The sequence below is a fragment of the Rhamphochromis longiceps genome, linkage group LG20 (assembly GCF_057381845.1).
Source record: "Rhamphochromis longiceps isolate RC_006_pf linkage group LG20, R_longiceps_female_GT1.1, whole genome shotgun sequence".
Taxonomy (NCBI): Eukaryota; Metazoa; Chordata; class Actinopteri; order Cichliformes; family Cichlidae; genus Rhamphochromis; species Rhamphochromis longiceps.
The window spans coordinates 26448620-26505631 of NC_140576.1; the positions used below are offsets into that span (position 1 = coordinate 26448620).

A 57012-nucleotide genomic window follows, 5' to 3' on the forward strand; every position below is an offset into this window, starting at 1 on the left:
AGGACAAGATGAGCCCCAACAGATGTCATGATATGTATATCAATTCTTTAGACCTGTGAGGAAAAGAACCACCGGTCAACCTGCCTTAAACCCTGACAACAGGACAGCAGGTGTGACCAAAAGAGGGCGTCCCTATAAAATCTATCCCTACAAACTGAATCACAGCCATCAACCATCATGAAACATCCAGTTTGCAATTTCATCGTTTTTTAGGACTGGAGAAAACATGAAAGACTTTTAAAATAATCAGTCTTACAGATGGAGGTGCCACGTCGACCAGAAATGTTTGACTTCCATGGAGTCTCCATGCTCAACGTCATCACTGACAACTGGGACAACATACAGAACTTCAAAGCAAGACCAGATGATATTCTTATCTCTACGTACCCTAAAGCAGGTACTGATGTGGTGTGTGCAAGAGTGTGGAGCTTATCTAATTATAAAATAACTTTTTTTGTTAAAAAATAATTTTAATGTTGGTGTCTGAGTTCATAGGATTCCCACTAAACACTATGCATCCACGAGTTCAGTGTTGACCTGAAAAATACTAAAATGATGCTGAGTGTCTTAATTTGGGTTATGGAGCTTATATCTTCATAGTTTGGTATCCCACTGAACAATATGCATCTATCTGTTTCAACCTCAGGAACCACATGGATCTCTTACATCATAGATCTTCTGTATTTTGAGAACATGGATCCGGATCATCAGACATCCATCCCTCTTCATGAAAGAGTGCCCTTCCTGGAGATTTCTGTACCTTCTCAACCTTTAGGTTGAATCTTGTGACCACCTTCAATTAGCCATATTTGTATTAAGTCAGAACCAAAAGTTAGTTTCACTTTGGTGTACTTGTACATTAAGGTATCATTAGAACTGTTCAGACAGAAAAATATTCCAAAAATGTTTGAAATAGGTTCAGTCTTTTTGTCTGACATCTGTTTTGCTTGCATGCCATCATTTTGTGACACGTTTTGTCAGAGTTAGTTATAATATAATGTAGTATAAGGTAGTATAGTATAATGTGTAGTAATTAATGTTGTTGATCTATGCTATAATAAAAAAGCCAATCATTGCATTTTAACAGTTACAAGTTACTCCTTCTTATCATTTAGGGAAAGACTTGGCAGACAAGCTTGATTGCAAATGATTCCTTCTTATCTCTACCTTACTCAGGTACCGATTTGGCAGACAAGCTTCCCACCACTCCTCGTCTCATTAAAACTCATCTACCAGTCCAGTTTGTACCAAAGTCCTTCTGGGAGCAGCGCTGCAGGGTAAAAATCATGCAAACCTGTAGAAATAGAGACATGGGATTTATGAAACCCACAGAGCATAATTTAGTTTTGCCTCTTTCTGTAGGTGGTTTATATGGCCCGCAATGCAAAAGACAATGCAGTGTCCTATTTCCACTTTAACTGCATGAACAGTGCCCTGCCAGAACCAGGAGACTGGAGCACATTTCTGCAGGACTTCATGGAGGGAAAGAGTGAGTTCTGTTTAGTTTCAGTGTAAAGGAAAAATAATATCATTATATTTCCCATGTTAACGTTCCTTTGTGTGTTGTTCTGTGTCTGCAGGGGTTTATGGATCGTGGTATGACCATGTGAACGGCTGGTGGGAGAAGAAGCAAACTTATTCAGATTTTCACTACATGTTCTATGAAGATTTGATTGAGGTACAGCACCGAGTTTGGCTAACGTGTGCCGACTGACAGTTATGTCATCTGCATCAACCACATTTTCACTCTTCATAGCAGTTCTTGCTTCCTCCTCACTAATCCTCTGAACTTCCTGATTCACTACCTGTTTTCCATCTGTCCGCTACCTCTCATATTCTTCGTTCATCAACTCCTCGGAGAACTCCTTACACTTTTCCACACACAATCTTTATTTGTTAGTACAGTTCCATCTCGATACCGATACTTAATCATCCTCACCTGCTACACATCCTTTCCAGCAAGATCCTTCTAGCAAGCAGGTGAGTGTTCCAGCTCCAGTAAGTCCTTTTACAGGTTACAGGTATTGATGGGACTGAAGGCAGGACAGAAATCCTCAAAGTCCCAGACAGAGCATAGAATAGGAATCCAGATGAGGAATGAAGTGGCTACAGCAGAGAGAACACAATATTGATTCATAGGAAACTAAGTGCAGAATTCTAACAATGAAAGTCTGATTACCATCACTGAGGTGAAGATGACCTGGTGGTGTTCTGCTGCCCACCCAGATATCAAATACAGTGGAGGAAGAAAGGAAGAAATGTCAAAGAAATGTAGTGCTCATTATCTGTTTCTGATACATAAACTTCAAATAAAGAGGACATTATTTTATCACAACACATGCACACATGCATAACGGTGCAAAATAGCCAGTTAATGAAATTTGCCTCTTTGGTAATGGTGCATTTTTTTCAGTTTTTGGCCTGAGGTAATAGCCTGTGGCTCTGTGGACTGTGATTGATCAATGGTTTGTAGTAAACCTTGTAGATGTAGTATCAGTTAAACATTAACCAGCTACAAGTGAGCATTTATTCATTGCCATCATTACTAATAATTAAGAAAAAAAAGATCAAATTTGACATCTTCAATTTGAAAATTCATAGAAAATAAAGAAACTCATAAATGAAATCTGTGTTTTTTTGTTAATCTCGAAGGTTTAAAATTTTAAGATGCATAAAAAAAAAAAATCAAAATCAAAATTGTCACATATTGAAAGAGAAGTCTGTAAAATCCTAATATCTCCCAAGGAGAGATTCTTACACCAAATTTACTACAGACCAAAAGAAGAAAAATTAATAAAATTTAGAGATGAAACATCTCTTTTAAACTCATTCATATTTTCATTTATGTGAACAGGACTATGAAAAAGAAATAGACCGACTGTGTTCCTTCCTTGGTTTGTCTCCATCAGCTGAAGAGAAGGAAAGAATCAGAGCCAGTGTGACATTTGACAGCATGAAGCAAAACAAGATGACCAACTATTCCACAGCTCGCAAGCTGAACCACGAGGTTTCTCCTTTTATGAGAAAAGGTACAACTGCCTGCTGGGAAATTTTAGTTTTTTCTCAGTATAGGCACCAATATATGTTCAGTTTATTATTAGGATAATCAAATACTTTGAATGTTCTCCTTCTCCAGGAAAAGTTGGTGACTGGAAGAACCACTTCACTGTGGCTCAGAATGAGCAGTTTGATGAAGACTACAAGAAGAAGATGAAGAATCCTGATTTGAAGTTTCGCTGTGAAATTCAAAGAGGGGGCTAGAGCTGAGAAGTGATATGCAATTAAATAGTTAAGAATAAATCAAATATTAAGCCTGAACAACTGAATTCTCTTACATTGTGGTGCTGTTGGCTATCTACAGTGGGGCAAAAAAGTATTTAGTCAGCCACTGATTGTGCAAGTTCCCCCACCTAAAATGATGACAGAGGTCAGTAATTTGCACCAGAGGTACACTTCAACTGTGAGAGACAGAATGTGAAAAAAAAAATCCATGAATCCACATGGTAGGATTTGTAAAGAATTTATTCGTAAATCAGGGTGGAAAATAAGTATTTGGTCAATAACAAAAATACAACTCAATACTTTGTAACATAACCTTTGTTGGCAATAACAGAGGTCAAACGTTTACTATAGGTCTTTACCAGGTTTGCACACACAGTAGCTGGTATTTTGGCCCATTCCTCCATGCAGATCTTCTCGAGAGCAGTGATGTTTTGGGGCTGTCGCCGAGCAACACGGACTTTCAACTCTCGCCACAGATTTTCTATGGGGTTGAGGTCTGGAGACTGGCTAGGCCACTCCAGGACTTTCAAATGCTTCTCACGGAGCCACTCCTTTGTTGCCCGGGCGGTGTGTTTTGGATCATTGTCATGTTGGAAGACCCAGCCTCGTTTCATCTTCAAAGTTCTCACTGATGGAAGGAGGTTTTGGCTCAAAATCTCACGATACATGGCCCCATTCATTCTGTCCTTAACACGGATCAGTCGTCCTGTCCCCTTGGCAGAAAAACAGCCCCATAGCATGATGTTTCCACCCCCATGCTTCACAGTAGGTATGGTGTTCTTAGGATGCAACTCAGTATTCTTCTTCCTCCAAACACGACGAGTTGAGTTTATACCAAAAAGTTCTACTTTGGTTTCATCTGACCACATGACATTCTCCCAATCCTCTGCTGTATCATCCATGTGCTCTCTGGCAAACTTCAGACGGGCCTGGACATGCACTTGCTTCAGCAGCGGAACACGTCTGGCACTGCGGGATTTGATTCCCTGCCGTTGTAGTGTGTTACTGATGGTGACCTTTGTTACTTTGGTCCCAGCTCTCTGCAGGTCATTCACCAGGTCCCCCCATGTGGTTCTGGGATCTTTGCTCACCATTCACCATTCTCATGATCATTTTGACCCCACGGGTTATTCATAGACTTGACAAAGGCATTTGACACTATAGATCATGATATATTAATAAGAAAACTGGAACGTTATGGTGTCAGAGGGGTAGTTTTAAATTGGGTCCGGAGTTATTTAAGTGACAGAAAGCAGTTTGTGAAAATAAATGGTGGTTGCTCCTTATGTATGGACATTGCTTGTGGTGTACCCCAAGGGTCAGTTTTGGGTCCAAAATTCTTCAACTTGTACATTAACGACATCTGTAAAGTGTCCAAAGTATTAAAAATGGTTCTCTTTGCTGACGATACAAACATTTTTTGCTCTGGTGATGATCTGCAGAATTTATTGGAGGATATGACTAATGAAATAAGTAAAGTGAAGTTCTGGCTTGATAAAAACAAATTATCATTAAATTTGAATAAATCTAAACTGATGTTATTTGGAAATAGTAGTTTAAATACAAATGCAAAGATTCAAATAAATGGTGTTGATATTGAAAGAGTCAGTGAAAATAAATTTCTGGGGATAATAATAGATGAAAAACTTAACTGGAGAGCTCACGTAAGATATATTCATTCCAAAGTATCACGAAGCATTGCAGTACTAAACAAGGCAAAACAGGTATTCGACAGAACATCACTTCATATTCTCTACTGTTCACTGGTTTCACCATACTTAAGCTATTGTGCAGAGGTCTGGGGCAATAACTATAAAACCACATTACATTCACTTTTTACTCTTCAAAAGAAAGCAATTCGAATCATCCACAATGCAGGTTATAGGGAACATACAAACTCACTATCTTTGCAGTCTGAAATATTGAAAATTGACGACATAGTGAAATTCCAAACAGCACAAATTCTATTCAAAGCAAAAAATAAAGAACTGCCAGGTAATATTCAGAGTATGTTTTTTTTGAAAGAAGGAAGTTATAATTTAAGGGGTTTTTGTAACTTCAAAACAATGAAGGTACGTACTACAAGAAAAGGCTTTTGTGTTTCTGTTCAAGGAGTGAAACTATGGAACAAACTGAATATGGAATTAAAGCAATGTCCAAACATAAAACTGTTCAAAAAGAGTTATAAAAATATGATCTTCTCGATCTATAAAGAAAAGGAAAATATTTAAATTAAGTGAATGTCTCTATTTAAAAACAAACAAACAAAAAATTCATGATGTGATATTATAGTATATAGTATATCAGAAATCTGTTCACTATTTTTATTACAAATTATATCAGTAAGGAAGCTGACTAAATATTCACTGATAATTTATGGGACAGGGGTGGGATTAAATAAGTGTATACTTCTTCCCACTCCCTTTCAACATGTAAATTAATCAGAATGTTTTTTGTATGTAATTTGTATAGTATATTTTTTTTCTCTCATTTCTTTTTTAAATGTACTTGTATATTGTTCACATGTTGAAATAAATTACCAATCAATCAATCAATCAAGCTTGCGTGGAGCCCCAGATCGAGGGAGATTATCAGTGGTCTTGTATGTCTTCCATTTTCTGATGATTGCTCCCACAGTTGATTTTTTCACACCAAGCTGCTTGCCTATTGTAGATTCACTCTTCCCAGTCTGGTGCAGGTCTACAATACTTTTCCTGGTGTCCTTCCAAAGCTCTTTGGTCTTGGCCATGGCGGAGTTTGGAGTCTGACTGTTTGAGGCTGTGGACAGGTGTCTTTTAAACAGATGATGAGTTCAAACAGGTGCCATTCATACAGGTAACGAGTGGGGGACAGAAAAGCTTCTTACAGAAGACGTTACAGGTCTGTGAGAGCCAGAGATTTTCCATGTTTGAGGTGACCAAATACTTATTTTCCACCCTAATTTACGAATAAATTCTTTACAAATCCTACCATGTGAATTCATGGATTTTTTTTTCACATTCTGTCTCTCACAGTTGAAGTGTACCTCTGGTGCAAATTACTGACCTCTGTCATCATTTTAAGTGGGGAAACTTGCACAATCGGTGGCTGACTAAATACTTTTTTGCCCCACTGTATCAGCTTAACCTCCCAGGACCTGGCATCCACATTTGTGGACATCACATTTCGGGTTGTGGAGACCAAACTACTAAATTTTGCTCTACAAAGGGCCTGATATCTACTAATGAGGACATTATACTGCCACTGTTCTATTGAAATTTAAAATGAATGTCCTCTTATGAGGATCCCATTTTTCTCAAAAACAAAAATCAGGTAAAAAAAAAAAAAAATCAGCTAATCCTTTGTTTTTACATTCATCAGGTCCCAATCAGCCCAAATAGCAAAGAGAAATTAAAAATGCATGCCATGAAAGAGTTTGGGTCTTAGGAGGTTAAGAAAAAGGAGGATGAAGGAACATGTGTCATTTTTACTGAACATATTTAACTAACTGATTGTTAATGGTTAGTTTGTCTGACTTTATGCTACTGGGTTTGAAATTAAGAGACCCAGCTGGGCATGACGGTGGGAAGAAGCTGGAGTACCAGGAGCGAATCCACACAGGAACCAGAGTTCATTCTGTGTAATTTCCCAGCTTAAAAAACATTTATCCTCAACTTAAAAACTACACTACCTGAATAAACTAAACTTTGTTTATTTCTCAAATGAATATGTTCCAGTACTTAATAATTTGGCCACACATAAAGTGTAATGTGGGAATGTTGCCTATATAGAATCATAGGTCTGGTATAAATCAAGAAAGAGAAGCAGAAAACTTTTTACATTCACACAGTTATGGCAAGCAGCTCTCAGCTGTGTAGAGATAGTAGGCTGCTGTTGTATGTTGGATTTCATTTTTATTAAACACAGCCGTTTTAATTCTGTTAAAAGACTTGTGTTTTTATTCTTCTGTCATCGATGTGCAGGTTATTGCTGTGTTTACTCTTTTGTACAGCAAAACAATCAATCCAGCCTGCACCCTGTTCATTATTGATTTATTTATTTTGGTCGAGTTGAATGAACCTAGCTTATCTGACTTCATAGCACTGGATCAGTATAAATGCACACATTTCAGAAAATGGTGCGGTGTGTTCCAGTGAATAACAATGGTCTTTTGTTTGGAAGACAAAAAATGCTTACACGTGACTTTGAACAATATTCAACAGAATACACATGCCATGCTGTCTGATGTATATGTTTTAAATGTGCTGCATTTTTGCTTTTTCATTTGACATGTTAATGAACAGTAATAAAAATGTTATTTTTCTAACTTCTAACCTTATCCTTCTAAAGTTTGGTCCAAATATACTGAGCAAATACTGAACTCCTTCACTTTAGGTCTGAGTCATTGCTGAAATTAATGATTAAACCGTCGAGTCACGTGCCCTCTTCACAATTTCAGGATTACGTTAGTTGGTAGGAGTGATCCTAGATGGTAAGCAAGCTTTGTAATCATGTGTTACCAACATTAAATCTCTGCCTTTACTTTACAAAAATATTTTGTTTGCATTAAAATGTCCTTGTTTTAAATACTTAAACACTAAAATGTAACGAATGAAATAAATGTGTCTTATTCATTGTGGTTAGAGAACTCAGCTGGAGGGCAAATGTTGTAATTCTGGTGTTTCCTGATTCTACCAATGCTGGACTGCATCTTGTTTTTTATCATGTACTGTCAGCTGACTGTTTTTGCACTTACTTGAATGAACCTCTTTGTGACTAACATGACCGATATTCACAGAGCAATGTTAATATTATTCAGAGTTTTATTAAGCTAGTACAACAAACAAAAAAACAAGGTGAGCAACACAAAGCTCAGGCAGAATCCAGACAGACAAGGTCCAAACTGCAATCAGAAAGTGAATACTAAAAACATAAATGCTCTCATAAAAAAGAAAACACTACAGTTGCAAAGGTTAAACTGGCAAAGGTGATGATGGTAAGTTAGAGGTATAATTTCAGTAGGACTTATTAGTGGTGCAGGAACAAATCGTCTTCACTAAACCTGGAAACAACAACCAAACAAACAGCAGAGACAGCAACTCCAGAATGTTGAATTAATAGATTAATGCAGACCTTCATCAGATCTCTTATTAAAAGAAGAAACCAAATCAAGCACCTGGATTCTTCCATGACTTTAAATCACAGATGAGCTGCAACAGTGTGTGACCGAAAGAGTCCCGATGAAACTTCTAGTTTCAGCATAGTCATCAACTCTGGTTTTAAAAACCAGAGGTTGCAAAACATAAGTTACCGTGCAAGTAACAGAAGGATGGGGAAAACATGAAAGACAACTTCATTTTAAAAACAAGTAATTCTCACAGATGGAGGGGCTACATCGGCCAGAACTGTTTGACTTCCATGGAGTCTCCATGACCAACGCTTTCACTGACAACTGGGACAACGTACAGAACTTCAAAGCAAGACCAGATGATATTGTTATCGCTACGTACCCTAAAGCAGGTTTGTTAGTTAGTTAGTTACTTACTTAGGCTATAAAATTGTTAGTGCTTTTTAAATAACATTTTCCCATTTTAATGTTAACGTGCAAGTTAATAGGTTTCCGACTTTACAGTGTGCATTGGCTGAAAGACACTATAAGGATGCTATCTGACTGTGTTCATTTGGATTATGGGGCTTATATCATCATGTGCTGATATCACACCAAACAATATGCATTTATCTGTTTCGCACCCAGGAACCACATGGGTCTCTTACATCATAGATCTTCTTTATTTTGGGCACATGGGTCCAGCTCGTCAGACATCCATCCCTCTTCATGACAGAGTGCCCTTTCTGGAGCTCTACGTACCTTTTCTACCTTCAGGTTGAATCTTGTGACCACCTTCAATTAGCCATATTTGTATTAGACCAGATCCAAAAGCTCAATGTCCTAATTTCACTTTGGTACTTATTTGTCATTAGAACTGTTCAGTCAAAAGGAAATTCAAAAAACATTCTGAATCAGGTTACAAATAGTTACAACTACAAATACAGCCTTGTTCAATAGCTTTGTGATGGTTCTGGCAGTTTTATTGGTGTGTAAATCTGTTAAGTTAGTCATAGCACCTCAAAAACACAATGTTTGGGCAATTCATGTTGTTGATCTGTGGTCTATAAAGAAATCTATCTTTGCATGTTCTGTTGCAAACGGTTCCTTCTTATCTCTACCTTACTCAGGTACCGATTTGGCAGACAAACTTCCCACCACTCCTCGTCTCATTAAAACTCATCTTCCAGTCCAGTTTGTACCAAAGTCCTTCTGGGAGCAGCGCTGCAGGGTAAAAGCACACATACCTGTAGTCATAGAGACATGGGATTTATGAAACCCACAGAGTATAATTCAGCGTTTCCTCTTTTTGTAGGTGGTCTATGTGGCCCGCAATGCAAAAGACAATGCAGTGTCCTATTTTCACTTTGAACGCATGAACAGTGGCATGCCAGAACCAGGAGACTGGAGCACCTTCCTGCAGGACTTCATGGAGGGAAAGAGTGAGTTTAATTTATTTTTAGTGTTAAGGACAAAACATATTATCACATTTCCTGTATAAACATTCCTTTGTGTGTTGTTCTGTGTCTGCAGGGGTTTATGGATCGTGGTATGACCATGTGAACGGCTGGTGGGAGAAGAAACAAACTCATTCAAATTTTCACTACATGTTCTATGAAGATTTGATTGAGGTACAGTAAGTTTGGCTAACATGTGTGCCATTTTTGACAGAGATCTTAATATTTAAAATTATCATATAACAAAGGATGTTAAATATGAGGCTGCAAGGCAGGAGGAAAATGTGAAAACCAGAAAGAGTATTCATGGATTTAGTAAAAGAGGACATATGTGTATGATAGAGGAGGATGCTAGGGATAGGGGAGATGATCCACTTTGTCATCCATTGCAAACAAAAAGTGGCACAAAGTCAGTCCCTGAAATAATTTGCATCTTGAACCTATTTCTCACACCTACTGACCGACTTACTGTCCTCATAAATGTTGTGCACCACCCTCACAAACTACTCCCCTGAATTCCTCATAGAGTACCACAGTTCCTCTCTTGTCTCCCACATATGCCCTCTCCACATCCACAAAGATACAGAGCAACTACTTTTGACCTTCTCTACACTCTCCAAGCAAACATTACATCTGTAGTGCTCTGTCTGCTGCTCTCACTGCTGCTCGTTGATCGCCACCTCTCTTCTTAATCTAGCTTCAGTCACTCTTTCCCATATGTTCATGCTATGGATCATTAACTTTATCCCTCTGTAGTTACCACAGCTCTGTACATCCCCTTGTTCTTGAAAACACATCTTCTCCATTTCTCAGGCAACTCTCATTCTCCAGGATGTTAAACAATTTGATTAAAAAGTCCACTCCTCTCTCTTGTAGACATCTCCATACCTCCACAGGTATGTCATCTGGACCACCTGCCTTTCCACTCTTCATCCACTTCATAGATGCACTACTTCTTCTGCATGTCCTGATTCACTATAAGTCCTCAATCCAATCTCCTTCCTCTCTTCTCCTCATTCATTAACTCAGCATATTCTCCTCACTTGTTAATACATTTCTGTCTCTATCCTTAACCGCCCGCCTAACCAATCGATAGGCGTTTATTGTTAACCCAGCCCCTGACCTGTTTGGTATGGAAATCTTAATTTTGAAAATCTGCATATTTGATCTGGCATAGATTGGGTTATGTCTGAAAACTGTAGTTCGCTGAATTGTTTCTGATGCATAAACTGCAAAAAAAGAAAACCTCAGATCCAAGGTTTAATAATAATAAATAAAATACAAAGAATGGTCAAAGTCTGACGTCTTTAAATTGAAAAGTCACAGAGAATGAACAAAGACACAGACAACTAAAATGTGTTTTCACATGTCAATTTATATTTTCCCTAGTGCTATGAATAAATAGCACTAGAGAGCAGAAGAAAAAAAAACATACATTCCATGTTGGAGTGAACTGTCCCTTCTAAACTTATTCATATTTTCAATATTGATGTTAACAGGACTATGAAAAAGAAATAGACCGACTGTGTTCCTTCCTTGGTTTGTCTCCTTCAGTTGAAGAGAAGGAAAGAGTCAGAGCCAGTGTGACGTTTGACAGCATGAAACAAAACAAGATGACCAACTATTCCACAGTTCCTGTGATGAACCAAGAGGTGTCTCCTTTCATGAGAAAAGGTACAACTGCCTGCTGGGCAACATTTGTTTCTCAGTATTTGCGCAGTCCAGTAGTGCTGATCAAATACACTTTTTCTTACACCCTGTCCCGTCTGGCAGCTTTTGTGATCAGAATTGTGATCTAAATGAACTGTGGTGCCAGCCCCAGCCACACACACACACACACAGACCATTTACTCACTCACTTTCACCCACTAATGACACATGACACACACAAACACTTAATGTTGAAGGAGTGTTAGGTGGGTGTGTCGTGGAGTGTTACGACCCGGCTCAAAAGCCGCAACATAAAAAAAGGAGACGAACAACAGAGTGTGGGTGAGAAGAGGTTTCATCCTAAAATGGAAAACCAGGTTGGCTAAAATGGCTGGTGCCACCAAGGCAAAGACTAGTGCACTGCCGGAAAGCTTGCCTCAGGTATGCTTTTATCCACACCTGACTAGGTGTGGCCAATTAGCACCAGCTGAAAACACTGAGACGATTAAAAGCTGCAGAGGGACGTAACACCTCCTCCCTTAAAAGGGTTCCTCTAGGACCCTTAAATTTATTAAAAGCCCCTCTGAAGCCTTCAGTTCCTTGACCCACAAACCTGGAATAAAAGTTAAAGCTAACAGAAGCACAGTGTTCACGTTATAGTTGGCATCTCTAAGCATGGATGGGCATGAGGATTTGAAGTTGCCACACTGAACAGACAAAAAGTAACATGTGACCAACACAAAGGAGCACAACAGTCACAAACCCAAAATGATTACCTGATCTGCTACAACACAAAACCAAAAGTAGCTTCTAATAATCACAACTAAGTGATCTGTTGTCTCCACCACACAAACAGTCACATACAAGTGGCCCTATACCACAACAAGTTACTTTAATCCAAAAAGTTCAGTAAATCAAGCGTACTAGTGACCAACCACAAAATGGAGAGCTATGGCCACACAATGATCACATCAAGGGTGGCTCAGCACCCCACAGTGTTATTGCCATCACCTGGCCAACAACACTCACAAGTGATCCAACAAAATAGCCATATTCCCCACAACACTAAAGGTCACAGCACAAAACACTCACCTCACAAGGATCTCATTAGCATCCATCCACACTGACATACGCACACACAATGCCAACTTAAAAACAGCCTACCTGCCTCAGCTACAGACCATAATCAAGAATGGTCTCAAACCTCCTACCAAGTTTGGTGCCACTGATTTACTATGTGCAACTCCCAGCCTAAAACACTAAAAACAACAAAACCCTTACTTTTCCTACCCTAGTCTTCAGTGGTGTACCAGGCTCGAGGCAACTTTAAACGCGAACTCGAGAGCAGGCAGCAGACCAGAGATATAGTCTCCTACCAAACTCTGAAGCGTACCCCCACCCAGGATAGCCACCAAACACAATAAACTAAAACAATAAAGCAAAACAACAAACAAGTGCTTCGATGGAAGGGCAGCACAGCCACCCAGCTGAAACACACTAACTAAAGGGAGTTTGCACAATTACAGTGACCACCATCACTCACCCACTTAAAAGCAAAACAAACTGACATTCAGTCTCCACTAAAATGTCCAAATATCCCGGACGAGCCCCCACTTATGTTACGACCCGGCTCAAAAGCCGCAACATAAAAAAAGGAGACGAACAACAGAGTGTGGGTGAGAAGAGGTTTCATCCTAAAATGGAAAACCAGGTTGGCTAAAATGGCTGGTGCCACCAAGGCAAAGACTAGTGCACTGCCGGAAAGCTTGCCTCAGGTATGCTTTTATCCACACCTGACTAGGTGTGGCCAATTAGCACCAGCTGAAAACACTGAGACGATTAAAAGCTGCAGAGGGACGTAACATGGAGCATGAGCGTACAGGACAAGTATGACTGTGGGACTGATCAAACACTCTGAATGTTCTCTTTCTCCAGGGAAAGTTGGTGACTGGAAGAACCACTTCACTGTGGCTCAGAATGAGCAGTTTGATGAAGACTACAAGAAGAAGATGAAGAATCCTGATCTAAAGTTTCGCTGTGAAATTTAGAGCCCTGGCTGAGCGTGATGGAGCTCTGAAGTTAACTAGTTGAGGATAAATCAAGTGTTGAGACAGATTAATTAGTATCCCTATTGTAGTATTAGTATTCCTATATTATAATGCTTATCCAGTTCAAGGTTGTGTGGCGACTCGAGCCCATCTCAGCTATCATAGGGTGAGGCAACAGTGCTAACCAACACACAACCATGGTGCCAAATAACGTATTAACTGAAATTAATTTGATTTTTTTATTTGATATGCTCCCATTTTGATTGTATTCAAAGAGATGCAAAAATGTCTGTTATTGTTATTATGTCTGTTATTGTTATTATCCTTGGATAGCATGCTGTTCAGTAGTGTGTTTACTGTTTTGTGCAACAAAATAACCAAAACTGTTTGCGATTTTTGCTGATAGCATTGAATTAACAGATTTAATCTGGTTTATCTGAATTTATACTACTGGGTCTGGCATTAAAAAGCCCAGCTAGGCATGATGGAGCATTGAACAGATGTGTGCATGTCCCAACAAATAAATAAAAATATATGTATGGATCATCAGAATTAACCACAATTTAACTGACATTCGTTTTGCTGTTTTTGCACTAACCATTCAGTAACAAATAAAGAATAAAAAGGTATATGGTAAATAGAGTTGTAAATATAGACACAACACACAGACCTGGTATGAATCAAGCAAAAGAAGTAGAAAAGAGTGCTTTGCATTGCGGGCCACATAGACCAAGAGAGCTAGCATTCTCAGTCTTCTCATCTTCTTATTGTTATGTTGGGATGTTCAGAATAATTACATACAGCTTTTTAAAATATAATGAAAACCTCTCTTGCACTTCTTCAAAACAAGGCTGATGCTGAAACTTTTCAATGTGAACGGGACTGTGGCGAAAGAATAGGCGGACTGTGTTCCTTCCTTGATTTGTCTCCATAAGCTGAAGAAAAAGAAAACAGCCAGAGCCGGTGTGACCTTAGACAATATAAATCAAAACAAAATGACCGACTACTCCACCTTCCAAACAATGAACCAGACTGTGTTGCCTTTCATAAGACCTGTGCACTCATACAGGTTTTGTTGCTTTTTTCTTTGGTCTGATCTCACTGTATACTATTGTGTTCATGTTTGAACAGCAATACTCACAGACACACATCTAAGGAAGTTGTGCAGTGTGTTTAAGTGAACGTTGTGCAACAAACAGATTTCTTTCTTCTGGAAGATCCAGACCCAACCGCAGTACAGAAATACTCAGCTTGGTGAGTGTGTAGTACATCAAGTAATATTCACTAGAACAAACATGCTAGACTGAAAGATGTGTATCTTTTAAAACTGTGGTGCTTTTTTGTTTTTGTTTGGCGTAAATGGCCAGAAAAATCAAACTTTTCTAACTTCATGCTCACTCACTATATGTCTGAGTCACTGCTGACATTAATGGTTAAACCGGCGAGTCACGCCTCTTGTTCACAATTTCAAGATTATGTCAGTCAGCAGGAGTAACGCAAGAAGGTAAGCAAGCTTCAGGATGCTTAGTCCCCAACAATAAATCTGTGGTTTTTACTTTATATACAAGTTATTTTATCTAGAAAACAAAATAAATATAAATGTTTATTATCTCTTTTTTTTTTTTTTTTAATTTGAATATTGATTAAGTTATTCTTTAAATTTCACCATGTGTCTTGCTTAGTGTGGTTGGTGAACACAGCTGAAAGGAAAATGTTGTAATTCTTGTGTTTCTCAGTTTTACCAATGCTGCAGTGTGTACTTTGACCTCTGGTTGTATGGCAAGCTGTTATTTATTATTTATTTATTATTTTTTATAAATCTCTGTTAACCCTAAAATCATCAACTAATTAATAATTATTATTACATTAACTACTGATTTTTTTTTATTGCAATTACTAGTTTAATTTTACTGATGACTCGTTATACCATCTTGCATCATGTCAATATGCCCAATATTCACAATTTCAAAATAATGTTAAGTTAGTTTAAAGCAACACAAAACCACGTGAGCAAACCAACAGAAGGCTGAGGCAGGAGCAGTCCTAGTAAAAACATAAAAACTAAAAAGCAGTAACACTGCAGTCACAAAGGTTAAAGTGGCAAAGGTGGTGTTGGTGAACTTACAGGTATAATTACTGTAGAGCTGATTAGTGGTGCAGGATCAAGCAGAAACAGCAGCTCCAGAATCTTAGATTAGCAAACTCTAACACTGGGATTTACACTTTATCAGATTATGAGATCTGTTATTAAAACGAGAAACTGGATGTGATTCTGATCCTTAAACTGATCTTTAAACTGAATCACAGCCATTAAATGTATATCAGAGGTGCCTTTAACATGCAAATTCCAGTTTAGCATTTTGTTCATCACCTCTGATGTTTAAAACCTGAGGTCACAAGCTAGAGCTACATCTGCCACTGCATGATGATAATCAGTCAATAGTCCACAGCATGAAGCATATACTGTTTAAATTTTTTTTTTTTTTATAACATAAAGTGTTAAATGAAGGCATATATTAGGATTAGAGTGATTTTCTTTTACACTTCTGTGCTATCGTGCCACTTTCTGCCAAAAACCTCCCTCTGCTGGCCGTTAAAAATAATACAGATTTAAGGATTTACTTTTGCAGATAATCTGTTATTTCAATCAAAGACCCACAAACAGTTTTTTTAATGTGGACAGTTCCCAAGGACCTTTTTTTTTTTAACTTCCAGTGCCTCTCTTATGGAACAAAAAAGCATCATGTTTTCTAGACCGATGGAAGTTAAAAATATCACTTCTGATCTGTGGGGGGAGAAGTCAGCCTACGCAGTTGTTAAAAATGTTTTAAGCATAGCTTTATGTTGTTGCACAAGTAAGGACTGGAGAAAACACGACATACACTTTGATTTTAAGGGCAAATCATTCTCACAGATGGAGCTGCCACCTCGCCCACAACTGTTTGACTTCAATGGAGTCTCCATGACCAACATCTTCACTGACAATTGGGACAATGTACAGAACTTCAAAGCAAGACCGGATGATATTCTTATCGCAACTTACCCTAAAGCAGGTACTGATCTGTATATAAAAGTATGGAGCTTATGTAATCATAGTATTTTTTTGTGTGTGCACACACCCCACTTTTCAGTTATTTATTTGTAAAAAATGTTTGGAATCATGTATGATTTTCGTTCCACTTCTCACGTGTGCACCACTTTGTGTTGGTCTTTCACGTGGAATTCCAATAAAATTGATTCATGTTTGTGGCTGTAATGTGACAAAATGTGGAAAAGTTCAAGGGGGCCGAATACTTTTGGAAGCCACTGTATGTTTACAGCTAAACATAAAACATTTTGTCCATTTCAACCTCAGGAACCACGTGGGTCTCTTACATCCTAGATCTTCTGTATTTTGGGAACATGAGTCCAGACCGTCAGACATCCATCCCTGTTCATGACAGAGTTCCCTTCCTGGAGATCTGCGCACCTCCTCTACCTTCAGGTTGAATCACGTGTCCACTGTCACTTTAAAATACATCAGACAATTACAATGTTTAGTATATTAACCTGTGGTATCTAATCCTCCTGATAATTCAGGTGCAGACCTGGCAGACAAGCTTCCCACCACTCCTCGTCTCATTAAAACTCATCTACCAGTCCAGTTTGTACCAAAGTCCTTCTGGGAGCAGCGCTGCAAGGTCTTGCACATACACCCATAGCCACACAGATATGTGATTTATGAAACTCCCAGACCATAAATTAGTTTTATCTCTTTCTGTAGGTGGTCTATGTGGCCCGCAATGCAAAGGACAATGCAGTGTCCTATTTCCACTTTGACCGCATGAACCTTATCCAGCCAGAACCAGGAGACTGGAGCAGCTATCTGCAGGGTTTCATGGAGGGAAAGAGTGAGTTCAGTGTAGTTTTACAGCAAAGAGACCACACTATTTCATTTCCTGTATAAACATTCCTTTGTGTATTGTTCTGTGGCTTCAGGGGTTTTTGGATCCTGGTATGACCATGTGAACGGCTGGTGGGAGAAGAAGCAAAGTTATTCAAATCTCCACTACATGTTCTATGAAGATTTGATTGAGGTGAGCTGGGCTAACATGTGTACCATTTCCAACTGAGCTCTAACACTTTGTTTAATCATCACACGCCTTTTAGAAGATGCTTAAAATGCCAAACCAAACTCTCAGTTCAACTCAGAAATACTGTCTAAAAATGACATGCATCAATATTCTAATCCAATTACTACATTTTTCTGATGATACGTGGTAATATTTCTCAAACCAGGCTGTATTTTATTCGTTCTTCGAGCACTGGGTGGTGTGCATTTTAATTCCACAGTGCAAGAAAAGCCAGCCAGAGCTGCAGATGGGTGTACAAAGAAAAAAAGCTATGACTCGTGAAGACTTTATAATGTTTGGTATCTCTGAAATTCACTGATTGCAAAAATTTCTCTAAACCATGTCCAGTATATTTTGTTAATTGAATCCTTTTTGATGCATAAGTAACAAATAGAGAACACACTATTTTCCACCAAATCCTCATCCAGCAAACATCTCTGCTATGTGAAGGGGAAATCCCCACTCAGCATACACATATGCACACTAAAATGTGGGACCTGGCCAGTCAGCCAGCAAGATTTTTCCTCTTGTGTTCCTGGCAACATATCAGTTTTTAGCCTGAGATGCTAACCGTCTGTGTGGACTGTATTGGATCAATGATTTGTTGTAAACCTTGTAGACTTATTACCAAAAGTTTAAACATTTATGAATGTGCTACAAGTGAGTATTTATCTATTATCAACATTACTAAACCACAGATAAAGTAAATTAATTTATTGCATGCTAATCTAAAGGTTCTGAAATTTAGGAAACACAAAAGGGTAGAAAAAAATCATATCTAATTTTAATGTGAACAGGACTCTGAGCAAGAAATAGACCGACTGTGTTCCTTCCTTGGTTTGTCTCCATCACCTGAAGAGAAGGAAAGAGTCAGAGCCAGTGTGACGTTTGACAGCATGAAACAAAACAAGATGACCAACTATACTTCAGTTCCAGTGATGAACCACAAGGTGTCTCCTTTCATGAGAAAAGGTACAACTTCCTGCTGGGCAACATTTTTTTTCCTCTATATCTATATCAGTGTGTGCTCCATTTATCATTAGGTTAATCAAATACTCTGAATGTTCTCCTTCTCCAGGGAAAGTTGGTGACTGGAAGAACCACTTCACTGTGGCCCAGAATGAGCAGTTTGATGAAGACTACAAGAAGAAGATGAAGAATCCTGATTTAAAGTTTCGCTGTGAAATTTAAAGCCCCAGCTGGGCATGATGGAGTTCTGATCTGATGTAAGTTAAGAAAAATCAAATGTTATACTTGATTTATGTAATTTTCTTCCACTGTGATGCAGATGCATATAAATAACAAAACATGAAAAACAATTCATTGACACTGAGGTTTAACCAGAATAATAAAGAATTAAAAAAAATCACCAGTATGTCTCTTCTACTTGGGCCACAGCCTTTTGATGATGAAACTCTTTAATATGAACAGGGCTCTGAACAAGAAATACACAGACTGTGTCTTTATGAAATATGGATGGGCATGATGGAGCTCTGATGTGATATTTGTGTCAAGGAATACATTTTTAATTTTATCAACATAACTATACAACTATATAACATAAAGACTTAGTGGAGGCCATGTATCCACAATGTTATGCTCATAGACATAAATCAGACCATAAACAATGATTGTGACTGAAATTAAACTTTAACCATCGAGCTTAACTTTCTCTCGAGACATACGGTGAACTTATGACGAAGCTTTGTCTTTCTACGAAGTAGAACTGTAGCAATGTCCTCCTTCTCAACATCCATGAATCCTCTCTGTGGTCTTCCTCTTTTCATCCTGCCCTGCCCAGCTTCACATTCAACATCCTCTGCCCAACATATCCACTATCCCTCCTCTGCACATATCCAAAGAATCTCAGCTTTTCCTCTCTAACCAACCACAGCCTCAAATCTTCTTTTTGTGATGCCACTAACATCAAACTATACATCATAGTCTTGTTGTTATCCTTCTGTCACAAATCACCTGTGAAACTCTTCATCTCTCTTTATACCATCCTTTCCTTTGGATGATTTACCCCATGTATTTAAACTTGCCCACGTGTCTCCCTCTCATTCACAGTATTCTACTGGTTGCTTCTGTTGACTATATTTCCTCTTCTCTCCAGAGCATACCTCCACCTCCCCCAGGCTCTCTTCTACCTCCTCCCTATTCTCCCTACAGATCATATCATAGTCCATGAAGACTCACATCTAACCTCATCTGTCAGCAGTTCAGCTTTCAGTCCCATGACCACTACAAACAAGAAGGGACTGAGAGGTGATCCCTGATGTAATCCCACCCCTGCCTTAATCCTAACTGTCACTCCAGCTCCACTGCTCACTACTATCTCAATGTCCTCATAAATGTCACATACTTCTCTGTCACTCCTGACTTTCTCATTTAGTACCACAGTTCCTCTCTTGGCACCATATTAAATGCTGTCTCCAGATCCATAAAGACACAGTGAAAGTCCTTCTGCATGTTTTTCTACACTTCTCTATCAACACCCTCAAGAGAAACATCTGCAGTGCTCTGTCTCAGCATGAAGCCATATAGCTGCTCATTGATCATCTCCTTTGTTCTTGACTTAGATTCACAGTTATTTCACATATCTTAATGCTATGACTCATTAACTTTATCTCTCTGTAGTTACTACAGCTCTGCACATCACCTTTGTGCTTTAAAAGTGGTAACGTACACTTCTGCTCCATTCCTCAAGTGACTCTCATTCTCCAAGATATTTGTTAAACAATCTGATTAAAAGGTCCTAGACTTCTCCACACCTCCACAGGTATGTCATCTGGACCACCTGCCTTTCCACTTTTCATTCTTTTTCAGTGCTGCCCTCACTTCCTCCTGACTTATCCTTTGGAAGCTCCTCAAAATCCTCCTTCCATCTTCTCAGCACACTAGCTTAACTCAGTAGTACATTTCCATCTCTATCCTTAATCAACCTAACCCGCTGCACATCCTTTCCAGTTCAATCTCTTTGCCTGTCCAGTCTCACTTACAGCTCGCTACAGGCCTCTTTCTTTTCCTTTGTCACCTCTCTCCCCCTTTTCTCACCTTAACCATACACTTAGCCTCCCAGTACTCCTGACTACTTTCTTCATCTCTATACTTACCCCATTTTTGCTTCATTAAACTCTACCTTTGAATACTTTCCTGAACGTCTTCATTCCTCCACCAAGTGTCCTTGCCTTCTTTCTTCTGTCCTTAAAACTTCAGCTGTCCTTTCCCAGTTATGTGATAACTCTTCTCTACTACCCAGAGCCTGTCTCAACTCCTCCCTGAACTCTGCACAACATTCCTTCTTCTTCAACACCCTTGCCTCTGACCTTCACTTGCTTCCTTATCTTAATTTCCATATCCAGTACTGCCTAGCTACATTATCCTTGTCACCACCTTGCAGACAGCTTTCTCTTTCAGATTTCACCTTATGCTTACGATATAGTCTGTGTCCACTCTTATATGTTATCCCATGTCCCTCCCTCTTCCTGAAATATGTGTTTACCATAGCCATTTCCTTCCTTTTCACAATATCCGCCACCATCTGTCATTCTCTTTACCCCTGCTCTCTTCACTTACATATCCATTGACGTCTGCTCCAGTTATCAAGCTTAGTCATCCAGCGTACTCCAGAATTCCTCTTTCTCTTCTATCATCCAGCCTGTGAGGCATACACATTGACAACATTCAACATCATGCCTTCAATTTCCAGCTTCAAACTTATGATCCTGTCTGACACTTTCTTCTTCTCCTCTGCAACACTATTCATGTACTCTTCCTTCAACATTACTCCTACTCCATTTCTCTTCCTATCTACACCATGGTAGAGCAGCTTGAATCCACCTCCAGTGCTCCTCGCCTTGATTCCATCTGGTCTCGTGTGCACACAGTATCTACCTTCCTTCTCTCCATCACATCATCCAGCTCTCTTCCTTAACCAGTTATAGTCCCGACATTTAAAGTCCCTACTTTCATCTCCGCATTCCTGCCTCTCTTTCTCTCGCTGCCTCTGAACACGCCTTCCCCCTCTGCTCTTCCTTTGTCTTCGGTCAATAGTAACATAGCTTCCGCCGGCACCCTGGTAACCAACACCACTGGAAGTGGTCGTCGTTAACCTGGGCCCGACCGATCCGGTATGGAAATCTCATAATTGATGATCATCATGTTTGATTTGGCAAAGGTTTTACGCCGGATGCCCTTCCCGACCGAAGATGGGGGTACAATTTGTGACGGGGAACACCGGCACTGGGAGTACTCTGGCTTGTGGCCCCCTCGTGGCTGTGTTGATTGGTGATATATATATTTACATTTTATCCCAGTCATTATTGTATTTTATCTTTCGTGCAACATGTTATGATCCCTGAAGCCATGGCTCAGGGGGACCTAACATATGAGATGCCAGCGCGCTTTTATAGTTCAACAAATATTTAATAGTAGAAAAATAATTACATAAAAAGACCGAGATGGGAGGCTGGGGCATAAACAAACAAAAGGGAAAGATCATTAACCAACCAGACACTTGGCGATCGGGATTCTACATTAATCCCCAAACTACTATTAGCAAAATTAAACAAAAAGAACCAAAACCATAAACAAGATATCCGGATCCAAGTAACAATAACCAGCACTGCAACAGCAGCTGCAAATTAACGCTGTGCTGGTGGAGATGAGAGAGAGCGAGGGGGGAGGGAAAGAGAAAGCTCTTGTTCTGCTTTTTCAAGCCTTATACAAAATTTGGTTAATATTTATAGCCAATCAGCGATTGAGAAAAAACAGCGAGCCGAAAACATGGCAGAAAACCAGTATCAGGATGCATAGCACAGCAAAACAATCAAACTTCTTGTTTTTCCTGTTTGATATTTTTACTGGCAAGTTTGGATGAACTTATTTAACCCCAATCATGTGACTTTATATCACTGGTGCATGTGTTCATATTTGAACTGTCAGGCTCAGTATGAATGTAAGGGTACAACAGTCTGCGTAATTCTACGCAGATTTCAGGACGCTGTGCAGCGTGTGTGCTACAGCGAGTGTTACGCAACAAGCAGACTTCTGGGAGATCCGGATCCAGCCCAAGTGTAATACTAATCATCAGGGTGAGTGTGGAGTCCTTTAAGTAATGTTTACGAACAAACACACCAAGCTGTCAGCTGTGCACGTTTTAAAATGTGCAAAACTTTTTATTTGGCATATCAGTAAATGAAAACAAATATATTTTTCTAACATGCTGCTAAAGTTAGTTCAGCTTTTACAAAGAAAATGTTAAGCTCATTCACTAAGTGCCTGAGTCACTGCTGAGATTCCGTTTATACATGTAAGCGACCATCAAAGCTTCATAAACACTGGCTGCCAACAATAAATATGCTGTATTTATTTACACACACACACACACACACACACACACACACACACACACACACACACACACACACACACACACACACACACACACACACACACACACGTGTTTTCAAGTCCCATCTAAGATTTAATTAGTAATAATAGATTATTTTGTACATTTCACGACATATGATGTCATGGAGTAAATTAAAAATGGGAGAAATGAACAGTATGTAGGCAGGAAAAATGTATAAAAAATGTGACCCATATAGGATTTTAAAGGCAAGTAATTTCCACAGATGGAGATGCAACCTCGGCCAAAACTATATGACTTCCATGGAGTCTCCATGACCAAGATTTTCACTGACAACTGGGATAACATACAGAACTTCAAAGCAAGACCAGATGATATTGTCATTGCTACTTACCCTAAAGCAGGTACTGATGTGTTATTTAATCATGTGTAGCTTATGTAATCATAATACATTTTTTTCATAAACAATTTCCTGTTGGTGTCTGAGTTGATAGGTTTACAGCTTAACAACATTTATTCATTTCAACTGCAGGAACCACGTGGGTCTCTTACATGCTAGATCTTCTGTATTTTGGGCACATGGGTCCAGACCGTCAGACATCCCTCCCTCTTCATGAACGAGTGCCCTTCCTGGAGCTCTGTGTACCTCCTATGCTTATAGGTTGAACTATGTTGCCACTCTGAATTTAAAATACGCCAGAATAAAAAGCGCTAGGTACCAAGTTTATGTCCGTGTACTCAGTTCATTCAGAGGATTATTGCAAGTCACCAGTTTCTAGAAACTGTGCTGAAAACAGGTTCAACCTGTTGCATTCTGTTTGTTTGCATGCATCTTTCTCTGCCAAATGCTGAAAAGGAAGCTACAAAATGTAAAAGCTCCTAAAATGTAGCAGTTTTATTAGTGTGTAAATGTGTTAGGTGAATCAGAACATCTCAGAAACACCTTAGAATTTTTTAGGCAATCGGTTTTATTGTTCTGTGCTATCTAAATAAGTCTAATGTTGCATGTTATCAATCGCAAACTAATCCTTCTTATCACTCAGGTGCAGAAATGGCGGACAAACTTCCCACCACTCCTCGTCTCATTAAGAGTCATCTACCAGTCCAGTTTATGCCCAAGTCGTTCTGGGAGCAGGGCAGCAGGGTAAAAGCCATGCACAAACACCCACAGCCAGCAGTGGAGATTTATGCAAAAAGACTCAGGACGCCCTTCCAACTAAGCATTTATCACTGTTATTTTATAAATTATGTTATAAGTAATGTGACACCAATAAAAGAGTCGCACACTCAGTTCAGTCACATCATAGCCAGAAGAGCTGGAAACACCAGGTTACTCTGCCAGTGGAGAAAACTGGGTTTTAGTGTCAGAGAAAGCAAAAAAAAAATGGTGTGATGCTGCTGGGACTCTCCCCCATAGTTGAGGCTAAGTTAGCATCATTTAGTTATTTTGGATTATATTTTATTTATATTTGATTTTATATGAATAGCTTCGATTGTTGTCATTAGGTTTTGTCAAATTTAATGATTCAAGCTGTAGTAGGAATGAATGGAGCGAAGTGGGGGAACGTTAGGGAGGTCAGATCGATCTTACTCTCTCTGCTGAATTGCCACTGCTTTAATTTAAAGTGTGTCACCCCTGTGAGTGCTCCCACTGACTTGGGGCCCCAAACAGCTGCTTGCCTTGCCTGGAAGCCATTGAAATTTGCAATTCATGAAACCCTGAGATTATTGTGTTGTCTCTTTCTGTAGATAGTATATGTGGCCCGCAATCCAAAGGACAATGCAGTGTCCTTTTACCACTTTAATCGGATGAACAATGCTCAGCCAGAAGCAGGAGAATGGAGCACCTTTCTGCAGGATTTCATGGAAGGAAAGAGTGAGTTCAGTTTAGTTTTAATGTAAAAGAATCACAATGCGATCTAATTTCCTGTCTGTATACTTACTAATATTACTTTGTGTATTGTTCTGTGGCCTCAGGGGTTTTCGGATCATGGTATGACCATGTGAACAGCTGGTGGGAGAAGAAACAAAGTTATTCAAATCTTCACTACATGTTCTATGAAGATTTGATTGAGGTGCGGTGAGTTGGGCTAACATGTGTAACATTTGTTCTTCATGTTTAAAATTGTCTTGACTCTTTCCATTTACATGTTTTAATTGTTCATATCTCTTAGAGGATATGTTTAAAAGCCTTCAATAATGTTTCTAGTTATAAATGTAGTGGTTTGAAAAAACAAAACACAACAGGTGCTATCTGTAAAGACGCCAAGCCGAGACACGCTGAACTCTGTTCCTGGAAGGAGTTAGATGATAACAGAAGCAGGAAACTAGTTGGCACACCTTGTGCGTGTCACAAATTTGTCACTGAGTGCTTTTAAATAAAACCGCATGATCCATTTTTTTGATGTTACATGAGAAAAATTATCTTTAGATGACAAAAGTCAAAAAAATAGAACAAGGAGCTACAACAGACTCTGAAAGATCAGCTGCATCCACTTTAATTTCAATTCGATTTTATTTATACAGCACAAAATCACAACTACAGTTTCCTCAAGGTCCTGTTATTGTAGTACCCAGCTATTTGAATAAGCGTGCATCCATCACTGCGTTCATGCACTGCTTCAAAGAAACTGTTTTAGTTGTGTCTGAAGTTTGAGGCTGTGTTTCTTCCATTAGTGTGAATGACAGAAAATAAGAGCTTTTTGTTAAGTGGAAATGCACACAAAAGATGTAACAGTATTTCCTGTACAAGTAGTAGCATGAATCAAACTTATTAAAGCAGTAGAAAAGAAGTGTATATTTGGGCCATCACTGTATCAGTCTTCTCATGTTACTCCCTGAAGAGGATGCAAGTAAATATCTTTTCCACAAAGACACCAATGACTTCTTTTAATTCAGAATGACTCTCTATAAATAACAGATTTATTTTTTCTTTTCTTAAACACCAAATCCACAGTGATGAATATAGAACTACAGACCCGAGGGACGAAAACAATTGTTGGGGTTCCTTTAAGAGTAAGAAATATTTTCAATATTTTTGTGAACAGGACTGTGGACAGGAAATAGACCGACTGTGTTCCTTCCTTGGTATTTCTGCTTCAGCTGAAGAGAAGGAAAGAGTCATAACCAGTGTGACGTTTGACAGCATGAAGCAAAACAAGATGACCAACTATTCCACAGTTCCAGTGATGAACCAAGAGGTTTCTCCTTTCATGAGAAAAGGTACAACTGCAACATTTTTTTCTTTATATGTATAGCAGTGTGTGCTCCATTTTTCATTAGTTTAATCAAATTTATTTATTTATTCTAAATATTTTCCTTTCTCCAGGGAAAGTTGGTGACTGGAAGAACCACTTCACTGTGGCCCAGAATGAGCAGTTTGATGAAGACTACAAGAAGAAGATGAAGTATCCTGATTTAAAGTTTCGCTTTGAAATTTAGAGTCCTGGCTGGGTGTAATATAGTCCTCAGAAGTAATATGTGATTAAATATTTAACAAATAATCAAATTATAAGTTAAAAAAAAAACACAATTTCCTTATATTGTGATGCTGATGTGTACAAATCAGATCATTAAAACAAATCTTTATTAAGAATCTCTCTCTCTCTCTCTCTCTCTCTCTAAACACACTGTGACCTCTTTGCTCATAAGCAGAAATTTTGTCCTTAGACGTAGCTATGGTATAAGAGTCCCGTGACACAGCAGGTTTCAGACTGTAACCTTTTAATTTTCTCACCACACCGTCCCACCACGGTGAGGCAGATTACCTTTCTCTCGATGTTAAACCACGTGTTTAATTTGATTCTTTGATTCTATGAGTTTCCAGTGATGTGACCCCTTATTTTCTTTATGTTTCGCTTCCAAGCAGCCAGACCATCTTGTAATTTTGAAGAGATCTTGAGCAGTAGTTCTGTTGTCTTTCTGGAAGTATTTTATTGGACATCAGCTACTGAGGAATGTGTTTGTGTGTTTGTGAATTATTCAAGTATTAAAAAGCCATCTAACTCAAGGGATAAACCAGTCTTTTGTGTACAGATAACGTATTAAAGAACCGATTAGAAATTGTATCTGTTGGCACTTTGTTACTAGGAGCCTCTTCTTTTATGCACGCAAACACCTATGTAGTCAATTTCTTTAGCTGAATCTACCAAGTCTTCAAATGAACACTAGTTATATCTCAGGAGAGTGCGCCATGTGTCTTTAACAAATCTGAAGAAGCTGGACATGTGAAGGTGTGTCATCTGTCAAAAACCCAAGGAAGTGAAACAAGGAAACAGTGCCGGTTCTGGCATCATTTGGCACTGCGTTTTAGCCAATGCTGTTGGAGATTTATGAACACAGATAAATAACATCAGATTCAGGGAATAGATGTAAGCCTTCCTCTTTCACTTCAGCTCCAAAAGTGAAAGAGCGATGCCCCCTGGTGTTTGTGGAAAGTAATGACCTCCTTTTAAAGAAAGCTCAGCTGAGATGTCCTTTCAGCTGAAAAACAGGAAAGGGGCAACTGGAGGAGGGCCACAGTGAGGCCAGACATTTCAAAATTAAAGTCAGTAGAAGTTCCCCACTTTGTGAAAACTTCATGTAAATAGTTTTACAATTCTGTTTTAGGGATTTCATAACCTGTGGTACGGTACATTAAGAGATTTAAATACTTGGTTAAGATCTTCAAGCTGCTGAAAGAGCACTGAAAGTAGATGACTGTGATCTTAGGGACACTTCTGAAAACCACTGTCAGTGTCAAGTGGAAATTAAGCTCCTTTAGACGAAGAAAAAAAGAAAGAAAACCAAAACAAACATGATCCACTTTACTGAGAAAAGGTAAAAAACTATCCTGGGATTTCACAAGTCACAATTTGATATTACTTGTTGGAAATTAGTATTTATTACAGGACAGTAGTCATCCAACTTGTTATTGGTGGGTAGTTAATGCTAAAGTGGTCTGCTTATAAAGTCTGTGCATGTAACTCCTGAAAACAAATGTATTTTGAAATAGTCACAGCCACTGAAGTGAGATGTATTTACAGTTTATTTAGTTAAAACAAGGAAACACGACCAGCTGATTGTGTGATGTGCAACAGAACGGGCGTGATTATCCCCACTATTAAAATTAAGTTTTGAACATGCTGTCAAAGAATTCTCATAGTCAAAGTTCAGTTGATAAGTGTGATCACATTTCAGTTTAATCATTGTGACTCAGCAATAACAGCAACAAGAAAAGATATGATGACTATTCACACCAGGTGTTAAGGAGTTAAACACTATAATCAAAACAAATTTTCTCACGCTACAAAATATTTTCACAGACGTTTTAATGTTCATTGCTCCTCTGTTGCAAAAAGAGCAACAGCTAAATTCATTTTGAATCAGTAGATAGTCTGCGGTCCTTCCCATCGTGAATAGTCTTACTTGTAATATATTTCCCTGGAGTGGTGCAGATGGTTCATAGTACTTTTTGAACTCTGTCACATCCTGTAAGGCAAAGGAAACACTGAACATCTGCTTTAAGCTGCAGTGCGTCAGGTACAAAGTTGAATTTGGACTGTTTATTAGAGCAGAGCACAGATAAAGAGAACTGCAGGTGAGTTAACGCTTATTTACTTTTCTAAATTACATAAGGCTAAATACATAATTTACAGTCTGTTAAATTTGACTTAAAGCAAATCTTATGGTGACCCTTAAACTCTGTAATTGAACAATAAAACTGTTGGCACCTCATATCATAATAGTGTTGGCCTTTCATCGCTATGTTCATGTGTGTGTTGTGCACTTGAAATTTTATGTTAATAACCTTTTTCTACACAAACAATCACAGTGAAATCAAACAATATGAATGAAGGTGTTAGATACTTTTTGATTAATAGTTCTGTTTTCATTTAACGAATAATCTACAGTCATATTGCACATATCCTCTAATGAAATCTACGGCTTTGTAGGTCAGATAACAAGCTGTATAAATGGGATCTTCCAGCTGAATTCCAGCTTTTGACCAGTTGAATAAAGTGTAGTAGCGAATTGGTGATCTCCTGAAGGCAGACTTCCTCGGTTAAATATTATCTGCCCCTACCAGTCTACGTTGCAAATGCAGCCATAAAAGTAAGTACAGTACCCCACGTGACTGCATCCAGCTGAACATGGTGAACCAACTTAACTTAAACCAACTGTTCACGTTAGAAAATGATCAAAGAAAACGTGTGAAAAGCCTTTGTCTATGATCAATGACGATCAATACCAAACTTAACTTGCAGACTTTGTTTGATTTTATCTTGTTTCCTGCTACAGTAGGCTACCTGCCACCACGAATAATATAATAATGTCCCACTTCACGTAAACATATCTTTGCCCCATATTTAGTTTGCTGGGACATGACCACCGTTATATGTTTTAAATAAAGTTTGACTAAAGAGGGAAAAAAGTTAGTCTCCTTGCACCTTCCTCCCGGTGTTTCCTGGACTGCGGAATCTGCACAACAGCTCTGTCTCCTTATTTGGAAGAAGAGGTTGACTGTTTTGGTAAAGAGCCACAATGATGGAGAACTGAGGATCACAATCAGTTAGCAGCTTTCTGTGCAGTGACCATTTTACTCGGAAAAAAACTGACTTTTATTGGAGTAAGGTGAGATTCGCGGATCCCCTGTTACTGGTGATCTACCTCCAAGGACCCCCTCCCCGACGTCTGCAGCAGTATGGTTACTGAGTTTAAGTTGTCTTCTTTTCTACACACATATGTATATTTAGTAAAATAGTCCTAGTCCACAGTAAACGTTTCATATTTGGATCAATATAGCTATAGGGAGGTATTTTAAAAAGGCTTTATGAAGGGTTCCAAATTGACGCCCCCGGGGGTACAGTCCAAATATCCATTAAATACTTTGCACGTACTAATCCTCCCATTAACCCTCGATGTAAGCGGCCCCAGTGGTATTTTCCAGTTTGCCTCCATAGTGCGGTATGTAATCAAGGCTTAACGGTAATGGTTATGGGGTCTGCAGCCAGGCTTCTGGCTGACGTGCATACTGTCGACCAGCTCCCCCTAGCGTTTCAGAGTAGAGGATGCTCATTCTCTACAAAATGGAAAAACATGCATTCTTATACTTAATAATTCAGTTAATTAATTTGATAATTTAATTCATTTTTCACCATTAAATTTTGCCTGGATGGGCACAATGCGCTGTCTACACCGGCTCTCTATTACCCTTTACCCGTCCCTGTTGCTTGTCTTGTGTTTCTACGGTGTATTGATAGTCATGTGCTTTTTGTATGCGCTGAGGTGTTTTGTTTTTCTGTTCTCAAACTGATCTCCCTGTTGGAGCTCAGTCTGGGGGGAGCTCTTTTTTCTCCTCGTCTTTCCTCATGTTGTGTATTTTCCATTGTTATACCTCTCTGACCTGTCTAACCCATGTGATGTTTGTGTAATGTATGTATGGTCGGAAGGGTAAGATGGCGCTGGCACGGCTGGCAGCCTTAACCCAATTTCCCTCAGGATGAATAAAGTATGATCAATCAATCAATCAATCAATCAATCAATCAATCAATCAATCAATCAAACATGCATTCTTCTGGTGTGATAAGATCAGAACCCATATTTATTTATACTTTACAGGAATGAAAATGGAAAAAAGGAATAAAATAAAATAAATAGATCCAAACACAGAGAAACACACACACACACAGACTTTCTATTTGTCCTTGAGTCAAACCTTATACTTTACTTTTAAAGGGCGTTTCCAATAACTTAGTAAGCTTTGTTTTCTGTAATGTGGCTACAAGGAACAAAGTGTTGTCGAATTTGCTCTGAATTGGTCTGTAGATGGTAAACAAACGCTGTTTTTCTTTCTTTTCTTTTTTTTTTTTTTAAAAAAAAAGATGGAGTCACTATCACGACCTACACTATTTGACTTCCATGGAGTCTGCATGACCAATTACTTCACTGACAACTGGGAAAACGTCCAGAATTTCAGAGCAAGACCAGATGATATCGTCTTAGCGTCTTACCCTAAAGCAGGTAGGTTTTAAAAAACAAAAACAAAAAAAAAAAAACACACACACACATTTTGTTCGCATCTTTGAGGAAGTACTTGTGTTTTTTCTGTCAATTTTTTTTAATTCCTGAGGAAACACATGGGTGTCTTACATCCTGGACCTTTTGTACTTTGGCCAGACTTCACCTGAGCGTCAAGGCTCAGTCCCACTCCATGAACGAGTGCCATTCCTGGAGATACAAATGTCTGGTTACCCCTAAGGCAAGTTGTTTTAAAGGCTCACAGTGTGACAGGCATAATAAAGACACTCTGATAAACTCTAGACACTCTAATAAAGACACTTTATCAGGTACAGCTGCTGCTGTGCAGCTGTTTATTAACTCAAATATTTAATTAGTCAGTTGCATCACAGCTACTCAATGCATTTAGGATTGTAGACGTGGTCAAGCATCAGAAGGGGGGGGGGGGGGTGATTTTGTTGTTGGTGCCAGATGGACTGGTATCTCAGAGTATTTCAGAAAATAGTGATCTACTGGGATTTTCCCACAAAACTGTCTCTGTGGTTTACAGGGAATGAGCCAATAAAGAGAAAATATCCAGTGAGCTGCAATTCTCTAGGTGAAAATACCTTGTTGCTGCCAGGAGTCAGGGGAGAGTCACTATTCTGCTTTGAGCAGATAGGAAGGCAAAGAGTAACTCAAACAACCATTCATTAGAGGCAAGCTGAGAGTATGAGAGTATCTGAACACACAACACACAGGGGCGGATTTAGAGAAATTTTCTTAGGGTGGCAAAGAAATCAAATGGGGTGGCAAAATCAAAGCCTTTCCCCCCCCAAACACATATGCAGGTGGTTACATATGGTCAAATGATTCAAATGCAGTAAGTATACACGTTTTTCATATAAATATAGTCTATAACTTAATTATTGTCTGTAGCCCACATGATTACACACTTTAGTTACATAAAACATGTGAGTTTTGATGTTATGTACTGTACAGCCTGTATAATAAATAAATATGTAGCCCAATGAGTATAAAATCCAGAAAGCTACACAACATGGGTGGTTCATTTACAAACACAAGTCTAACTTTAGTTTTACGCTGTTTTTTGTTAGAAAACAATCACATTGTTACAGCTTAAATTACACAAAATGTCAGAAATCTGCACTATCATGAACAAAAATTTAAACCTAATTTTTCATGATTTGTTGGATTAATCCACTGAGGTCTGAAATACAACTGGCATTTTTTGATTCCTTTTGAGTTTACGTTTGTATTTCACCCTCAGATTGTTTCATTTTATTTTTTTCCCCCCTTGCCTTGTTTGGTATCTCTTCCGCTCAACTGAATTTAGTTGTTTTTTCACTGACATACTGCATTAGTATTACTGATCTGAAATCACACAAAGAACTTAAAATCCTAGTAGTATTTTTTTACTGTAAAAAAACCACAGACATGTTGAGTAAATTTTTATAACTTGAAATGCAAATACAAATTGTACATTTTGTAAACATATACAACTATTTATCTAAAAATGCAGCCAATACACCTGCTGTTTTTTTTTTTTTCATTTTATGGAACCATTTAAAAATATTACTAAAACTAAAATGAGAGAACAATCAGGTGTCACAATAAGATGCCCCACAAATGATGTGTGCCAGTAAAAAATAAGTTTGTCCACCAGAAGACAGAGGAGAACAGGGATAAACCTGCAGGCCTGACAACAGGAGGTGTATCACTCCGCTGGTTTTCTACTTGGTGACAGTGTTTACAAATGTGTCTTTGTGACATTCATTAGTGCCCTCACCGACACACAAAACAAAACGACTACACAACAGAACACAACACACTAAGTATACACTCCACACTAAACATCACAAATCTCCCACATCTAAAATCTCTCACTCGCTAGCTCTGTTGTTACCGTCACTCCCAAAACTTTCCCCTCTTCCTAAACAACCAAATCCCACGTGTTGACTTTTTTTTTAAATTGGTCGACATGGTACATTTTTCCACCAATAGGAAAGAGGTGGCTTTTCCCCTTTCTTTACTGTTTTCGCGCTGTCCTTACAAAACGCTTAAAACACACACACACAAAAACGTGACAACAGTATTTAGAAAAAGCGTGGCTTATATATATTATCATAACTCTGGATTTACTGGCCTGTAATTAAAATTTAAAAACATTGCATTGAAGTCCGAACTTTCAATTTGGGCTGAAACAGAGACTCAGCATGGCTGCAGCTTGTTGCTATGTCAGCTTAAAATAGTCATGTGATTTGGAGGTGCAGCATGTCCGTGGACCATGGAGGGTTAATAACACTCACCTTCCTTCCATTTCCAGAGTGTAACATCCAACCACCTGTGTAAAAAGCGAAATTCCCATGGTGTTGTTCAAAATGTGCTCTGGCACAATCATAAGCATGCTTGCTACTGAAAACAAGAAAAAAGTCCTGCTATGGGCTGATCCATTTGTTAATGGTGGAGGGGGGAACACTATGGAATGTATTCAGTTTTAGCATTTATATTCACTGTTGACTGTAACTATGCTCAAAGTGTTAATGCCATCTTATTTTAATAAACAACACTGTCATATGCAAAAATGGGGTGGCACTTGGGGTGGCAAGGGATCATTTTAGGGTGGCACTTGCCACCCCATGCCACCCTTCTAGGTCCGCCCCTGACAACGCATCCAACCCTGGAGCAGATGTGCTACAGGAGCACACCAAGTATCTGTTATGTGACAGCTGTGTGCAGCCTTCACATAAATACACAGAGGGAGCAATCAGGGAATGGGTAACAGGAGGGAAACACAGCTGGGGCAAATCAGGCCTAACGAGACAAAGGAAGCAAAACCAGACGCATATACATGAGACAGACTTTCAAAGTAAAACAGGAAACATAACACAGAGACGCGAACTTGACAAAGCGATACACCTGACAGGGGAGACAGAGCAACTAGCGAACACAGAGACATAAACCATAAGACAGAACTCTAACAAAGAAACCAAAGACTAGAAATGATAAATAATATAATAAACTCAAAAACCCTGGGTCAACGACCCAGGCATCCTAACAGTATCCCTCCATTTAGGAAACTAAGGCTACAGTTCAAACAGCTCACCAAAAGAGGTGATAGAAGACTGTGGAAATGTTACCTGGTCTCATAACGCTTGATTTCTTCTGCAATGGTGTGAGGGATATTTTCTTGAAACACTTTGGAATGGTTACCAATCATATTTAACACCAAAGCTTACCTGAGTATTTTTTTGTTGTTTTTTGTCTATGTCCAAAGTTTACCCATCTTCTGATGGCTACTGTCATGAAGCTCAGATCATATAAAACTAGTTTCTTGACCATGAAGGCCTAGGACTAGGCCTTCACAGTCACCAGTACTCAGTCTAATAGAGCACCTTTGGGATGTATTAATATGGACCAAAATCTCTGAGGAATCTTTCTAGTACCTCGTTCAATCTGTATCATGAATAATTAGACAGTTGACGGCAAACTAGGCTCTAACCTAATAATAGTAAAGTGTATTTGGCAAAGTAACTGGTGACTGTAATATTGGTGATATAGATCAATGTCATTGTGACGTTCCGCTAACATAATGATCTCTTTTACTAGGAGTGGATGTGCTGAATGAATTAACCAGCTTTCCACGCATTATCAAGACACACCTACCAGTTCAGTTCCTTCCCAAATCATTCTGGGAGCAGAACTCCAAGGTACATGGCTCACAAGTAAGCTATTGGTACGATTCACGGAGACAATCTTCTCAGTGTTTGTTTGTCATTTCTTTCCGGTTTTAGATAATCTATGTGGCTCGTAATGCCAAGGACAGTGCCGTATCCTATTTCCACTTTGATCGCATGAACAAGGTCCAGCCAGAGCCTGGCAGCTGGGAGAGTTTCCTCCAGAGATTCATGGAGGGAAAAAGTGAGTGACAAACCATAAGCATGAATGACTGAATACATTAATGCGAAAGGTTATTTTATCACTTATGATTTGTCTTCTGGCATCTGTCAGTGGTGTTTGGCTCCTGGTACGAACATGTAAGAGGATGGTGGGAGAAGAAACAGACCTGTTCTAATATCCTGTATTTGTTCTATGAGGACCTGATTGAGGTGAGTGTTGAAGTTACTGTCTGTGAGGCTGTGGACATAAACACATAATAAGGGGTTGTGGGTTTGTTTTTTTGTTTTATTTTTGCAGGATACTGAACAAGAACTCGTCCACATCTGCTCATTCCTGGGATTGTCTCCTACCACAGAGCTGAAGAAACAAGTCACAGAAAAAGTTCAATTTGACAACATGAAGAACAACAAGATGGTGAATGGCTCCGCTGATGAAGTCTTCGATTTAAAAATCTCCCCCTTCATGCGCAAAGGTCGGGTACATTCGCCTGTAAGTTTGTTTGCTGAAAGGTGAAGGAGGAGATGTTAACTTTGCTCCTAATTTCTCTATTTTCAGGAAGGGTTGGCGACTGGAATAATCACTTCACTGTACAGCAGGATGAACAGTTTAATGAGGACTACAAGAAGAAGATGAAAAACACTGATCTTCAATTTCGTACTGTTCTGTAGGTGATTATACAGAACAGTATAACAGTATATCTGCCATTGTGTTAGATATGCAAGTAAAAATAAAGAAAAACATGATAACAAAGGTGGGTTTGAGTTTTATCATTTTTATTTAAATTCAAACAAAAAATGCAGCAAGAAATACGAGAACAAAAGTTCAGTGAGCAAAGTAAACAGATGACGCTAACACTGCACTTCTGCAAAATGGCTAAAGACCAAAAGGGGCACATTTTCTACAGGACTTACTGCTCCGTAGGACAACACTACAGTTGCTGGAGGAACCACGGCTGCCATGAAGTAAAATAGGTAATGGCGGTAATGGCGAGAGCTGATACGGTAAAATTATACAGGTTCACTGGAATGTAGACAGCAACAAAAGGCCATTGTACTGTAAATACTATATAAGTCAAGCGTCTCACATCACTGGGAGGTGCTGCAAGTCACCCTGAGGTAACCGGAAAACAAGTAAGGGACTGGCTCTAATCAGGAACAGAGGCATGAGTAACTATGTTTCTTCCCAAATAATGCAAAACAAAATGTCACTTTATCCTCACATATTCAAAACAACATTCAAAGACTGAATCACAATGATAAATCTGTAAGTTTCATTTATAATAAAGTATATCTCAAGTTGGAGCAAAACCGTTCAAGTTTCAGAGGGAACCACTGGGCTATCTTTTGGGATCAGAAACAGTTCAAATGAATTAATGGACGAAATATGATTTCACCAAAATGTTGTTTTTGTTTTGTTTGTTTGTTTGTTTTCCCCCCAATAATTTTGTCACCGCTAACGACAGGAAAAGCTGAAATAAAATAAAAAATCAAACCGATCCTGACCGTCAACTGTACACTTCGCTAAACCTCCATCTTTTTTAAATTCTGAGCATAGCCCAAAAAGTCCTTAACATAACATCTGCAGTCAAGCATCAGCTGTCACAGCTCTGCATGTACTAAACAGGCCACAATCTGACGTCGAAATAGCAAAACTGTCTGCACAGCTCAGACGCATAAGCAATATCACTTAGATTGTCTTTCACAGTAACAACTATAACTGTTTCAAATACACCTTTATTCATGAAACATCAAAAATAACTATTTACATTGTTGCTTATACATCATAGATTTCAAAGATATTTTCCTTTTTAGTAATAAAATACTTCAGTCTAGTGCTCAGGCTTGGGGTTAAGTGCTCCGTTATTGAGTCAGGCCTAACTATAGGAATTCTGAGGTTCATGCTAAGCCGGTCTTGTGTGCTGCAGCCCTGCAAAGCTATGAAGCATGTAATTAGATACCAAACATATTGAACTGAATGCAGCTTTTTATTGAGAGGCTTACGTTAAGCATGGTTATTGATTGCAAAGCTCTGTCCTTCAACAAAATGCATCATAGTTGAGTTCCATATTTAAAGTCTGTCAATTTGATCAACAGCTAAAAACCTCAGGAACACATGTTAGCAGGTGTCTGCTCCGCAGCTGTGTCTCTGGCTGTTGTTTATCGCCTGCCTCTTTATGTAACCGGTTTTAAAATACAAGGCAAACTGGACAAGTACAATGATGGCAGCAGCAAGTTAAGAGCTTAGATGTAGTAATCTGCAGCTGAGTCATAATGCTAAGATGCTAGAGACCATTAACCCAAATAATGGGTTTATAAAACCATTAATAATAGCACAGAAACCAACTTTGATTACGTATGGCACAACTTTACATCACGAAGCAAACTGAAATATGAAAGACAGCAAAGAAACTCTAGTAAAGGAATCGAACTGATGAGCAATCATATGCAGTCATGTATTTTTCTTTTTGCAGAAACCATTTGAACAGGACACAAAGACACTTGGAGCATCATTTGTCTTTTACCCTTTAAACTTAACGCTGTTAAAGTAATGTTTCCAAGCAAGAACTTGAATATCTAAATCTACTTACTTTCTTGAAAGATTAAATTCATCAGCTTCACAAGTCTGAAGCCAGTCACAAGCACGGACCTGCTAAAGAGCCATTCTCAGGAATTGTATGTAAGTGTGCTCTCAGTGTACTTGAAGTCATACCAGTGTTAAACAGACAAGAAAAAGATAGACAGATGGGAAAGTGAGCGTGCTGTTTGTCTATAAATTATGCTAATCAACAGCTAATCTGATCAACAAAGACAAAAGGCAGCTAGGTGACACCTTTTAAGTTTGTCACCCAGATCCTTGTTTTTATATTTTCACTCTTTTGACAAAAAGTATTATTACACAGTTTAATAATACTATTATCCCAATATTTGCAGCATCCCTGGTTAGGATTAGTTCCTGTTAAATGAATGCGTTAGATGTGCAGTCATTTGGTCCTCATGTCCAAGGTTAGGCTCATAGGTCAATAATCTCACTGCTGACACTGGCAGAATCGTCATGTCGACTGACTTCCAGGTAACTGCGTGACCCCACTGGCCTCGCAGCTCTCCCTCGCACACTTTCAGAGTCTGGGGTGATAAACGGTCGTGTGTCGTCCACTCCATCGTCTCCCAAATGCCCCGTTGAGGTTCTGGAGGGACGGAGTGACACAGGACAGGACACTGATGAAGGGACACTTGTTGTCCCATTTCCAGCCCATCTGTGACCCTGGTGGGATGGCGTTGGGGGAGCAGTCACCTGCCTACTGGGTACACTACTGAGAATGCTTCCCCCCAGTGGCATGGAAGACTCTGTTGGAGCCTCGCTACTCTCTGAGAGCAACTGAGGATCACTGTTCCTGCGGAGCCAGGGCCCCTGACTGACCCCTGAGCCTGGGGAAGGGGACTGTAAGGTCTGGTTCAAAGGATGAAACAGGCTCCCTCCTTCAAGCAGGTGTTCTCTGTGCAGAGCCTCATCGATGCTGCGGGTCAGGTCGATGGGGGAGGGCGGCCGCAGGTCAAACTCATAGAAAGACAGGGAAGTATCCCTATCCTGATCCAGGCTGCCGCTCACCGAGCGCTGTGGAGGCTGGCCAAACGTCTGCAGTCTTAGGAGGGAGCCAGTAGAGCCGTCAGATGTGCCTCGCTCTGCAGAGTGGCCCCTATGGTTCCGTCCCCGGTTGCTGTCTTTGACAAGTGGCTGTGAAACGGCCTGCTCATGGTTCTGATTTCTAATCAGACTCTTGCTGATATCAGCCCCAGGACGCTCCTGGCCAGCCCAGTTGTTAGGCACTTCTCCTACTCCTCCACCTCCTCCTCCTCCTACGCCATTACTGTCAGACTTCCTGCAGGGCTTACCCTTCAGGCTCTGGACTATCTTGGACCAGCAGGTGTGTGTTTGAGGGGAGCCTGCAGAATCACTAGGGGATGCCAGGTCTCCTGCTGCTCTTCCATCCTGGCCACCTTCTTCCCTTCCACGGCAACTCTGAGGCCTCCAGAACACCCACGAGCTCAGGAGGAGCAGGGAGAACCCCCAGGCTAGTTCCAGGAGTCGGGCCCAGAAATGCACTAGCCACCATCCCCAGTTGAAGCGTGTCCAGTCACCTAACAGTCCATAAAGCCACAAGATAGCATGGGCATGCAACCCAAAACACAAAGCCCCAAGAACTGCACACACTGCCAGCACTCTTCCCAGAATCACTCCTATTCTCCTGCTCCCTGTCCAAGCCTTTCTCCGTACCTCTTCGGAAACTCCGGCTTGAGGAACAGCAGGGCAGCGTATACGTGGGAAGACATAGCAAAGAAAGCCCAGGCAGAGACCCAGACCCCAACACAGAGACAGGACTTGTAGGGTAACAGGCACCACAGGAGAGAGGGCTGGGGAGAGCAGATCAGCTGCCAGCAGCAGGGTACACTGCAACACAGTCAGCACAGCCACCAGAGGAGGCCGCTCCATGGTTGGCGGTAACGCACTTATTCCTGCCACCCTCAGTGCCAGCAGCGCCAGGGCAGCATGTGTCCATACCAGGAGGTGCAGAGGCAGGTTGTAGATGGCTGTAACTGCAGGGCGAGGGAGGAATTTTCGTGTGCCATAGGGATCAATGAGAAATAGAGCTGCTCTGAGGCCTCCAGCCAGAAACAGCAGAGCATTGGCCAGTGCAAGAGCACCACGATGAGGACAGTTTGTGCCAGGGGACAGTGTGAGGCCAAGAGCAGCTCCAGCAAACAGCAAGAGGAAGAGGCTTGCAGATCCGTAGACGTGAAGTTCCCAGGCGAAAGCAAGTGTCCGGCTTAGATCACCCCAGTAAAGAAGTGTGGCATTAGGTGAGGAATTGGCACTGGGAGAGGGAGCTGGATCAGAAGTGGAATAAGGAGCTGAGTGAGGGTTCCTCGATAGCTGATGAGAGTGGTTCTTCTGAATAATACCATTCCGATATGTGGGACGAAACCGTGTTTGGATGACTGGTACAACACTCGCTGTAAGACTGGAAGAGACCCCTAGAAAAAAAAGAAGAACAGTGTTTTGATTTTCAAATGCTGAAATGCACAAAATATGCTATATTGTTCTGAAGTGATATTAATACAGATGTAGAACCTAGGACAACCACTAGAGGGGTTTAGTTCACCACCACAGTCATGAGCTAGACAGCTGAGACCTTTCAGTTGTGCAGAGTAACCTAATCAGCTCTGCAGAGGTGCATTGTCCAAGGTCTATCTACTCAAATACGCCAAACTGTGAAATCAAATCAACTTTATTTTCCAGGCTCCAGATCATAAAAACTGCTTGTTTAGAATCACCATCCAATATAATAAAAAAGTCCTGGGTGTTCTACCTCTATTCAAATCTTGGCTGTTGTGGAGATCTCCTAAAATCAGGATCTTTTGAGCGCCACGTTTCTCTCTTCAAAATCTCTGAAATCACTTCCTCAGCTGCTTATCCAATTCAGGGTCACCAGAAGGTGAGGAGCAACATCGCCTGTGCACCATTGCATTAGCATCAGTTTTCGTGTCACTCTCATCTCTCTTTTCACTACCATCAGATGTATAACTGTTTCTAAGTATGGAAATAACAAAGTGTTCATGTATAAAAACAGAAGTCTAGAGACTGCATATCGCTTAGTAAAAATGCACATAAATATGGAATCCAAAGACAAGGCACCTCTTCTAAAACCAGTTTTAAAGATGAAATGTCAATCACCCAAAAACCCTAATATTCTATGTGAACAGCACTGCAAGCCGATCCTCTTGTTTATATTGTAAATGTATCTGACTAACAAAAGAGCTCCTCTGAATAACCGGGAAGCAATTGTCTGACTTAATTGGATTAGATTATGTAATTAACAAGGACATCTGTGTTATGCAACTCAGTGATGTGTCACAATACATGTATGATCCAGGGAAACTGCTGTTCACATTTAAAGTATTATACAATGCAAAATGACCTAATGAGACAAGACATCTTGGCAATATAACATCTCTGTCTGTGTTTCTCTTTCTCTCTTTAATATTGTCATGTTCACACACACTCTGTTTGTTCAATACACTCCACCTTTTCCTCCTGGAATGACTCTGAAACACACAACAACATTACCAAAGGTTCATTCATCGCCGAGGTCTTTGGAAGCCACTTATGTACATATATCACAGTAACAATACTACCATGTGTAACAATTTAGAAATAATTTAAGAAAGACAGCAAAGATACACAATATGTGGAGTTGTTTCACACACATTTAAATCTGATGGATGGTGGAACGATACAATAAAACACTCAAACCATCAACTGCTTGGAAGACTTTAAGCTCGCCCTCACCCTGTAGAAGACAACCATAAAACTGCCACACTAAATAATGACTCACTCCTCTCCCTCGCTGCCTCATTTTATCACGCACGCAGACACCACACACACAAAAATGCTTTGCATACTTGAGCATTGCATGCAGATCACAGGCACACTTCTTTATTTATACAAAAGCTATGTTTTACTTTCCTCTAGTTTTTTTTTTCTAACAGGAGCGAGATCCAGACACATTCCAGATGTTGTGATCACATTACACAGCTGGATACATTTAAACCTACCCCTGCCCTTGAGTTTTTTTTCCTCTTTCACATATGCACTGCCAACATGGCTTCATATGTCCACATGTTGAAATGAGGTGAAAAATAACTGGAGACCACCATGTGATTGGATAACGCAGGCCAAGAAGTCTGTGAGTTCTCGGACCACACCCACCTTTGGGAATATTTTATGTTTGAACACCGGATAAAGATACCTCGTATAAGGAAGATACAGATACGTTAGAAATTAAAAAGAATCTATGGCAAGGAGTTTTGTTTTGTTTTTTTAATTTCAAGCACACACTTAAGTTTTTTTTGCATCTTGCACTACTGAAAATCTACTGTGCTGACAAAATCAGTCCCCAGTCAGGTATGTAGACACAAAGAACACAAATAATCGTTGTGGTAGTTCCTGTTTCAGTAAGCACTTCAGGAACTACTTGATAATATATACAGCGTACCTAAAATTAATGCTTTGGTATGACAAATCTGCCTAAATTTATCATCACATGACTCACATGTTTAAAAAAGGTATATTTCCAAACACAACTATGGGAAAAGGAGTGGCTGCAAAACAGTGAACACAACATTTTTATCATCATTTCAGATCAGTTTTCTCCTGTAAACTAAAAAAAGTCTTAAAATCTATTTTACTTTTAATCCTTTTTGCAAGTAAATGGGAGAAGGATTCTCACTTCAGTCTTCCCTTTCTCCACCTGAGAGACGGAGTTTGATGGAGTTTCGATAATCACTAGAAATACAGTTATGGTGAAGTTTTCATTTACGCACTTGTGCTGTAGCCTAACTAGCCAATTTCCTTCGAGGAGCTTCCCAGTGTGTGTGTGTACATAACTGTAAGCATGTTCATTATGGTAGTTAACATTACTGTTTGATATACGGATGGGTTTTGAGTCTGAGTGCATCGTTGTTTGTGCTCATCAGGTTATCTCTGCAGGTCTAATGTACGTGCACGAACTGAGGTTCATATGATAGAACTAGCCAGTGTTCTGCTTTTTATTATGAGCGCAGCAGCTGCTACCGCTGTCATGACTGAGTATGAAAGAGCAAAACAGACCTCGGACCCTTGCCCATTATGTCACGGTTAAAGAGCGGCCAAATGGCTTTGGCTGAACCAACGTAAGCTAATGTTGAAAAGAAAAAGAGTTGGCTCATGCTTACAGAACAAAAACCTGAGTGCGCTTCCTTTAAAGGTGCTCTGAAGGAGAGTCCTGCTGTTTAAAAGTCATAATGATGTTATTCTTACGGTATCTAAGAGACTGGGTCATGTGTCCCACGTGTCAAGCTTTTCCTTTTCCATTTACTTTTCCTCATCTCCTCTCCCTTCATCCCCTTTCCTCTCTGCATCTGGTTTTCATTGCCATCTCCACTCCCTGCATTTCCTATGCCAGTACCTTTCTTCTGCTTTCACCCACACCGTCTACTCTCTCATCGGTATTCCCAATAGTCTCTTTTTTAGGCCCTTGCCCCCCCCCCCCCCCCCTTCCTTTTTTTTTCTCTTATCTCTTTGCCTGGCTGAAATTCTGCCCACCCCCTCTTAAGCTTGCTCTCTCACCTCCCTTGCTGTGTCTACCCACACATTACAACCCCACTTTCCATGGAAACGTGTGTCTACTTTTCCCCTCCTTTGAAGACTTTTTTTTTTAATTCTTCCAGTAAAAAAGTCCCAGCTGCACAAATAATTCCATTTTGAATTACCAGAGGACACAGGAAACAGAGAACACAAGGCTCTTGTTTCTTACCTATCTTCAGTGACTGCACTGTTGTGCTTGCAGCATGTCTTCCTCGCTGTACTGTTTTGCTGAGCTGAGTTGTTGATTTGGCAGAAAGAAGCACACTGGGTGTAGAAGTATTTGTCACTTGTAGTTTTGTGGTGTTTGAATGCGAACTGTTCTTGCTTTGGGTAGTAACCGGCTGTGCTCCAGGCTGGAGCTGTTTAGCAATAGAGCCAGTCACGGTAGATGTTGGTTGGGGTAACATCTCAGCATCAGAGTCCTGCTTTGGAGTAACTCTGTCAGTGGAAGGAGTGTTTGGTCCCAGTTCACCTAGAATTTTCCAGGAAAGGAAACACATCGAGCATTAACCCCTTACCTGAACTTAAATTCAGTTACATTTAAGGCTTCAAACAATTGTTAAAAACAAGATAACTGAGATAAACTGATTCAGTAAATGATCCCAATCTTAATACTAACTAGCATAATCATGATTATGATTCTCATGTAACAACCAAGCATTTTCGATTTCTCACCTTTTAATTGCACAGTCTTAAGTGTCTGCTGCGTTACCACAGAGGACAGTGGGGTCATCACTTTCTCACTCGCTACTGTTGTAGAAGTGGTTCTGGTTGTGCTGGTGGTTGTCAACGCAAACAGGTGAGGCTTCACGGTCTGACTGTCCAGTGGTGGAGTTTTTACATCAGAAACTTTAGAGGCCGCGGTCTGTGCCTGCGGTCGATACTGTGCCATTTCATCATCAACTGTTGACAGAGGATCGGGTGATTCCTCCTTCACAAACATTACTGTTGGAGCAATACCTGATCCCAACCCTTGTGAATCAACACCCTGCTTCTCTTTAATTGCTTCCTCCTTTGGATTCGCTCCTGTCACTGTCTTATCACCTGCAGGCTCAGCCACTTCGGCAGAGTCCAACGCAAGTGGAGGTGGAGTTGAGCTTTTTGTAGTGGCAACTCCCTTTCTGAAAGCCCTGCTGAATGCTAAACTGGCTGTGTCAGTTCTGGGCCTAGAGGCAGTTGGTTGGGTTACAATTAGTCCACTGCTAAGGTTCTGTGTGGGAAGGGCAGACTGAAGAGGGCGGTTGAACTGTGTCACCGATGGATGGAGTCTTTCCCTCTGCTCCACTGTATTTGTAGTTGTTAACCTGTCCTGTCCTGTAACTCTGATGGGCACATCACTGCGTCCCCTGGGAGGCAAAGATGGCCAGAAACGAGGAGTCTGCTTGGTTGGTGGAGGTGAAGAATCGCTAGGCAGGTCCAGAGAAGAGAAGGAGGAGGAGTAGCCGATGACGGTCTGAGCATCGGCAAAATCGATGATGGAGGTGAGCAAGACCAGGAGCATGAGGGACATGGGAGCCATGGTCTCCCTCTGAGCGCTGAGCAGTGACTGGTTCCTCTGGAAGTCTGTTTGTCACACCATCCTTTCACTGCGTTTCTGCTGAGAAAAACAGGAATTGTGTTAATTTCATGAACACATTACACAAGCACAGATATATGAAGCACTGCGAATATGTAGACACACCACACAGGTGCGGGAAAGGTGTTTCAAAACCTACTTATATTGCATCAGATCATTCTAAAAGGTTTAACTTCTGAGTGGCGATTCCAGTATTCTTACTGATTTACCAGCAGAGGTCTGAAGCGCGTCATAACAGGAATTGCGAAGCAAGAATTTTTGGTCATATCTGATTTAAAGATTATGTGCTGTAGCCTTTGTTGTACTGATTCAGAAGGTAGGTCGGTGAAACTCCCACTGTTTTAGGAGCATGACAACAGCAGACACACAGGGTGTGGTAAGGTGTATGGTTACAGAGGACATGGGACACATAAAAGCATAAGTTCAGCTTGTAAGTTATATAACAAGTCACATTAAAACGATCGAGCCAGAAAAGAAAATCAAGTCACAGATGGTTTTACTGCGTGGCAGATGGACTTGTTAACTTTTGTCCTCACTAGCTGTTCCATAAAACTGATACTTCTTTGGGGAGAGTATCAGTTCCTTTCTCCTTAATAATCTTCGGTCCAAGCATCAGGACTCTGCTTTCTTTATTTGCTGTTATGTTTAAGCCGTGGATGCCAGAAGCTGACAGCTGTAACACCGAGTGTGGTGAAGCTCAGGGAGCCCAGTGACACGTAGAAACCCCCAGGCCCTTGAGGATTACACAATCCTACGCGTCATCTTGCCAAACAGCTGGCAGGCACGTCCCTTAAACAAGCTGCTCTTGTCCAAAAAAAACACCCCTTTTCTTTCTCTCTTACTTATATAAATCTCCCTTCACACCAGTTTCTACCTATGACTCACAGCAGAAGACAACCTCAGGGATGAGAGTCAGGACACTACTGCTGAAACGTTAGGAGGGAAAGTACAGAAAATAGACATCGGTGCCTATGGGGGAATTCATTCTGCTGCTGATGAATCACCTAGGGTCCATTCACAGGCACAATGTTTAGGTCTCAGAGGAATTACTGCAGCTCCACGGCTGACGTTCATTTTGTGTTCATGAACATATGTAGTGTATGAGTAATCTGTGTGAGTGTACGGAAAATGTGTATAAGTATGTGTGAGTCTGCACCACGGGTGAGACAACACACTGTTGATATGTGAGGAAACGTATACTGGTCTTTTGCAAAACACAATTTCTCACACGGGAGCTTCTGAAGGGAAAAAACTGTCAATGAGTATGGTAACATAAGTGCTTATAGATCTCAATCTCCACCCACTCACAGCAGTCTCTGTTTATTTTCTTTCTAGTCTCACCCACCTCTTCTGCTCTGTCTTGTCAGATTTTGGCCAACTCTAATTTCCCCCCCTTTTCTTTTCTCTCTTTTTATCCCTTATTTAACCAGAGCTGGTTTAGCAAAGGGGTTACTGAGAGAGTCCTAACAATAGAGCGATGAGTGGGGGGAAAAAAGATGGTAGATGTAAGAATGTGGAGATAGGAAAGTGGTTCAAAAAGAGTTTGGCCAGGAGGGGAGATGGCGTGATAAGTTAAAGCACGGGTGTCCAAAATTTTTTCCAAGGGTGCCATATTTATTAATGGGGGCCAACAATTCTTCTTGCCTTTTTGGAAGCATAAATACAATTTATTTTCAATAACACAAGAGCTGTCATTACGGTGATCAGGAGAGTTTAAGCCTTAACAAAAAAAATGTACTTTTCATTCACATATGGAGAGAAAATAACATAAAGATCAAGCTGTCGGGAATACCTGTAACTTCAGTGAAGCCGCTGAATATCAGTATCTCAGGTCAATTTTAAACGAGACTTAGATAAAACACATGGTCTGAAAATCGAGGGGCCATAAAAGATCTGACCTAGGGCCGCGATTGGTCCCCGGACCGGACTTTGGACATGCCTCAGTTAAAGGGGTCCGGGACAAGATTAAGACTGAGAAAAGCAGTGAGAGCTGTAAAATTTAGACTAAGATTGAGTGAATGCCGATAGTAAGGATATAAATATCTGAGAAAAAAGAGAGTCACACAGAAACTATGTTTCAGGATTAACGGGTTTGTTATGGAGAGCTGACACGGCCATTTATCCAGGAACCCATGTGGAGAAACTGATCCTACTTCACCTTTCTTCTGAGGTTAACTGGCAGGTGTGCAATCTCTGGCACAAGAACATGAACAACCTGACTATTACCACATATCGTTTAGTAAACATACCATTATCTTGATCTAAAAGCAAACCAACATGTGTCAGTCTGTGTGTATGAGGGGAAGCAGAACAGAATAATGAGTCTCAAATGGCATTTGGCTTTAGTGGCGAGGGAGTAACATTCTGCTGCTGTATTTGAAACGCTGTCAGCATTGATCTCATCTCCACACATCATCCAAAAGAACACAGTAACACACACTGAAGCGGCTCTCCAAAAATGTTCTCCTTCACTGGATTTGAGCAGCGTGACTAGGAATTTCCACTGAACTAATACGAGTGGAGTAAATTTAAGCAGAAAGACACCTCCTCGAAGCCTACGAACAAGCACATACTCCACAAAGCCTAGATCAGTGCGATCATCAATTCCGGGCTAGTGTGAATACTGCATCCTCTTAGCCCATTTTTAACACACAGTCAACACACATACACAAATAAGACAGTGCATCTCTCTGTGACTGTCCATGGAGGGAAGGCAGACGTGTGCATGGTCTGAGTATTTTTATCGTGTTCAGCCCCCGGGGGCCACAGACAGAACACATCACTCTGTATTTCATCTGCACTGTGTTGAGCATGGTGTGTAGATGTCGTCACGCTTTCCTGCACAATGTGTGCTTTGTCCAGAGCAGGAAATGCCCATGGATTATATATCCAATAGTACAGCAGCATGCAACAATCTGAAGATTACTGTAAACTGCTTGCCCACACTATAGACCTGCTGGTTATACAATCATATGATTCAGTACTACAACAGCTGTTACTAATCAGTTACTAACCATTGCAATTGTGATGTCACGTCTACAGTAATGTATTACAATGCAAGCTACTGCTTAAAGTTTGTGTAGGGAACCGGGCGGGGGCTTTGAGCATTAAAGTCTTTGGAGAATCCCCCTCTTTCTTGCTTATGTTCTCTCTCACTTGCTGCCAGATTGAAGACAGTCTGGCAGAGCAACATTCCCACTGATTTGAGTGGACATTTCAGTGTAAGCCTGTGAACAGAAGGATTTGTGTCTTTCAGTCTAATGTGCACTTGTCAGGTATCACACTTCAATACTTCTTAATGCAACGTGTTCATCGGGACAGAGTATAGATAACTGTCCAGTGCTGAAAGTGAGCACTCAAACACCAAGGTCTGATTTGCACTTGTGTTTACTTGAATTTTTCCAAATCAAATCACATTTTTTTATTTATTTAGAGTAGATTGTTTTAGGTGATAGTCTTTCATGCTGGCTCGTACTTCTTCTGAAAAGATTTGTAAAGAAAAAAAAAAGTTTTTGTTCTCAGTAACTGATACCTTCAAGCAACCAGGCTGTTTGTTGGGTCATCTCTGAACCCAAATAAGTCTAAAAGGGAAAATAAGTCAAATTTAATGACAAGCCATCCATTAGTTGGCAAGATATTTCAGATACAACCTCCCTGTGGCGCTAGTGGAAAAAAATGGAATGAGCTTACTGCCACTGCCATTCGTATGGCTTAAAATCAAACATAGTCTCAATCTGTTTATATGTGAAGATACGATCACTTGTGCTACATCTATGTCGGTATAGGTAGACCTCTCAACTATAGACAAAGATCTCTGATATCTTAGTTGACCTGTAACATTCAGTGTTGATGTGAGCGTCTTGTGAAGAAGGCTTACTTATCAGTGAAGCGTTCATCCTCAGAGAAGAACTCAGCCAAGAATGAACGTTTTTGTTATGATTCGTTCTGGAAAAACCCTCTTCTTCTTCTTTCAGCTGCTCCCTTCAGGGGTCGAATCATCTCCCTCCATCTTACCCTATCCTCAGCATCCTCTGCTGTCACATCAGTCTTCTGCATGTCCTCCTTCACTACCTCCATGAACCTCCTCTGAGGTCTTCCTCTTTTCCCCCTGTCCGGTAGCAAAGTATTAAACATCCATTATCCAATATAGCCACTATCCCTCCTCTGCATATACCCAAACCATCTCAGATTTGCTTGGTAACTGGCCACTCCCAATGAAAATCTCATGAGAAGAAAACTTTAAAAAAAATGTAACTTGTAGAAAGAAAGAAAGAAAGAGGCTGAATGAATAACCAAAGACTGGTGTGTCACTGTGTAACTGCTCACACATCAGCATACTCTACAGATGTATAACTTGTTTGTACTGCATATTGGTGGGTGGAGAAGTAGGACTGTGAAGCAGTGTGTGTGAATTAGTGTGTATGTGAGACAGAGAGAGAAAAAGTCAGAGGGGGGAAATGAAAGAGGGAGTAAGTGTGGTTACGTTGGTATGCAACAAGTGGGGGAGGTCGCTGGTTTGACCGTTAAAAAATTCCTCACCTTGAAACAACATATGGATTACAAACAACTCTCAACTTGCCACCACATAAAATTTATTTATTAAAAAGTCCCTAAACTGATCTTTTTAAACTATTTTGATACATTTAAAGCCATGACCAAACTCTTTACATACATTATAGACTAACACCATCCATTTATCTCTTGATGCAAACCACAGCCTGTTAAAGATGCTTCTCTCGGGGAGAGGGGGGGGGGGGGGTCTAAACTACAGTAGAGTAACCGACCACACACCATAGACATGCTATATGAGGAGGAGAGGGTCCTGAACCAATCGCCTATGTCTTTGATCCCCAGTTGAAGCGGATGTCCCGCTTAAAATTGCTGAGCCCCACAACATCTTTGAGTCATGTTACGCCTTCACACGAGCCACAGATCAAAGGCTGAAGGTCAGGCATAAAGGCTAAGGCCCCAAACCGCACTCCACACATACAAAGAGACACATCTAGATACACAAAAATAAAACACAGATTGCCAATATTAATATTTGAGAGGTGATAATGGTGAAAAAGTCAACCAGATTGGACAAATATTCACAACTTGGGAGGAACCTTAATTTCAAATTAGCACTCACACGTTAAACACTAAACACGCCCTGAAAGATAGCGAGTCTGATGACAGACTAAGATCACTGCCAAACCGTGTCAAGCCGCAAAACACTTTCAGGAAAATCAACTGCAGGCATCGCAAGTCATAAACTCTTGGCCTTTTACTGAACCGCGGCTTTACTTAAACCCCAGACACTCACATTGTTACATGCATGCAATAAAACTGTGTTGCGTGGCAAATTACTGAGTTTTGCAAGCAGGCTGTGTGCAAAATAATGTAAGCAGCTATCATCTGCATGGACATTTTTGATTTATAGTTACAAAACATTTATTGCATCTTTTATCTTCCCACAGATAATAAAGACCCAAATAAGAGATGTGGGCAGATCATCTTCCGGGATGAATGCTTCACTAATATCTTAAGCTATGCCTTATTTTCTAAAAGGCTGACAGTTCAGGGCTGTATAATTATGGGATGTTTTAACTGTCCTGCTTGTTTAAAGTTCTCTGGTCGAATATGAGTGACTACTTGTAGTTATAGCGCACCTTTTATGGGCTTTATTGTCTTTATGGAGCTTCTTTGGAAAAGGATAGGCCTTTTTTCCCCCTCTGTGTGTTGGTTCCTTTTTGAAAATTAGTTCTGTTGCATTTCTTTCTGCTCGACTACATCCACCAGCACTCTGGAGCAGCTCATTGAAAGACGCACTCCACTTCTTCCTCCTCACCTTCCACTTAAATCCCGATGAGGCATGGGTGTGAATCCAGACCATCTAAACTAGGGCCGCAGCTCTTTTGCGCATATGGCTTTGTTGGACGAGCCTGCTATCCTGTGTAAACACACTTAAAAACACATGTCGAGCACCTGGCAGCAAGGGACAAATAAAGAGATAACAGGGCGCACTCCACTTGTTGCTGTGTCACCAAAGAAAACAGCCTTTTTGCATGCTTACTGCCTATTGAGCCTAAACAATTTCCTTTTACGTCCCAATTATTATTATTATTATTATTATTATTATTATTATTATTATTATTATTATTACTTGATAGGGGTGATTTAAGACCAGCTGTATATATTTCATGTTGTTGGTTATGATGAGCAGTAGTAACGACGTCACGTTGCCGTCCTGACTGCGGGGACACGCGGTCGCGAATGGCTTTAATTGGCAAAATTCACCCAAACTGCCGCTTTTTCTTACACGATGTGAGATGGGGGTGATAAGGCAGTACTCCCTCTAACTTCGCACATAAAGTTCAGTACCGCAGAGGAAACCAGGTACAGGTAGAGGGCAAAGATTAACGTGCAGCGTATGCTCGCCTGTAAACCCGAGCCAACGGCTGACATCGCGGCACCGGTAGAGACAGCGTCACGCATATCACTGCGCAAAGACGTCTAGCCGCATAGCAGTCAACCAATAACTGTTACCGTGAGGGTTTGTCCGTTACAAGCAACAAACAAACATACCTGCGGGTCTGCGAGGCTCCGAGTCGATGGCGTCCGCTGCGGCAGGGCTATCAGGACTAGGACATCCTGAAGTGAAAGCAAAGGTGTCGTCCGGGTTTACCTCGCACGCAGGATAACAACCGCCGGCGGTGGAGGTTCAAACCGCTCCTCTATGGGCACAAAGAGAGGTTGCCTTTCAGCAGCGTTGTATCGTTGCCAGCTTTCTAGCCACGAGCGACTGAGGAGATGTACGCCCCCTCCGACTGCTCCATCTCTCTCCAGATCGCTCCCTCCCTCTCATTTTTTCCTCTCTCAAAAGCGGATAAACGCGACGGCCTACCTGCCAACCTTCCGCTTGGCACGCCTGTTACGCAATAGCAATAGGACGCGCAGCTGAACCTGAGCTCCTTGTCACCCCGTCTACCTTTACAAAGCAGCGTGTTTAGACGATGCCCAGTGGAAATATGACGACACTGCCACTGACATCATCACACAGCTTGCTGTAGTATCCAGGTTCTGGGGTTTTTCCTTGGATTATAGCTGAAAATTGGCTGTTATGCGTTAAACCTAGCCGATAAAGTGGCCGGGAAGAGGAGTGGAAACGAATTCATATTTGCGTGGACAGGTGAGGATACACCTGACATTTCTCTGTGCAGTACGGACTGTCAGTTCGGTGCTTGAAACTCTAGCCTCCAGCTCCTCTTCACTGCCCTCCAACCGGGCTTTTGTAGAGGGGAGGAAGCCAGCCTGAGCCAAGCTGATACAGTTTCCTCGTGCTGCACCCTGGCTCAGTGCCTTTCCTTCACCCACCCCTCGCCTGATTGTCTCTCTCTCTCTCTCTTGCACAAACAAAACATTTTCTAGTTTGGACATGCTGTTGAGGCTGCAGCTTTGCGGTGACTGAGACCAAACACAGACATAAGTTGACAAGTTTACTGCAGACATTAATCCTGCTTAGGAGCAGGTCTCATTCCCAATCACCTGTGTATTTGTCACTTTCGCTATATTGTCTGGACAGTACATCTGAGTCCTAAAATATCCTGTGCAGCTCAGAGGATTGTTCCTAATGCCATTACATTATTACTGAGCAAGCAGGAGACACGTAAGGGTTGGACAGGTGGCGCACACACATTTCTGCATTGTTATCACATTATTGTACACTACCTGGATTATATCTAATCCAGGTAGGGAATGAGTAACCTAACCCTGCATACTTTAAAGCACCAACCAAATATAGAAGATTAGGCAATGGGTGTCAGCCTGATTAGAATATAAGTACAGCAGGTATTTTTTGCGTCTCACGAGTACTATATAGCCTGAATTGAGTGTTGCCGATGTAAGTAAGGGATTAAATTCACACGTTTATTATAACTTGTGGCCAATATAATATATTCTTATTGGGTCTGTCACCTTCTCTATTATTTACTTCACTTCCTACCAGACATGGGGACCCAGGGGTGTTTCCAGAATTTTTTACAATCAGGTGGCACTAGGGAGTCCAAACAAACAGGTCGGGAATTAAAAATAACAAATAAAACTTGAAAAAATATAAAAAGCAAACAAAAGCAGTTGGAAACTGGCTGAAAATTTGATTTTAATGTGCACAGACCACCTGCCTCCATAAAAACGCATTAGGAGACACAGCTACCCTGTAATGGAGCTAATAAAATATAGTGTGGTTACAAGAGTAAATGTGTGTCATTTTACTACTAGAAGTAAAAGTAAATAACAGTGTCTTACACATTCTTTGTTTACAGCTTTCAAAGTAAGGAATTAGGGAATTATAGTGGACCAAACCACTGCAAAGTATATGAGTGGGAGTCCATCTCTGGAGCTTATCCCAGCTGTCATGGAAGGCAGGCAGGGTACACCCCGCAAAATTTGCCAGTTTGTCACTTTAACTGCATGTAATAATTATTCATCATTACATAATCACATATTTACATAATGAACCTCTTTGGCCATGCTATAATTTCCACCCTTGGTTACACAGCAGGGGTGCGATCAAATTCTGGGGTGGCACATAAAAAAATACGTTTTTTAAAAAACAGTTTTCTCTAAAATATTTTCATACCAATTTTATGTCATTACAGGTATTATAAGGAGTTTACTTATTGTTGATTATTTAAAAAGAAATTCAAATTGAAATTCAGGTACATTTGTATTCATATTTTTCTTTCAACATGACATATGAGTTTTTCATGTTTCTTGCTACTTTCATGCAGTATTTTTCTGGCTCATATGGAGGCTGTGGTATTCCTGTTAGCAAAGATGTATTTCTATCATTGTGATGTTGCGTATGTCAACTAATAAAAAAAAAATGCCTAGATGCTTTCGCTTTCTCTCGTCTGAACTTTGAACGGGCGGGACCTCAGGGGTGTTCATAAGAGGTCGGTTTCTCACATAATCATGTTGAGTTTAAACTGAAAGTTTCTTCTTCTTCTTTTTTAAAGGCATGCCCCAACAAGAAGTGTCTTTTCAACGGTTCTCCCCATTAGACATTAACCCACAGCATTCACAAGCATTTAATAGCAGCTGACACAGAAGACTTGCCAGGTGTGGTCGTGGTTGTCATCTTCACCTGAATTGTCTAAACATGAAGATTTTATTTGCTTAAGACATACCTCTACGTTTGCTTTTATACAAGTATCACATTACTGATTTTCCTCACAAAGACGAGAACCACTCTGAAAAAACATGTTCTCATTTTCAGTTAAATAATTATAATTTCCCTTGACGGAGAAAGAAATGACCCAAATTGCATGACTATGCTTACATCCACAACATCTGTTCCATTAAAACAAGCAAACCATGTAGATTACATGTATATGGAGCTGGAAGCCATTAAATCATATGAGAGATTTTGAGTGGGCATTAAATACAATCAGAGGAGGGTTGTATTTAAACCTCACTAATTTAACTTGCCTTTAATGGCAAACAGTAAACCACACATAAAGCTCCTGCTACCCCACACCCATAAATACTGTGGGTCATATTTCTATACCACCTTTGTACAGGAATGTGGTGAATACGTTCCACTTAGTCATTTGAATTGATACTGGTAGGGGTGCTGAAATATAACCCTGAAGCAGACAACCTGTTTCTTCCTCCCAATTTATAAGGGATTAAACCTTAATCGCAGCAAGCCAAGCATAGATCCCATCAGATGGTAGAAAGTATTAATTTTCTCCACAAAATAAGCCTCTTTCTTTAAGAACAGCCAACACCTTCATATGCTAACGTCCATCCACACACTCATGAGTTAGAAAAGCTTAAGATCTAAAACACTGCTGCTCAAAGTCTTTCTCTCTGTGGCTTCCCTTCACCCATAAGATTGTCTAGGCTCTAAAGAATAATCTCCCCATCTCTGGGCCCCCAAAACAGACTTCCATGTGGGGACTGCTATCCTGTCCATCACAGCTGCATCCAACAGCATTAGATTACACCACATCTAGTAAATCAACACAGTTCTCTTTAAATTTGATCCAGTTTAGCTAGTCTGTCAGATACTGTTATATAATACTGCCTGTTACTAATCAGAAATAATAACATCCATCACTTTTAGTGGGAGACAGAAAATGTGGAGGTAAAGCACACAGAGACCACTTTTGAGCTCACAAAGAGGAGAAACAGAATCAGAGCTCAAATAAAAATAGTTCTTCAGACAGAGTATTTCAAAGTTTTTCTTTAGACATTAGCTGCTTTTTCACCTTTTTTGGTTTTCGCTTTTGTTTTGTACCTGAATATTTTCAGAGGAATGTTTTGTAGTTGTTAAACCACTTAACACTGACCTGTGAATCATTAAAGCACAGAAAACTCAACTGGAATGAACCAGTGTTGTGTCTACAAATAACAGAAAACCTAGCAAACAGGGAAAAAAAGTTTCTTCAATTTGTTACTAACAATCTGCTACAAAAACACATCATTTGTTGCAAATTTTCTCTCACCAAATCTGCAAAAAATGCCACTGGCATAAAATTTCCAAAGATTTCCAAACATATTTATAGCTGATGATATCTGAAAGTCATTTCCTTAAGAATGAGGGAAAAAAGACAAATATACACCAAAGCTCAAATGTCCTGCAAAGCAGACGCTGAAGAGCTTGTCTCTAAGTAAAACAGTGCAGTGTTTGCTAACGTGAATCGTCCAGCATCAACTCAGACAAACATAAAAGTGTGCCAGTACGATACGACGATGTTTCCATCCACCTCACAAAGATGCACTGAAATCTTCAACACAGTCACGTTCCTTTGGCCAAAAATGTGTGTCCATTAAACATAGTGAGTAACGAAGGCTTCGGGAAAATGGTCATTATACTGGACAAAAGATTTATTGTCCCTCCAGGCAGTTGTTTTTCCAAAGTGGAAAAACCTGCATGGTACACAAAATGTTGCAGAACTAGTCCTGAAGACTACTTAAAGAAATGACAGCGAGTTCAGTTAGAATTATACTAGCCCTGTTTTTGTCTTATATACTAAATTTCCACATTTGCTCATTTCTGTAAATCACTCCAATCATTTTCCTAACAAAATATAATGAAATGAGGGGTGGCTTGAGACTTTTCACAGCACTGCTACGCACATTTTTTTTAAATATTCTTAATAGTATATGTGTACTTGAAATGTCTATATTCAAATGACATATTTTTTTATACTGTGGTTAATCATTTCCTGCTGTAAGATTAGTTTTGATTTATAACCATCTGGACAAAACCTGCAAAATTAAAATAAAATCACAGGTGAATTAGGTCTATGTATACAATTATGGTATAAACTACTAACTATACAAGTGTGCCAAAGCTTCTGTACTGGATCGGATTAAAATCTATGAATGTACCTATATGAGAGAAAATTCAGTAGTATAATTATAATTCATCACTATCATGCATTAATCTGGGAATCTGATATGACAACAGGTTTCCCAAACTTCTCTGTAGATCAGGTGCGATAAAAACAAGCTACTATATGCAGCTTATGATCTGTTTCAGGAAATTGAGTTAGGCCTTCCTCATTTACTTGAGCTCTAAATGTGGGGCCCTCTGGTGCTTCTGAAAAGTAATGACCTTCTTATTACAGAAAGTAGGCACATGGAGATGTCCTTTTAACTGAACAATACCCCAAGGACAGAACACAAGCTGAGACCCATCTCTTACATAATACACAGGCCACTGTTGTGTTGTTCTAGCCTTTGTGTGTCAACTGAATATCCTGCCCCTACCTCCAGCGTACTTTCACCCATCTCCCCTTTGTGCTCTTTTATTAATTTTTGCTTCTCTCGGCTCTATTTTTATTCTGTCTTTCTTCTTCAGTGTGACTCTGCCCTAAAGCTGGGGCCCAGCTTCTGCCCAGCTCAACCGGAATGGGAACGAAAGCTGACTCACATATTCATTAACTCACATGGCTGCACTCTCGTCCACAAATAAAACACTTCTATGGATGTACGCGCACACACGCACGTGCGCGCACATATGCCAAAACTGGACATACTTGTATATGATGCACCTACACGCTTAAGCGTACATATGAGAAATAATTTCTGGAGCTTCACACTAAAGTATGCAGCTGCGTATAATCTCAAGAAACAAGAATAATGCATAGTCATTGCTGTAAAGGGACAGTGAAGTCAGGCAGCCCAAGAGACATTAACATGCCGTCACTAGACACAGTCACAGTCACCCCAAGCACTGACAGCAGATAACTGCAATCCCTGCTATAAAAAGACCAGCTGACACAGTCAGCCAGTGCCTATACATAACATACAGACCCTACAGCCCTTCACAGCAGCCCGTTCTAATGGCATTTC

General features: G+C 40.2%; 6 protein-coding genes across 8 annotated transcripts; 5 read left to right on the forward strand and 1 right to left on the reverse strand.

Annotated features, from left to right (window-relative positions):
* The first annotated feature begins 255 nt into the window (after window positions 1-255).
* On the forward strand, window positions 256-3261 carry LOC146645466 (cytosolic sulfotransferase 3-like). Its single transcript, XM_085393297.1, has 7 exons — window positions 256-397; window positions 647-775; window positions 1177-1277; window positions 1363-1489; window positions 1581-1678; window positions 2855-3029; window positions 3137-3261. The coding sequence occupies exons 1-7, from the start codon at window positions 259-261 to the stop codon at window positions 3259-3261; spliced, it is 894 nt and encodes a 297-aa protein (XP_085249423.1). The 5' UTR covers window positions 256-258.
* Window positions 3262-7726: 4465 nt separating this feature from the next.
* Window positions 7727-14134, forward strand: LOC146645467 (cytosolic sulfotransferase 3-like). The gene is made up of 8 exons (XM_085394337.1): window positions 7727-7753; window positions 8643-8781; window positions 9017-9145; window positions 9499-9599; window positions 9684-9810; window positions 9902-9999; window positions 11325-11499; window positions 13411-14134. The coding sequence occupies exons 1-8, from the start codon at window positions 7751-7753 to the stop codon at window positions 13521-13523; spliced, it is 885 nt and encodes a 294-aa protein (XP_085250463.1). The 5' UTR covers window positions 7727-7750; the 3' UTR covers window positions 13524-14134.
* Window positions 14135-14745: 611 nt separating this feature from the next.
* On the forward strand, window positions 14746-18995 carry LOC146645468 (cytosolic sulfotransferase 3-like). Its single transcript, XM_085392931.1, has 8 exons — window positions 14746-14777; window positions 16438-16576; window positions 16879-17007; window positions 17103-17203; window positions 17287-17413; window positions 17502-17599; window positions 18433-18607; window positions 18714-18995. The coding sequence occupies exons 2-8, from the start codon at window positions 16438-16440 to the stop codon at window positions 18824-18826; spliced, it is 882 nt and encodes a 293-aa protein (XP_085249057.1). The 5' UTR covers window positions 14746-14777; the 3' UTR covers window positions 18827-18995.
* A 2662-nt stretch (window positions 18996-21657) lies between these two features.
* Window positions 21658-27018, forward strand: LOC146645469 (cytosolic sulfotransferase 2-like). Its single transcript, XM_085392930.1, has 9 exons — window positions 21658-21925; window positions 22637-22731; window positions 23275-23413; window positions 23542-23670; window positions 24053-24153; window positions 24759-24885; window positions 24987-25084; window positions 26057-26231; window positions 26338-27018. Exons 1-9 carry the CDS (start codon window positions 21847-21849, stop codon window positions 26448-26450), a joined length of 1056 nt encoding a protein of 351 aa, XP_085249056.1. The 5' UTR covers window positions 21658-21846; the 3' UTR covers window positions 26451-27018.
* A 1542-nt stretch (window positions 27019-28560) lies between these two features.
* Window positions 28561-35575, forward strand: LOC146645470 (cytosolic sulfotransferase 2-like). The gene is made up of 9 exons (XM_085392933.1): window positions 28561-28587; window positions 30872-31010; window positions 31120-31236; window positions 31325-31336; window positions 34617-34717; window positions 34802-34928; window positions 35019-35116; window positions 35205-35379; window positions 35463-35575. The coding sequence occupies exons 2-9, from the start codon at window positions 30872-30874 to the stop codon at window positions 35573-35575; spliced, it is 882 nt and encodes a 293-aa protein (XP_085249059.1). The 5' UTR covers window positions 28561-28587.
* A 94-nt stretch (window positions 35576-35669) lies between these two features.
* Window positions 35670-53447, reverse strand: LOC146645471 (uncharacterized). Of its 3 annotated transcripts, none has more exons than XM_085394576.1 (4): window positions 51232-53447; window positions 43764-44682; window positions 43258-43560; window positions 35670-39937 (listed from the first exon to the last, which is right to left on the reverse strand). In XM_085394576.1, exons 2-4 carry the CDS (start codon window positions 44605-44607, stop codon window positions 37917-37919), a joined length of 3168 nt encoding a protein of 1055 aa, XP_085250702.1. In that variant the 5' UTR covers window positions 44608-44682; window positions 51232-53447; the 3' UTR covers window positions 35670-37916. The 3 variants fall into 3 exon arrangements, with proteins under 3 accessions (XP_085250702.1, XP_085250704.1, XP_085250705.1); XM_085394578.1 differs by having other exon boundaries at window positions 43764-44685; XM_085394579.1 differs by lacking the exon at window positions 51232-53447 and adding an exon at window positions 48542-48680.
* Window positions 53448-57012: the final 3565 nt, after the last annotated feature.

Bases quoted from the DNA above. Each gene is read 5' to 3' on its own strand.
- LOC146645469 (XM_085392930.1), top strand. From the start codon at position 21,847: ATGGGGGTACAATTTGTGACGGGGAACACCGGCACTGGGAGTACTCTG. The intron at 23,414-23,541 runs GTACTGATGTGT...TTTCAACTGCAG, and splicing joins TGCTACTTACCCTAAAGCAG to GAACCACGTGGGTCTCTTAC. The intron at 24,154-24,758 runs GTAAAAGCCATG...CTCTTTCTGTAG, and splicing joins TCTGGGAGCAGGGCAGCAGG to ATAGTATATGTGGCCCGCAA.
- LOC146645471 (XM_085394576.1), bottom strand. From the start codon at position 44,607: ATGGCTCCCATGTCCCTCATGCTCCTGGTCTTGCTCACCTCCATCATC. The intron at 43,561-43,763 runs GTGAGAAATCGA...GGAAAATTCTAG, and splicing joins TAAGACTGTGCAATTAAAAG to GTGAACTGGGACCAAACACT. The intron at 39,938-43,257 runs GTAAGAAACAAG...TTTTTTTTCTAG, and splicing joins AGTGCAGTCACTGAAGATAG to GGGTCTCTTCCAGTCTTACA.
- LOC146645470 (XM_085392933.1), top strand. From the start codon at position 30,872: ATGGAGTCACTATCACGACCTACACTATTTGACTTCCATGGAGTCTGC. The intron at 35,117-35,204 runs GTGAGTGTTGAA...TTATTTTTGCAG, and splicing joins TCTATGAGGACCTGATTGAG to GATACTGAACAAGAACTCGT. The intron at 35,380-35,462 runs GTCGGGTACATT...CTCTATTTTCAG, and splicing joins CTCCCCCTTCATGCGCAAAG to GAAGGGTTGGCGACTGGAAT.
- LOC146645466 (XM_085393297.1), top strand. From the start codon at position 259: ATGGAGGTGCCACGTCGACCAGAAATGTTTGACTTCCATGGAGTCTCC. The intron at 776-1,176 runs GTTGAATCTTGT...TACCTTACTCAG, and splicing joins TGTACCTTCTCAACCTTTAG to GTACCGATTTGGCAGACAAG. The intron at 3,030-3,136 runs GTACAACTGCCT...CTCCTTCTCCAG, and splicing joins TTCTCCTTTTATGAGAAAAG to GAAAAGTTGGTGACTGGAAG.
- LOC146645468 (XM_085392931.1), top strand. From the start codon at position 16,438: ATGGAGCTGCCACCTCGCCCACAACTGTTTGACTTCAATGGAGTCTCC. The intron at 16,577-16,878 runs GTACTGATCTGT...TTTCAACCTCAG, and splicing joins CGCAACTTACCCTAAAGCAG to GAACCACGTGGGTCTCTTAC. The intron at 17,008-17,102 runs GTTGAATCACGT...CTGATAATTCAG, and splicing joins CGCACCTCCTCTACCTTCAG to GTGCAGACCTGGCAGACAAG.
- LOC146645467 (XM_085394337.1), top strand. The intron at 8,782-9,016 runs GTTTGTTAGTTA...TTTCGCACCCAG, and splicing joins CGCTACGTACCCTAAAGCAG to GAACCACATGGGTCTCTTAC. The intron at 9,600-9,683 runs GTAAAAGCACAC...CTCTTTTTGTAG, and splicing joins TCTGGGAGCAGCGCTGCAGG to GTGGTCTATGTGGCCCGCAA.